This window comes from Zea mays, chromosome 5, assembly GCF_902167145.1.
Source record: "Zea mays cultivar B73 chromosome 5, Zm-B73-REFERENCE-NAM-5.0, whole genome shotgun sequence".
NCBI lineage: Eukaryota > Viridiplantae > Streptophyta > Magnoliopsida > Poales > Poaceae > Zea > Zea mays.
In genome coordinates this window covers 82,188,501-82,259,750 of record NC_050100.1, presented here as the reverse complement: position 1 = coordinate 82,259,750, position 71,250 = coordinate 82,188,501, and the positions used below count along the sequence as shown (strand labels likewise).

Sequence of the window (71,250 nt, the reverse complement as noted above, 5' to 3'; positions counted from 1 at the left end):
ACTCCTTGGACAACTCGATCTGCCCATCTGTTTTGGGGCTCCCTCCAACTTCCGAAAGGAAACCCTCACGTTCGAGGTGGTCGGGTTCTGAGGAACCTACCATGCAGTGCTGGGGAGACCGTGCTACGCCAAGTTCATGGCCGTCCCCAACTACACCTACCTCAAGCTCAAGATGTCGGGCCCCAACGGGGTCATCACCGTCGGATCCACGTACCGACACGCGTACGAATGCGACGTGGAGTGCGTGGAGTACGCTGAGGCCCTCGCCAAATCCGAGGCCCTCATCGCCGACCTAGAGTGCCTCTCCAAGGAGGTGCCAGATGTGAAGCGCCACGCCGGCAACTTCGAACCAGCAGAGGCGGTTAAGTCCGTCCCTCTCGACCCCAGCAACGACGCCTCCAAGCAAGTCTAGATCGACTCCGAGCTCAACCCCAAATAGGAAGCGGTGCTCGTCGACTTTCTCCACGCGAACGCCAAGGTTTTTGCGTGGAGTCCCTCGGACATGCCTGGCATACTAAGGGATGTCGCCGAGCACTCGCTGGATATTCGAGCTGGAGCCCGACCCGTGAAGCAGCCTCTGCGCCGATTCGACGAAGAAAAGCGCAGAGCCATAGGCGAGGAGATCCACAAGATGACGGCTGCGGGGTTCATCAAAGAGGTATTCCATCCTGAATGGTTAGCCAACCCTGTGCTTGTGAAAAAGAAAGGGGGGGAATGGAGGATGTGTGTAGACTACACTGGTCTAAACAAAGCATGTCCGAAGGTTCCCTACCCTCTGCCTCGCATCGATCAAATCGTGGATTCCACTGCTGGGTGCGAAACCCTGTCATTCTTCGATGCCTACTCAGGGTATCACCAAATCAGGATGAAAGAGTCCGACCAGCTCGCGACCTCTTTCATCACACCCTTTGGCATGTACTGCTTTATTACTATGTCATTTGGTTTGAGGAATGGGCGCGACATACTAAAGGTGCATGAACCACGTGTTCAGAGAGCACATCGGCTGAACGGTCGAGGCTTATGTCGATGACATCGTAGTCAAGACGAGGAAAGCCTCTGACCTCCTCTCCGACCTTGAAACGACCTTCAAGTGTCTGAGGGCGAAGGGCGTGAAACTAAATCCTGAGAAGTGTGTCTTTGGAGTCCCCCGAGGCATGCTCCTTGGGTTCATTGTCTCCGAGCGGGGCATCGAGGCCAACCCGGAGAAAATCGCGTCCGTCACCAACATGGGGCCTATCAAAGACTTGAAAGGAGTATAGAGGGTCATGGGATGCCTTGCGGCTCTAAGCCGCTTCATCTCGCGCCTCGGCGAAAGAGGCCTACCCCTGTACCGCCTCTTAAGGAAGACCGAGCACTTCACTTGGACCCCCGAGGCTGAGGAAGCCCTCAGGAACTTAAAGGCGCTCCTTACAAGCGCGCCCATCTTGGTGCCCCCCGCAGCGGGAGAAGCCCTCTTGATCTACGTAGCCGCAACCACTCAGGTGGTCAGCGTCATGATCGTGGTCGAGAGACGAGAGGAAGGGCATGCACTACTCGTCCAGAGGCCAGTCTACTTCATCAGTGAAGTACTATCCGAGACTAAGATCCGCTACCCGCAAATTCAGAAGCTACTGTACGCAGTAATTCTGACGCGGCGAAAGTTGTGACACTACTTCGAGTCTCATCCGGTGACTATGGTGTCATCCTTCCCCCTGGGGGAGATCATCCAGTGCCGAGAGGCCTCGGGTAGGATTGCAAAGTGGGCGGTGGAAATCATGGGCGAGACAATCTCGTTCGCTCCTCGGAAGGCCATCAAGTCCCAAGTCTTGGCGGACTTTGTGGCTGAATGGGTCGATACCCAGCTTCCGACAGCTCCGATCCAACCGGAACTCTGGACCATGTATTTCGATGGGTCGCTGATGAAAACAGGAGCGGGTGCAGGCCTGCTCTTCATCTCACCCCTCAGAAAGCACCTCCGCTACGTGCTACGCCTCCATTTCCCGGCGTCAAACAATGTGGCCGAGTACAAGGCTCTGGTTAACGGGTTGCGCATCGCCATCGAGCTAGGGGTTTGGTGCCTCGACGCTCGTGGCGACTCACAGCTTGTCATCGACCAAGTCATGAAGAACTCCCACTGCCGCGACCCGAAGATGGAGGCCTACTGCGACGAGGTTCGGCGCCTGGAAGACAAGTTCTACGGGCTCGAGCTCAACCACGTCGCTCGACTCTACAACGAGACTGCAGACGAGCTGGCTAAGATAGCCTCGGGACGGACAACGGTTCCCCCGGATGTCTTCTCCCGAGACCTACATCAACCCTCCATCAAGACCGACAACGCGCCCCGAGCCTAAGGAGGCCTCGGCCCAGCCCGAGGCACCCTCGGCCGCCGAGGGTGAGGCACTGCGCGTCGAGGAAGAGCGGAATGGGGTCACGCCTAATCGAAACTAGCAGACCCCATACCTGCAATATCTCCACCGAGGAGAGCTACCCCTCGACAGAGCCAAAGCTCGGCGACTGGCGCGGCGCGCCAAGTCGTTCGTCTTATTGGGTGATGAGAAGGAGCTCTACCACCGCAGCCCCTCAGACATCCTCCAACGATGCATATCCATCGCGAAGGTCAGGAGCTATTGCAAGAAATACACTCGGGGGCTTGCGGTCACCACGCAGCACCTCGAGCCCTCGTTGGAAACGCCTTCCGACAAGGTTTCTACTGGCCAACCGTGGTGGCTGACGCCACTAGGATTGTCCGCACCTGCCAAGGGTGTCCATTCTACGCAAGGCAGACACACCTGCCCGCTCAGGCCCTGCAAACAATACCCATCACCTGGTCGTTTGCTGTGTGGGGTCTGGACCTCGTTGGTCCCTTGCAGAAGGCACCCGGGGGCTTCACGCACCTGCTGGTCGCTATCGACAAATTCTCCAAGTGGATCGAGGTCCGACCCCTAAACAGCATCAGGTCCGAGCAGGCGGTGGCGTTCTTCACCAACATCATCCATCGCTTTGGGGTCCCGAACTCCATCATCACCGACAACAGCACCCAGTTCATAGGCAGGAAGTTCCTGGACTTCTGCGAGGACCACCACATCCGTGTGGACTGGGCCACCGTAGCTCACCCCATGACGAATGGGCAGGTAGAGCGTGCCAACGGTATGCTCCTGCAAGGACTAAAGCCGAGGACCTACAACGACCTCAACAAGTTCGACAAGCGATGGATGAAGGAACTACCCTCGGTGGTCTGGAGTCTGAGGACGACGCCAAGCCGAGCCACGGGCTTCTCGTCGTTCTTTCTAGTCTATGGGGCCGAGGTGTAACGCCCAAAATCCTATTTTGAATGTACAAAAAAAACGATTATTCTAAGGTCTAAATAAAAGGTCATGAATAAAGAATTTATTAGCTTAGTAATTATTTCTTGGAAATAAGTAAATGACAGTATTGTTTTTCTTTATCAAAGATAGATTTGGGTCTCAACTAAAAGTAAAAAAATTGAAAATCTTTTAATAAACGTAAAGAGTTCTAATTTCTGATATGAGAGAATTATTCTCTTCTTCTCTCTCGCTCATGAATTAAGCATCAATATTATTCAAAATAATAAAGTAAATAATAAAATATTATTGCATCATGCTGGGATTATTTTGTTTGTCAAAACTCAGATTTGAGTTTGTTTGAAAATTGAAATTGAAACTTGATAATAAAATGAAATAGAGGAAAGGAATTGAAAAACAGAAAATAAAAAGAACAAAGGAACTCACCAAAATGGGCTGATTCTGGCGTCTCTTAGCCCAGTTCCCTCTTTCCCTGGTACGCGCTTGCCCCACTGACTGGTGGACCCCTGGGGCCAGAAACTTGGGGCGCGAAAGGAATGTGGCGCACCAGATCTCTGCCGCGCGGGGCCCACCCAACCAGTCACTCTGCGCCCTCGCTCGCCCCCTCAATCACTGCTGCGCTGGCCCCACCGGTCATGCGTTGGGTCTAGCTCATGCGCGCTTGTGTTCTGCATCACTACGGCCTCGTCCAACTGACAGGTAGGGCTTGGTCTCCAGATGCTTCACCCTACCGGATCGAGCAGACTCTGCGGGATCAACCAGTGTAGCAGAGCCGGAGATCTTGGTTTTCTGTTAAATAAATCCCAACAAATTCTCCTTTCCCCGCCCGGCTCTGCAATGGTGTATAAATTCGTGACCGGCTTGCACCCCTTGGCCATCAATCATCTCGGCCATTACCGAAGAAAGAGCGAGACAGGTGAGAATCCGATTCCGCCGCCGTGGACCTTCTTGTCTATCGGCATTGAAGCTTCGTTAGCCATGGATGGACTCCCCCTGGACGCACGGGCAGGGATTTGCGTCGTCACCTGACCAACTCGTTGGCCGGAGCCTAACCAATCTCTAGTCAGACTGCACGGGGCGCCACAGAACCACCAAGCCGCCATGGCCGACCTCGCCAGGTTGCTTGGCGCCGTGAACAGCTGAATCTACTCCGCGGTCGCTGGCAAGACCCCTCCCCAAAGGTTCGCTTTCTCCTTCTTCATGCGTAGCTCTGGTCGAAGCCAGGTTCATGTACTTGCGCGTCTGTGCGGTGGTGCTCCGTCGGGCGTGGTGGCGCCACCGTGGATCCCTGGGCACCCCTTGTTCGGTCGTAAGGAAGAAGACGGTCTGCTGGCCATCGGATCGATAGCGGACGGCTTAGATTGGTCGCGCGAATCGTTAGGCAAGGGTTAAATCCGGGCCGTAGGATCGGATCGGATGGATCCAGAGTGATCTCGTCTTCTTTAAATCCCCGCCCTTGATTTTAGATCCAAGGGTTCCTGCTGCGTACCGTTTTGATATTAGGGCAATCTAATCTGGGCCGTAGAATTAGATCTGGGCAGCCAGGATCGCTGCATACCCCTTCGGCCTTGGATAATTGCATAAGAGCCTCCCGTACCCCTTCGCCCTGGCCTATTTGCTAAAGAGACCCCGTAATTTTTACAAATTAACCCGCCGTCCGATTCGGATACAAACTGAGTCTTAAGACAATTTATGAGTTAGACCTCGGGTTCTCTGTTAATGTGTGCGCAGGCCAGAACTTGAAGGACCTGAATAAATAAATATAGAAAATACTTTTTTAGCACAAAAATAATTCTAGAACTTGTGTAATTCCTAGAAAATCCGATTTTGCTCCGAATTGACCCACTCCAATTGCAATAATTTTGTTTTAATATTGTTCATCATCTAATACCTTTATTTTGCCATTAAACTTAATTTAAAATTGTTCACTTGAATTAGTCTATACGAGGCATTAAATAAACTCCAGAAAATCATAACTTGGTCACCGTAACTCCGAATTTAGTAATTCTTGTTCCTACAATCTCGTAGCAACGCATAGATTATTATTACGTAGTTTATTATTATGTTTAGTGTGATGTTAATTATGCCTATACCATGATTGTTTGTATTGCTACGACTAGCAGTGAGGTCACGAGTCACCTGATGAGCAAGTTGGTACCTGGAATCTCAAGTCCCAGGCAAGTTGTGCCCTTGATCACTTCTTTTTACCCACTCATGTTCTAATTAATCATAATGATCTGCATAGGTTAATTTTGATGGGACCCAATAGGTTACCCTAGTTTGTCTATCTTTATACCTTGTTTACCACTGAACTTTTTGGGTTGTACTTGCTAGTGCTTTATGTGGTTTTGGGTATGAAGATACATTATTCATGATCACACTTTTATTATCTGTTTATTATTACTGTTCATGATAAGATCATTATGTTAATTGGAACATGGAGCGACCACCCGGGAAAACAGTGCTACCACAAGGGTTTAATGGGACGCCCTTGGCTGATTAATTAGGAAAGTTAGTGGAAGACTACCTTACCCGAAAGGGGCAAGGGCAGTAGGGGAGTGGTCAGTGTGGGGAGGTCCTTGGGATGATTTTGCTGCGATGGCGGTCATGCGAGGGGTCCCTGCATTGGAGCTTCCTATAAATTGTAGTGGGTTTTCTGAAGCTAGTGGAACTTTGTAAATGCCTCGTAGTGTTACCCTGCCTCGCCTCCTCAGTAGAGGTGTATGGGAAGTCGCGATCCCTTGGCAGATGGGTAACATGACTTGTGGGTAAAGATGCGCAACCTCTGCAGAGTGTAAAACTGGTATACTAGCCGTGCTCACGGTCATGAGCAGCTCGGACCCTCACATGATTAATTTATGGAACTAAATTCAATTTGTCATATGCATTGCATCGCAGGTGATGTTATTACTTTTCTTAATTGGGTTGGTATTTACTTATACTTAGTAACTGCTAATAAAATTTTGACCAACTCTAAAAGCAATGCTCAGCTCTAACCATCCTCTTTGGTAAGCCTTACACTTCACGTGAGCTCCCACCTTTGTCTAGTTCATGCACATTATTCCCCACAACTTGTTGAGTGATAAACGTATGTGAGCTCACTCTTGCTGTCTCACACCCCCACAGGTCAAGAATAGGTACCACAGGATAAGGCGCATGGAGGATGCTGTGCGAGTTCGTGAGACGTCTAGGTCGTCGTCTCCCAGTCAACTTTGGGTTGCTGGACCGTTGCCTCCTTATAATGTAATTGTTTATTTTGTACAGAACTTCTATTATATAGTAAAGTTGTGACATTCGATCCTGTGCCATGATTCATCATATGTGTGAGACTTGGTACCAGCACACCTGGTGATTATGTTCGCGCCCGAGTTTTGGACCCCTAAAATCCGGGTGTGACAGAAGTGGTATCAGAGCAATGTTGACTGTAGGACGAAACCTAAATAGAACTGGACAACCTTTATTTACTTACCTCTGCTACTCTGATTCTTTCTAAACTTATCTTAATTCTTTCTCATCTATTTCTGCTTTACTCTGATTATTCTTACCTTTTCACTTCTAAAAACAAAAGTGGATTTCACACTTTGAAATCATGTGCCTAAATTGACCTTTAGGAATAGGAGACCTACTCCTAGGAATAAAAACAAAACTATTTTTATATAGATATCTATGAACTTGAATGTTTGTTCTTATGATACTTATTTGATTTGGATCTTTGATTGAGTGTGATGAATTGTGGAGTAATGTTCATAATTACATCTGCATATAAATAATGCTTATAAAACTAACTAGACAAATTAGATTATATCTAGCCTAACAATATCCATCTTATCTTAAAAGAATCTATCCTACACTTATAGATTCGTCTTATCTCAAAAGATCCTTACTTATCCTAATTAAAATATATCTAGCTTAATAGATCCATTTTGGCTTAAAAGATTCTCTCTTATCTCAATAAATTCATCTCACCTTGACATATTCGTCTTATCCTAACAACTTTGCTTATCTCATCCTAAAGTAACAACTATGATCAATCCAAATTAATGAGATCTTATCTAGTCATAACAATCTAACCTAGATCTGATCTAATATGATGGATTAATCTAACCTAACGAAGTCTAACCTTAAGTTGAGCTAACCTAAGGTCAATCACTTAACCAGTTGATAGTGGTAAAATAAATGAGACTCTACCCCTATAAAACATATTTTAAATTATTGCACTATGCACTAAATTAAGAACAACATACCAACTCGTCCGTGAACAAACAACATAACCTACCTCACAGGCTAATTAGTCCATTTGTCCTAAAAGCAAAATACAACTCTATTCAAACCTACCTACCTCGTGTACCCCGACTATCCTAACTATATGTCCTTAACTCGGATGGCAACTCCAAGAAGAAAGACCAAAGAAGACCAACCACGTCAAAGAAGGATAAGCATCAACTCAAGCCTTCAAAGATCAATCTAGATCATCAGATGAATCAAGATCCACAAATCTTGGATGGAGTCTTTCCTTACCCTACTCTTTTTACCCAAACCTATATATACTTTAAAGACATCTTATTATCCTACATAATAAAGTGGATATACATACCCATGCTTTCATAACCACTATCTAAATAACATGAAACTTCTTAATTCTTAAACTAATTAGAAGTTAAAGGCTAAATTATAAATAGAGCTTTTTACATCCCTGTCCTTACAAATCTCGAGGACGAGATTTCTGTTAAGGGGGGTAGGATTTGTAACGCCCAAAATCCTATTTTGAATGTACAAAAAAAACGATTACTCTAAGGTCTAAATAAAAGGTCATGAATAAAGAATTTATTAGCTTAGTAATTATTTCTTGGAAATAAGTAAATGAAAGTATTGTTTTTCTTTATCAAAGATAGATTTGGGTCTCAACTAAAAGTAAAAAATTGAAAATCTTTTAATAAACGTAAAGAGTTCTAATTTCTGATATGAGAGAATTATTCTCTTCTTCTCTCTCGCTCATGAATTAAGCATCAATATTATTCAAAATAATAAAGTAAATAATAAAATATTATTGCATCATGCTGGGATTATTTTGTTTGTCAAAACTCAGATTTGAGTTTGTTTGAAAATTGAAATTGAAACTTGATAATAAAATGAAATAGAGGAAAGGAATTGAAAAACAGAAAATAAAAAGAACAAAGGAACTCACCAAAATGGGCTGATTCTGGCGTCTCTTGGCCCAGTTCCCTCTTTCCCTGGTACGCGCTTGCCCCACTGACTGGTGGACCCCTGGGGCTAGAAACTTGGGGCGCGAAAGGAATGTGGCGCACCGGATGTCTGCCACGCGGGGCCCGCCCAACCAGACAATCTGCGCCCTCGCTCGCCCCCTCAATCACTGCTGCGCTGGCCCCACCGGTCATGCATTGGGTCTAGCTCATGCGCGCTTGTGTTCTGCATCACTACGGCCTCGTCCAACTGACAGGTGGGGCCTGGTCTCCAGATGCTTCACCCTACCGGATCGAGCAGACTCCGCGGGATCAACTAGCGTAGCAGAGCCGGAGATCTTGGTTTTCTGTTAAATAAATCCCAACAAATTCTCCTTTCCCCGCCCGGCTCTGCAATGGTGTATAAATTCGTGACCGGCTTGCACCCCTTGGCTATCAATCATCTCGGCCATTACCGAAGAAAGAGCGAGGCGGGTGAGAATCCGATTCCGCCGCCGTGGACCTTCTTGTCTATCGGCATTGAAGCTTCGTTAGCCATGGATGGACTCCCCCTGGACGCACGGGCAAGGATTTGCGCCGTCACCTGACCAACTCGTTGGCCGGAGCCTAACCAATCTCTAGTCAGACTGCACGGGGCGCCACAGAACCACCAAGCCGCCATGGCCGACCTCGCCAGGTTGCTTGGCGCCGTGAACAGCTGAATCTACTCTGCGGTCGCTGGCAAGACCCCTCCCCAAAGGTTCGCTTTCTCCTTCTTCATGCGTAGCTCTGGTCGAAGCCAGGTTCATGTACTTGCGCGTCTGTGCGGTGGTGCTCCGTCGGGCGTGGTGGCGCCACCGTGGATCCCTGGGCACCCCTTGTTCGGTCGTAAGGAAGAAGACGGTCTGCTGGCCATCGGATCGATAGCGGACGGCTTAGATTGGTCGCGCGAATCGTTAGGCAAGGGTTAAATCCGGGCCGTAGGATCGGATCGGATGGATCCAGAGTGATCTCGTCTTCTTTAAATCCCCGCCCTTGATTTTAGATCCAAGGGTTCCTGCTGCGTACCGTTTTGATATTAGGGCAATCTAATCTGGGCCGTAGAATTAGATCTGGGCGGCCAGGATCGCTGTGTACCCCTTCGGCCTTGGATAATTGCATAAGAGCCTCCCGTACCCCTTCGCCCTGGCCTATTTGCTAAAGAGACCCCGTAATTTTTACAAATTAACCCGCCGTCCGATTCAGATACAAACTGAGTCTTAAGACAATTTATGAGTTAGACCTCAGGTTCTCTGTTAATGTGTGCGCAGGACAGAACTTGAAGGACCTGAATAAATAAATATAGAAAATACTTTTCTAGCACAAAAATAATTCTAGAACTTGTGTAATTCCTAGAAAATCCATTTTTGCTCCGAATTGACCCATTCCAATTGCAATAATTTTGTTTTAATATTGTTCATCATCTAATACCTTTATTTTGGCATTAAACTTAATTTAAAATTGTTCACTTGAATTAGTCTATACGAGGCATTAAATAAACTCCAGAAAATCATAACTTGGTCACTGTAACTCCGAATTTAGTAATTCTTGTTCCTACAATCTCGTAGCAACGTGTAGATTATTATTACGTAGTTTATTCTTATGTTTAGTGTGATGTTAATTATGCCTATACCATGATTGTTTGTATTGCTACGACTAGCAGTGAGGTCACGAGTCACCTGATGAGCAAGTTGGTACCTGGAATCTCAAGTCCCAGGCAAGTTGTGCCCTTGATCACTTCTTTTTACCCACTCATGTTCTAATTAATCATAATGATCTACATAGGTTAATTTTGATGGGACCTAATAGGTTACCCTAGTTTGTCTATCTTTATACCTTGTTTACCACTGAACTTTTTGGGTAGTACTTGCTAGTGCTTTATGTGGTTTTGGGTATGAAGATACATTATTCATGATCACACTTTTATTATCTGTTTATTATTACTGTTCATGATAAGATCATTATATTAATTGGAACATGGAGCGACCACCCGGGAAAACAGTGCTACCACAAGGGTTTAATGGGACGCCCTTGGCTGATTAATTAGGAAAGCTAGTGGAAGACTACCTTACCCGAAAGGGGCAATGGCAGTAGGGAGTGGTCAGTGTAGGGAGGTCCTTGGGATGATTTTGCTGCGATGGCGGTCATGCGAGGGGTCACTGCATTGGAGCTTCCTATAAACTGTAGCAGGTTTTCTGAAGCTAGTGGAACTTTGTAAAGGCCTCGTAGTGTTACCCTGCCTCGCCTCCTCAGTAGAGGTGTATGGGAAGTCGCGATCCCTTGGCAGATGGGTAACATGACTTGTGGGTAAAGATGCGCAACCTCTGCAGAGTGCAAAACTGGTATACTAGTCGTGCTCACGGTCATGAGCAGCTCAGACCCTCACATGATTAATTTATGGAACTAAATTCAATTTGTCATATGCATTGCATCGCAGGTGATGTTATTACTTTTCTTAATTAGGTTGGTATTTACTTATACTTAGTAACTGCTAATAAAATTTTGACCAACTCTAAAAGCAATGCTCAGCTCTAACCATCCTCTTTGGTAAGCCTTACACTTCACGTGAGCTCCCACCTTTGGCGAGTTCATGCACATTATTCCCCACAACTTGTTGAGCGATGAACGTATGTGAGCTCACTCTTGCTGTCTCACACCCCCCACAGATCAAGAACAAGTACCACAGGATAAGGCGCATGGAGGATGCTGTGCGAGTTCATGAGAGGTCTAGGTCGTCGTCTCCCAGTCAACTTTGGGTTGCTGGACCGTTATCTCCTTATAATGTAATTGTTTATTTTGTACAGAACTTCTATTATATAGTAAAGTTGTGACATTCGATCATGTGCCATGATTCATCATATGTGTGAGACTTGGTCCCAGCACACCTGGTGATTATGTTCGCGCTCAGGTTTTGGACCCCTAAAATCCGGGTGTGACACGAGGCTATCTTGCACACAGACTTAGAATACGGTTCCCCGAGGACGAAGGCGTACGACGACCGAAGCAACCAGACCGGCCGAGAAGACTCACCGGACCAGCTGGAAGAGGCTCGGGACATGGCCTTACTACACTCGGCGCGGTATCAGCAGTATCTGCGACGCTTCCACGCCCGAGGGGTTCGGTCCCGAGACCTCCAGGTGGGGGACTTGGTACTTCGGCTGCGGCAAGACGCCCGAGGGCGCCACAAGCTCACTCCTCCCTGGGAGGGGCCGTTCATCATCGCCAAGATTTTGAAGCCCGGAACATACAAGCTCGCCAACAGTCAAGGCGAAGTCTACAACAACGCTTGGAACATCCGACAGCTACGTCGCTTTTACCCTTAAGATGTTTTCAAGTCGTTCATATACCTCGTTCTCTTTACATACACAAATAAAGTCTAACCGTCAAGGAAGGGTCAACCTTGCCTCGGCAAAGCCCGACCCTCCCTCGGGGGCTAGAAGGGGGGAACCCCCTCTGCGTCAAAAATTTTTCCTCAGAAAAATTCTTTCTGCTAGAACATCTTTCGCGCTTTTCGACTGCTTCGATAGCGGGATCCTGAAAACGACGGAGTACACGTAAGCGGCAAGGCCGACCGAGCCGAAGGACTCCTACGCCTCCGGGATACGGATACCTCACTCATCACCTTCTGCGATAAGTAATTCACGCTCGGATAACCGATTCTGCTGACCGAACAAGTCTTAACGCTCGAAAACTTTTCTGCCAGAACGATTTTTCGTGCCTTCTCGACTATATCGATAACAGAATCCTGCGGACGAGTAAGAGTACACGTAAGCGGCAAGGCCGACCAAGCCGAGGGACTCCCATGCCTCCGGGATACGGATACCTCACTCATCACCTTCCGCGATAAGTAACTCTCGCTCGAATAAGTGATTCTGCCACCAACAAACAAGTCCTGATACTCGAAACAAGAGGAAAGGAAACACAACTTTATAGTACGATAATGATATGTTTGGGCCTCGGCGGCCGCAAAAACCATACGCACACTTCAGACAAACTCTCCCTGCAGGTTCAGACAACAATAGAGGGAGCAACAGCACCCTCAGCGTCGTCTCCACCTTTGGCGGAATCTGGCCCGACCTCGGACGGCGACACGGGCGGAGGATCTCCATCTCGAAGGAAGATGTTAGCACCGCGCCTGGGCCATCGCCGCCAGGGTCTCCTCCAGGAACCCGGCCCGAGCAGACGGCTTGATCGGCCGCTCCGTAGCCTCAGCCAGCTGTCCCCCGAGGACATCAGCCCGACTCATGGCCTCGGTAGCCCGACTCCGGGGTTGGTCCCACCAGTGGACGACCTGGCCAGGTTCCAGCCGCCGCTGCTACGCCTCCTCGGCCTGGGAAGTCACCTGCTCCTGGGCCGACGAAGCTTCTTCTTGAGCCAACTCCGCCTCTGTCCACGCTGACACCGCTGCCTCCGGCTCCGGCTCATCACAGAGCGGCCGAGGGTTTCTTTAACTGAGCAAGAGAAGCTTTGGGTGGCAAGTCCGACCGAGCCGAGGGACTCCTACGCCTCCGGGATACGGATACCTCACTCATCACCTTCCGCATAGGGCAACTCACACTTGGTTAAGCGGTTCAGCTAGCCGACAGGCGAGTCCTGGTGCTCGAAATGGAGAAGAATCCCGGTATTACACTAAAATACCCGGATGTTCAGGCCCCGACAGTCGCAATGAACACACACCGACACTCAAGGTGCCATTACAAACGGAACTCCGGTTCCACTCCCGCGGGTATGAACAACCTCCACATCGGAGGGCCTGCGGGACGACAGACTCCGGGTGGCTCGTCGGCGACCTCCGCAGCAGCAGCGATGGTCCCAGGGCGAACGCTACCGCTGGAAGGCTCTCATTCGTGTCCCCTTGCGGGGGACGAGAACCAGCTATTAAAGCCAAAGAGCCGGAGGCCCGGAGCGCAGATGGCGCCGACGATCTCGTCGGCGGAGAAACCTTCTCTGGCTGCCACCACCTTAGCACCGACGGCGGCGTCCACCTGCCCACCAACACCGCACCAGCGAGCGTCGGCCGCCCCAAAGCGCACCGGCAGGTCCTCACCTCCGTCCTCGCCACGAAAACGAGAACGGGACCATCCCAGAACACGAGTACCGCCCTCGCGGCGTACGACGCGTTGTGAGACCCTCCGGTGCGGTCGGCCACAGTCGCCCGGACAGAGGACGGAATGCTGCACCCTGGTTGGGCAGCAGCAGTTCGCCTTCCCCGGCATGGCTGGAGGATGCCTCCTCCGCAGAGCTGGAGGATGGTTTCCACCCCCAGATGCCGGAGGAAGAAGCGGGACGCCAGCCCATGCGAAGGCAGGCCCCGGCTCGCCTCGCCCTCCTCCCCAGCAAGGATGATGAAGATCCTTGAAGCTGAGGGCGGGGCAGAGGCCGCAGCCCGACTTGCTTCTCCCCACCACCAACTGGTGGTCACCGTCTTGGGTGACCATTGGTGAGGGAATGCAGCCGGGCTGCCTGATGAAAATCCTTGAAACCGAGCGATGGCTGAAAGGTGCCAACCTCCGCGAGGGTGCGAAGACATGGCTACCACCTGGGGGGTCGACCCCTTTTTAAAGGCGGCTCTCCTCGCTCGCGTCCTTAGGTGTCGCGGACTAAGTCTTCACCGACGTGCTCTAGGGTCCTCCCCCTACGACACGAGGGATGGGTCCCACGCGTCATGCAAGCTGGCCTGGGACAGAAGAAGCCAAACCGCCGCGCGCGGAGCGTGTAACCGCCCCGCGGTTACAAGAACTCCTCCACCTTCGCCTAAACCAGCGAGTGAAAGGGCGGACCGCCATGCAGGTGGCATGCAACTGCACCACGGGGGCGCACCCTTTCGACTTCGACGCATCCAGCATGGAGGCCCAGGCCCACACGTCATGTAACCGGCACGCTAGTTACTACGTGCGAAAAACTGCACCGCCACTTGCGCCAATACCGCGCCTTCTCGACTGCGGAACCGGTGCCGCGACTCGAGGCAACCCTGCGCATGGCCCTACGGTGCCAACCAAGCGCATCGGTCACGGGTCAGTCAGCCGCGGGAGAAGGCGCGATGGTCGATATGGCCAAAAGTGGGCCGGCAGTAATGGCGGCAGCAGGCGCGCGGAAGCAGCAGTCAAATCGTCTGTAGGCTCAAGTCCCCTCCTAGAGCAGCAGGGGAGCCCTCTCCCACGGCGTGAAGACGACGCGCCCGTGTTCCGTCCCTCGAACAGCTCGCGCACGCACAATGGCTGCCCCGCGAACCACCCATCCCGTCGCATTAACTTCGCGGCCGGGCAGGCGACACCTTTGGCAGGTGAAGCGGGCGACGTTTCACCTCCGCTATGATGACCGCGTCAAAAAAGGTGTGCCACATCATTTAAATTCGTATCCTTTTCCTTCTCCCCTTTCTCTCTCTTGCTACAGGGACCAGGAAAGGGGATATTTCGAAAGGGATCCTTCTCTGCGAAGGAAGCGGGCCCCGAGCCCTCCTACTGATCAGGTGTTCGAAGGCTGGCCCCTTGGAAGGGTTCGACAGCCGCCCCAGAGCACTCGGGCTTCAGGCTCATTACTGATCATAGGTTCAAAGGCTGGCCCCTCGGAAGGGTTCGACAGCCGCCTCAGAGCACTTGGGCTCCGCGCCCACTACTGATCAGGGGTTCGAAGGCTGGCCCCTCGAAGGGTTCGACAGCCGCCCCAGAGCATGCAGAGCGAGGATGACTCTGGGTACGTCCGATACATGGCCGAGGCTCGGGCTACGCTCCCGAGGTACCCTAGGACATTTTTGAGACTAGCAGGAGCGATTCTATAATGGAATCCCATCAGAGAGAGGCATCGAGCCCTCGGACCCTATCAAACGGGACCGGGTCCGGCAAATCACCTGCAGGTACTTTTGAGCGCGCCTCTGGGCCACTAGCCGACCCTTATCGAACGGGGCATGGGCGTCCACTCGGATCACTCGTTAGCAACTCACTGGAGACACCATGTTCGGCGCCCTCCGAGGGCAACATGGTGCTTCCCCCTCCTCCTTGTGGAAAGGCGACGAAGGGGCGTATGATAAAAGCCGAGTCAGTTCTTGATCATCCTCTCGCTCTGTGCAGAGGCTCGGGGGCTGCTCTCGCAAACCCGGCTCCGGCCAAACCGTTGACAGCGTCAATAAACCAGCCCGAGAACTCGGAACCTGACCACGCACCAGGGCTACGATCAGATTGCATGAGGGAACAACCAGACCGGCCGAAACATCACGAAAGGCATTAAGACCTCGGAGGAGTCAAACCACTCCTCCGAGGCCTTAGGGGCTACACCCGGCGGGTGCGCTCGCGTGCACCCACCGGAACGAAATGTATCCGAGAAAGGCCGGTCCCCTTGCAAAAAAGTGCAACAAAGCCTCCAAGCGAGTACCAACACTCCCTTTGAGGCTCGGGGGCTACTGTCGGGGACCATAATTAGGGGTACCCCCAAGACTCCTAAACTCAGTTGGTAATCACCATCAGCGCAAACTGTAGAGGCTGATGGGCGCAATTCAGGTCAAGGCCTCATCTACTCAAGGGACGCGATCTCTCCTCGCCCGAGCCCAGCCTCGGGCGGGAACAGTAGTCCCAGGAGGATTCACGCCTCACCCGAGGGCCTCCTCAAGCAACGGGCGCACCCTCGACTCGCCCAAGGCCTAGCTCGGGCAGGCTTCACAGTGAAGCAACCTTGGCTAGATCGCCTCGCCAACCGATCGTATCGCAGAAGCATTCAATGCAAGAATCGCCTGACACCTTATCCTGACGCGCGTTCCTGAGAGCACCTAGAGGGGGGGGGTGAATAGGTGATCCTGTGAAAACTTAAACTTATAGCCACAAAAACTTGTTAAGTGTTAGCACAATAATTGCCAAGTGGCTAGAGAGAAGTCACAACAAAACACAATACCACAAGAGATCAAACACAGAGATGACACAGTGGTTTATCCCGTGGTTCGGCCAAGACCAACGCTTGCCTACTCCACGTTGTGGCGTCCCAACGGACGAGGGTTGCAATCAACCCCTCTCAAGTGGTCCAAAGACCAACTTGAATACCACGGTGTTTTGCTTTGCCTTTCAATATCCCGTTTGCGAGGAATCTCCACAACTTGGAGCCTCTCGCCCTTACACTTAAGATTCACAAAGAAATACGGAGTAAGGAAGAAACTAGCAACGCACACAAGACTCAAAATCGGAGCAACAGCACGCACACAAGTCGCAACAAGAGCTCGCAATACAACTCAATGAGTTCACAACTCAACAAGAGCTCTAGATGCTATCACAATGAACCAAATGCATGGAATCGATGTCTTGGTGCTTAGGAATGTTGTAGGAATGCTTGGTATTCTCCTCCATGCGCCTAGGGGTCCCTTTTATAGCCCCAAGGCAGCTAGGAGCCGTTGAGAGCAATCCAGGAAGGCTGATCTTGCCTTCTGTCGACTGGCGCACCGGACAGTCCGGTGCACACCGGACAGTGTCCGGTGCCCGATTTCCTTCCTTAAACGGCGAAGCCGACCGTTGCTGATCTGGGAGCCGTTGGCGCACCGGACATGTTCGGTGCACACCGGACAGTCCGGTGCCCCCTTCCGACCGTTGGCTCGGCCACGTGTCCCACGCAGATCGCGCGGCCGACCGTTGGCCCGGCCGACCGTTGGCTCACCGGACAGTCCGATGCACACCGGACAGTCCGGTGAATTTTAGCCGTACGCCGTCGGCGAATTCCCGAGAGCGGCCACTTCGCTCGAGGCAACCTGGCGCACCGGACACTGTCCGGTGCACCACCGGACACTGTCCGGTGCACCACCGGACAGTCCGGTGCCCCAGACCGAAACAGCCTCTTGGCTGTACACAACCAACTCTTCTCTTTTCCTCTTCTTCCTGTTTCTGATACTTAGACAAGTATATTAGTACACAAAACCAATGTACTAAGACTTAAAAACATACCTTTGCTCTAGATTTGCTCTTTGTTCATCCATGAGCATAGATTCACATTTAAGCACTTGTGTTGACACTCAATCACCAAAATACTTAGAAATGGCCCAAGGGCACATTTCCCTTTCAATCTCCCCCTTTTTGGTGATTTATGCCAACACAACATAAAGCGACTAGAACAAGTGCAATATCACTTCAAATAAAACTCAAATTTATTTTGATTCAATTTTGGCATATATGGATCATCCTTTGCCACCACTTGGTTTGTTTTTGCAAATCAAACTCAAAATCCTATCTCTAAGTCAAATCCACTTGTAGAGACATAAAGAGAGGTTTTCCATAGAAAATTGATTCAAGATTCCAAAAACTCCCCCTTTTTCCCATAATCAACACTTTTCCCCACAAGAGGCCAACTTTTGACAAAAGAGACAATGCAAGAGTTTTGACAAACCAAAAGCTCTATCCTACTGTTTTCAAAGTTTCTCAAGTGGTAGCTGATCCATTTATTGCTTTGGCCTTTATTTTCTCCCCCTTTGGCATCAAGCACCAAAACGGGATCAATCTTGGCCCTATAACCCCATTGCCTCACCAAAGTCTTCAATTAAGATCAAATGACAATAAGAGTTCATGAGATGAACTTGGAATAAGTTACCCTCTCATCGGAGTGCAGTGGAAGTCTTTCATGGTCCAAGTCCACCTTTTCCCTTTCAATCCTCCTTCGAGACTAAATCATCAAACTCAAGCACATGGTTAGTCTCAAAGGGTCAAGTTGTAACACATCTCCCCTTAAACATGTGCATCACTTTGCAACGGACTTGTGAGGTCCAGGGAGTGTTTGTACAACTTGAGCACCATAATAAGCAACAAAATACAAAAAAGGAACATGATCAAAAGCATAAATACATGTATGCTACAATTCAATCCAAGTTCCGCGAATCTAAGACATTTAGCTCACTACGCAACCTGCAAAAGGTCTTCTCATCTAGAGGCTTAGTAAAGATATCGGCTAGCTGGTTCTCGGTGCTAACATGAAACACTTCGATATCTCCCTTTTGCTGGTGGTCTCTCAAAAAGTGATGCCGGATGTCTATGTGCTTTGTGCGGCTGTGCTCAACAGGATTTTCCGCCATGCGGATAGCACTCTCATTATCACATAGGAGTGGGACTTTGCTCAGATTGTAGTCAAAGTCCCGGAGGGTTTGCCTCATCCAAAGTAGTTGCGCGCAACACTGTCCTGCGGCAATGTACTCGGCCTCAGCGGTGGATAGGGCAACGGAAGTTTGTTTCTTAGAGTTCCATGACACCAGGGACCTTCCTAAGAATTGGCACGTCCCCGATGTACTCTTCCTATCGACCTTACATCCAGCATAGTCGGAGTCTGAGTATCCAACCAAGTCAAAGGTAGACCCCTTTGGATACCAGAGCCCGAAGCAAGGCGTAGCAACCAAATATCTAAGAATTCGCTTCACCGCCACTAAGTGACACTCCTTAGGATCGGATTGAAATCTAGCACACATGCATACGCTAAGCATAATATCCAGTCTACTAGCACATAAATAAAGTAAAGACCCTATCATTGACCGGTATGCTTTTTGATCAACGGACTTACCTCCTTTGTTGAGGTCGGTGTGTCCGTCGGTCCCCATCGGAGTCTTTGCGGGCTTGGCGTCCTTCATCCCAAACCTCTTTAGCAGATCTTGCGTGTACTTTGTTTGGGAGATGAAGGTGCCGTCCTTGAGTTGCTTCACTTGGAACCCAAGGAAGTAGTTCAACTCGCCCATCATTGACATCTCGAATTTCTGCATCATCACCCTGCTAAACTCTTCACAAGACTTTTGGTTAGTAGAACCAAATATTATGTCATCGACATAAATTTGGCACACAAACAAATCACCATCACATGTCTTAGTGAACAGAGTTGGATCGGCTTTCCCAACCTTGAAAGCATTAGCAAGTAAAAAGTCTCTAAGGCATTCATACCATGCTCTTGGGGCTTGCTTAAGTCCATAGAGCGCCTTAGAGAGCTTACACACGTGGTCGGGGTACCGTTCATCCTCGAAGCCAGGGGGTTGCTCCACGTACACCTCCTCCTTGATTGGCCCGTTGAGGAAAGCGCTCTTCACATCCATTTGGAACAACCTGAAAGAATGGTGAGCGGCATATGCTAGCAGGATACGAATTGATTCTAGCCTAGCCACAGGAGCAAATGTCTCCTCAAAGTCCAAACCTGCGACTTGGGCATAACCTTTTGCCACAAGTCGAGCCTTGTTCCTCGTCACCACCCCGTGCTCGTCCTGTTTGTTGCGGAACACCCACTTGGTTCCCACAACATTTTGCTTGGGACGAGGCACTAGTGTCCAAACTTCATTGCGCTTGAAGTTGTTGAGTTCCTCCTGCATGGCCAACACCCAGTCCGGATCTAGCAAGGCCTCTTCTACCCTGAAAGGCTCAATAGAAGAGACAAAGGAGTAATGCTCACAAAAATTAACTAATCGAGATCGAGTAGTTACTCCCTTGCTAATATCACCCAGAATTTGGTCGACGGGATGATCCCTTTGAATCATCGCTCGAACTTGGGTCGGAGGTGCCAATTGCGCTTCTTCCTCCATCATTTGATCATCTTGTGCTCCCCCTTGATCAAGCGCCTCCACCTGTTCGTCGTCTTCGGTTGGGGGATGCACCATAGTTGAGGAAGAAGGTTGATCTCGTTCATCTTGTTCCTGTGGCCGCACTTCTCCAATCGCCATGGTTCGTATAGCGGCCGTCGGAACATCTTCTTCATCTACATCATCACAATCAACAACTTGCTCTCTTGGAGAGCCATTAGTTTCATCAAATACAACGTCACTAGAGACTTCAACCAAACCCGATGATTTGTTGAAGACTCTATACGCCTTTGTATTTGAGTCATAACCTAACAAAAACCCTTCTACAGCTTTGGGAGCAAATTTAGAATTTCTACCCTTCTTCACTAGAATGTAGCACCTGCTCCCAAATACACGAAAGTAAGATACATTGGGTTTGTTACCGGTTAGCAGCTCATACGACGTCTTCTTGAGGAGGCGGTGAAGGTAGACCCTGTTGATGGCGTGGCAAGCCGTGTTCACGGCTTCCGACCAAAAGCACTCGGGGGTCTTGAATTCTCCAAGCATAGTCCTCGCCATATCTATGAGCGTCCTGTTCTTCCTCTCTACCACACCATTTTGCTGAGGTGTGTAGGGAGCGGAGAACTCGTGCTTGATCCCCTCCTCCTCAAGGAACTCTTCCACTTGAAGGTTCTTGAATTCGGACCCGTTGTCGCTCCTTATCTTCTTCACCTTGAGCTCAAACTCATTTTGAGCTCTCCTGAGGAAGCGCTTGAGGGTCCATTGGGTTTCAGACTTATCCTGCAAAAAGAACACCCAAGTGAAGCGGGAAAAGTCATCAACAATAACTAAACCATACTTACTTCCTCCTATACTTAGATAGGCGACGGGTCCGAAGAGGTCCATATGCAGCAGCTCCAGAGGTCTTGAAGTGGTCATCACATTCTTGCTGTGATGCGCTCCTCCCACTTGTTTACCTGTTTGACAAGCTGCACAAGGTCTATCTTTTTCGAATTGCACGTTAGACAAACCTACCACATGTTCTCCCTTTAGAAGCTTGTGAAGGTTCTTCATCCCTACATGTGCTAAGCGGCGATGCCACAGCCAGCCCATGCTAGTCTTAGCTATTAAGCATGCATCTAGACCGGCCTCCTCTTTTGCAAAATCAACTAAATAAAGTTTGTCGTCTAATACACCCTTAAAAGCTAGTGAACCATCACTTCTTCTAAAGACAGACACATCTACATTTGTAAAAAGACAATTATACCCCATATTGCATAGTTGACTAACGGATAGCAAATTGTAACCAAGAGACTCAACTAAAAACACATTAGAGATGGAGTGCTCATTAGAAATTGCAATTTTACCTAACCCTTTTACCTTGCCTTGATTCCCATCACCGAATATAATTGAATCTTGGGAATCCTTATTCTTGACGTAGGAGGTGAACATCTTCTTCTCCCCCGTCATATGGTTTGTGCATCCGCTGTCAATAATCCAGCTTGAACCCCCCGATGCATAAACCTGCAAGGCAAATTTAGGCTTGGGACTTAGGTACCCAACTCTTGTTGGGTCCTACAAGGTTAGTCACAATTGTCTTAGGGACCCAAATGCAAGTTTTATCACCCTTGCATTTTGCCCCTAATTTCCTAGCAATCACCTTTCTATCCTTTCTACAAATTGCAAAGGAAGCATTCAAAGCATGATATATTGTAGAAGGCTCATTAACTTTCCTAGGAATGTTAACAACATTTCTCCTAGGCATATTATGAACAACATTCCTTCTAGAAACATTTTTATCATGCACATATGAAGAACTAGAAGCAAACATAGCATGAGAAAAATCATCGTAAGCATTATAACTCCTATAAGCATTTCTAGTTTGTCTCCTATCATGATACAAAAAGGCATGATTCTTTTTAGCACTAGTAGCCATAGGGGCCTTCCCTTTCTCCTTAGCGGGAATGGGAGCCTTATGGCTTGTTAAGTTCTTGGCTTCCCTCTTGAAGCCAAGTCCATCCTTAATTGAGGGGTGTCTACCGATCGTGTAGGCATCCCTTGCAAATTTTAATTTATCAAATCCGCTTTTGCTAGTCTTAAGTCACTACACGACGGTTGATCTTTAGCGACCCTTATTAGGTACCAACTGTTGGTTGCTAAAGATTAGGGACCGACGGTCAGTCGCTAAATCCTTTTGTAGCAACGGTCGGTTGGTCGCTAAAAGTCTAGAAATTTAACAACTTATGGTTGGTCGCTATAGATGTTGTCGGGGACTAGCGGTGGGTCGCTATAGAGCAAGGATCACTATCAAATCTTATAGCCTGAACGTACCTGTAGATGTTAGTGACTAAAAATTAATTAAAACAAGAAAACATTGATCGCTAAATTGCGTGGTGATTTATTTTTTTAATATTGCTTGTATGTTTTTTCATGGTTTGTTTATGTATGCACATGACTATAGTATGCAACTGTGTTCTTTGTGCTTATATGATATTAGATTCGAGTTGAAATTTGTTTCAAATGTTTCTTATTTATTTGCATTCGTAATAATTTATTCAAATGTTTATTATTTATTTGTTAATTATTTTATGATTTTTTGAGTAATTTAAAAATACATTTCGAAATAAAAAAAAGGAAACTCTTCCTAACCCTAAGGCCCACTAGGGGCCCATCTACCTAACCCTAGCAGCCGCGCGAACCCTAGCTTCTCTCCCAGCCGCCACCGCCTCTATCTCTTCCTACGCTTCCTTCTCTCCACCAAGGTCCCGCACCATGGGCACGCGCCACCGCCTCGCCCCCACGGCCTATGCCGCCGCCGCGGCAGCTGCGGCTGAGGCCCCGCTCCCCATGATGCCGCGCTTCGGTCGGGCCACGAGGCAACCATGGCGCGAGGCCTCGCTCCCCATGGCGCGAGGGAGCCGGGGCGGCAGGCATGGGCGTGCTTCAGAGCACGCAGAGCCTTGAGGCGGAGGTAGACGAGCTGCGCGCCGCGCTCCTGGCGGGCGGGTGGCACCGCTCGGCGGGCCACGCGGACGCCAAGCGCGCTCTCTGGGGCGACGCTGGAGGGGCCACGACGCGCGTCACTGGCGGCATCTCCTTCGTCGGGTTCGCCGTCATCGACTGCCTCCTCCGGCACGGGTACACCGTCTGCCTCGCGCTGGAGACGCAAGGTATCAGCCGTCCCGTCCGTCCTCCCCCACACTAACCTACCCGACTGATTCTCTCGCTCGCTCTAGAAGCCTCCGGGTCACTCGGTGTGGGTCGCTAACTACTCGCAGCAGCCAGAGGCCAGATCCAGCCGCCAACCCCCAATCAAAACCCTAGGCCACCATTCTGACCACCAGACACAAGCAGAGCAGAAGCAGACATGGCCACCATTCCGACCACCGATTCTGGCCTCGTCCTCAGTTCCTCCGCTCTCCTCCGTAGGACTAGGAGGGCCGCTTCATCCGTCACCGCCAGGCTGCCAGCCGTCGCCCGCCGTCGCCCGCAGCTCCTCGTGCGTGCCTCCGCCGAGGAGATCGCCTTTGACCAGGGCTCCAGAGCCGCCCTTCAGGTCGTGTGTGCCTCCGCCAAGGAGATAGTTGCATGAATCACCACATCTGGATTGGAATTGAGGGAAATTGTTTGATGGGGGAAATGAGCAAAAAAGGAAGGGGAAGGCAATATCAAGGACCTTGGGTTGCACCTGAATGAAGATGATGATTTTTTGTAATTTGGATGCATGAATGGAGATAGTTTTTTATGATTTGCAGAATTAAATTATGGTGCTTTCAGTTATCTATCTTGATGCATGTATGGAGATGATTTTTTTGTGATTTGGAGTACTAAATTAGCTTGATCGGTATTAGTTGGAACCTGAATACCAAAATATCTATCTGGATACATAAATGAAGACAGTTTTATCTTGATTATGATCATACCTTTTTTATTTTTTTCTTGTTTTTCTCTAGCCTAGTAATACATGACTTCGTATCAAAGAACTGATTGGGAACTAATTCGGTCCTCTTTTACTTCTGAAGGGAGCTCTTCATATTTAAGAAGGCATGGAACATCAGTGCTTGCACAAGAGTTTATGGTGTCTACACATGATTATGACATTGAAGAAGAAGAAATCCATGGGTTTGCATTGCCTCACCAGTCTGCACCTCGTGATATGGAAAGCACCGGGAGACATCCATTCAGACATCAAATAGTGCTTTTGTGACTGATCATCTCTGGAGCTTTTGTGAATGATCTAGCTAGCTATCTGTAAATGATCTAGTTGTGAATGATATTATAATTGTGATGCTTTTGTGAATATATAATTGTGGTGCTTTTGGGTTTATGTGATGGATCTATGACTGTGGTATACTGATTAATTGTGTATGTCTTTATGATTTGTGTATAAAAATCTGTGATTTGTGGTGCTTAATTAAATGTATATTATTATTAATAACAACTGTAAAAAGGGTGACTTTCTGTTGGTTGCTAAATGTATAGTATGACTACTTACGGTTGGTTGCTAAATCTATAGTACAACAACCCACGGTTGGTCGCTAAATATACCATATTAGCAACGGACGGTCGGTCGCTAAAAAGATGTCGGTCGCTAAAGCCTTTAGCGACGGCACTTACAGCGACCATCCTTATGGGTCGCTAAAAGTTTTTAGCGACCAACCGTAGGTCGCTGAAGGCCGTTTTAGCAACCAACCGTAGGTCGCTGTAAGTGAACCGTCGTGTAGTGAGTTGGGCATTAAGACTAGCCACTTCATCATTTAATTTAGAAATTGAAACCAGGTGTTCACTACAAGCATCAACATTAAAATCTTTACACCTAGTGCAAACCATAACATGTTCTACACAAGAGTTAGATTTACTAGTCACTTCTAGTTTAGCATTTAAATCATTATTAACACCCTTTAAAGTAGCAATGGTTTCATGACAAGAAGATAATTCACTAGAAAGCACTTCATTTCTTTTAACTTCTAAAGTATAAGATTTTTGAGCCTATACAAATTTGTCATGCTCTTCATATAAAAGATCCTCTTGTTTTTCTAAGAGTCTATCCTTTTCATTCAAGGCATCAATCAATTCATTAATCTTATCTACTTTAGTTCTATCCATTCCCTTGAACAAACTAGAGTAATCTATTTCTTCATCACTAGACTCATCATCACTAGAAGAATCATAAGTGACATTGTTTTGATTACATACCTTCTTCTCCCTTGCCATAAGGCATGTGTGACGTTCGTTGGGGAAGAGGGATGACTTGTTGAAGGCAGTGGCGGTGAGTCCTTCATTGTCGGAGTCGGAGAAGGAGCAATCCGAATCCCACTCCTTTCCGATATGTGCCTCGCCCTTGGCCTTCCTGTAATGCTTCTTCTTTTCCCTCTTGCTCCCGTGTTCCTGGTCACTATCATTGTCGGGACAGTTAGCAATAAAATGACTAATCTTACCGCATTTGAAGCACGAGCGCTTCCCCTTGGCTTTGGTCTTGCTTGGCTGTCCCTTGCTTCCTTTAAGCGCCGTCTTGAACCGCTTAATGATGAGGGCCATCTCCTCATTATTTAGCCCGGCTGCCTCAACTTGCGCCACCTTGCTCGGTAGCGCCTCCTTGCTCCTCGTTGCCTTGAGAGCAAGGGGTTGCGGCTCGTTGATCGAACCATTCAAGGCGTCGTCCACGTATCTTGCCTCCTTGATCATCATTCGCCCGCTAACGAATTTCCCAAGTACTTCTTCGGGCGACATCTTGGTGTACCTAGGATTTTCACGAATATTGTTCACCAAATGAGGATCAAGAACAGTAAAGGACCTCAGCATTAGGCGGACGACGTCGTGATCCGTCCATCGCGTGCTTCCGTAGCTCCTTATTTTGTTGATAAGGGTCTTGAGCCGGTTGTATGTTTGAGTTGGCTCCTCGCCCCTTATCATTGCGAACCGTCCAAGTTCGCCCTCCACCAACTCCATCTTGGTGAGTAAGGTGACATCGTTCCCCTCATGAGAGATCTTGAAGGTGTCCCAGATCTGCTTGGCATTGTCCAAACCGCTCACCTTATGGTACTCATCCCTGCACAAAGAGGCTAGCAACACAGTAGTAGCTTGTGCATTTTTATGAATCTGTTCATTAATAAACATGGGACTATCCGTACTATCAAAGTGCATTCCACTTTCTACAATCTCCCATATGCTAGGATGGAGAGAGAACAAGTGACTACGCATTTTGTGACTCCAAAATCCGTAGTCCTCTCCATCAAAATGAGGAGGTTTACCAAGTGGAATAGATAATAAGTGAGCATTAGTACTTTGAGGAATACGAGAGTAATCAAAAGAAAAGTTCGAATTAACCGGTTTCTTTCTCTCGTATTCGTTGTGGTCGTCGTCCTTTTGGGAGGAAGTAGACTCATCGCTGTCGTAGTAGACGATCTCCTTGATGCGTCTTGTCTTCTTCTTCTTCCCATCTTTGCGTCTGTGACCCGAGCCCGAGTCGTTGGACTTGTCATCCCTTGGCTCGTTGACGAAGGACTCCTTCACCTTGTCGTTGATCATGATTCCCTTCCCTTTAGGATCCATCTCTTCGGGCGGTTAGTCCCTTTGTGAAGAGAACGGCTCTGATACCAATTGAGAGCACCTAGAGGGGGGGGGTGAATAGGTGATCCTGTGAAAACTTAAACTTATAGCCACAAAAACTTGTTAAGTGTTAGCACAATAATTGCCAAGTGGCTAGAGAGAAGTCACAACAAAACACAATACCACAAGAGATCAAACACAGAGATGACACAGTGGTTTATCCCGTGGTTCGGCCAAGACCAACGCTTGCCTACTCCACGTTGTGGCGTCCCAACGGACGAGGGTTGCAATCAACCCCTCTCAAGTGGTCCAAAGACCAACTTGAATACCACGGTGTTTTGCTTTGCCTTTCAATATCCCGTTTGCGAGGAATCTCCACAACTTGGAGCCTCTCGCCCTTACACTTAAGATTCACAAAGAAATACGGAGTAAGGAAGAAACTAGCAACGCACACAAGACTCAAAATCGGAGCAACAGCACGCACACAAGTCGCAACAAGAGCTCGCAATACAACTCAATGAGTTCACAACTCAACAAGAGCTCTAGATGCTATCACAATGAACCAAATGCGTGGAATCGATGTCTTGGTGCTTAGGAATGTTGTAGGAATGCTTGGTATTCTCCTCCATGCGCCTAGGGGTCCCTTTTATAGCCCCAAGGCAGCTAGGAGCCGTTGAGAGCAATCCAGGAAGGCTGATCTTGCCTTCTGTCGACTGGCGCACCGGACAGTCCGGTGCACACCGGACAGTGTCCGGTGCCCGATTTCCTTCCTTAAACGGCGAAGCCGACCGTTGCTGATCTGGGAGCCGTTGGCGCACCGGACATGTCCGGTGCACACCGGACAGTCCGGTGCCCCCTTCCGACCGTTGGCTCGGCCACGTGTCCCGCGCAGATCGCGTGGCCGACCGTTGGCTCGGCCGACCGTTGGCTCACCGGACAGTCCAGTGCACACCGGACAGTCCGGTGAATTTTAGCCGTACGCCGTCGGCGAATTCCCGAGAGCGGCCACTTCGCTCGAGGCAACCTGGCGCACCGGACACTGTCCGGTGCACCACTGGACAGTCCGGTGCCCCAGACCGAAACAGCCTCTTGGCTGTACACAGCCAACTCTTCTCTTTTCCTCTTCTTCCTGTTTCTGATACTTAGACAAGTATATTAGTACACAAAACCAATGTACTAAGACTTAAAAACATACCTTTGCTCTAGATTTGCTCTTTGTTCATCCATGAGCATAGATTCACATTTAAGCACTTGTGTTGACACTCAATCACCAAAATACTTAGAAATGGCCCAAGGGCACATTTCCCTTTCACTTCCTCAGTCAACAGGGCCGAAGTGACCGCAATCACTTCGCCCCTCCACTAACTGACCTGACAGGAAAATAGCGCCGCCTGCCCTGCTCCGACTGCTGTGCCACCCGCCAGGGTGAGGCTGACAGCAGCCGAGTCCAGCCTCAGGCGCCATAGGAAGCTCCGCCTCGCTCGACCCCAGGGCTCGGCCCCCGCCTCGGTCTCAGAAGATGGTCTCCGCTTCGCCCGACCCCAAGGCTCGGCCTCAACCTCGACCTCGGAAGGCGGTCTCCGCCTCGCCCGACCCCAAGGCTCAGCCTCAACCTCGACCTCGGAAGGCGGTCTCCACCTCGCCCGACCCAGGGCTCGGACTCAACCTCGACCTCGGGAAGAATCGCGTCCTTACCCGACCCCGACCTCGGCCTTAGGAGGAGTCTCCGCCTCGCCCGACCTTGGGCTCGGACCGACCACGCCGCAGGGAGTACATCATTGCCCTACCCTTGGCTAGCTCAGGCTACGGGGTAACAAGACTGGCGTCCCATCCAGGCTCGCCTCGGTGACAAGTAATGATGGCTCCCCGCGTGCGCCCATGACGACGGCGGCTCTCAGCCCCTTACGGAAGCAAGGAGACGTCAGCAAGGCCCCGATAGCTGTGCTTCTACAGGGCTCAAGCGCTCCTCCGACGACCACGACATCGCATGCACAGGGCTTTAGCACCTCTCCGACAGCCACGTTGGCATGTACATAGGGCTCTGGCTCCTCTCTGCCGGACACGTTAGCATATTGCTACACCCCCCATTGTACACCTGGATCCTCTCCTTACATCTATAAAAGGAAGGTCCAGGGCCCTCGTACGAAGAGGGTGGTCGCGCGGGACTCTCTCTCTCTCTCCCTCGCGAACGCTTGTAACCCCCTACTGCAAGCGCATCCACTCTGGCGCAGGACAACACGAAGCCGCAGTTTCCCCTCTTTGTGTTCCGTCTCGCGCCAACCCATCTGGGCTAGGGCACGCAGCGACAATTTACTCGTCGGTCCAGGGACCCCCCGGGGTCGAAACGCCAACAGCCCCTGATTATTGCGGCACCCACGACCCCTTCCTCTGGAGGAGCCTCCCTTCCCCTAAGACGGGAAGTTTGCATGTGCTTCTGGTACGGCCGCAGCGCCGACAGGACGCTTCTGGTAGTTTTGCATCAGGAGCTCATTCTGAGCCTCTGCGCCAAGCAACATGTTGACGAGCTCACAGTACTTCGTGTACTTGTTGTTTCGGTACTGCTGCTGAAGCACCATGTTGGAGGGGTGAAAGGTCTGGAGAGTTTTCTCAATCATCTCCAGGTCTGTGACTATCTGGCCACAGAAACATAGCTGAGCGACAATGCGATGAATGGCAGTGTTGTAAGCCTCCACAGTCTTGAAGTCGAGGAAGCGGAGTGTGGCCCATTCCTGTTGCGCCCGTGGAAGCATCACATGCTTCTGCACACCGAAGCGCTCCCGCAGCTTCGTCCACAGTATTAGAGGGTCTTTCACCTCCAGATACTTCATCTTCAGGTCTGGATGGATGTAGCGCCTGAGAAAGATCGTAACTTTTTCCTTCTCATGAAGCTGCAGGCCGATGTCGTTTGGGCCTAGCCGAACGATCGCCTTTCCCAGCTGCATCGCCTCCAGATGAAACTGCAGTCGTCAGCCCAGGTCAGGTAGTTCTTGCCATTCAGGGCAAGCTCCGCGAAGTCAGTCTTGCTGCCTTCAGCCATAGCCTGTCACGCAAAATTAAATCCATATTAATTAGGCGTGCCAATTATCCATAACAGAAATTTAAATGGTTGTATGTAAAAAAATAAACTTGCATTATCTATTTTCAGCAGGAAAACATGGGATAAATAATGCATATAAAAATAAGTCTGCACTGTACAATACTAATAAATTCACTAGAAATTTAATCAAGTGCAACAATTATAACAGAAATAAAAGAATTCGGATCGTATGCTAGGGTCACGTTATCTTTATGGTTCGACGAAATCATTGTGATTGTATTAAAAACATGACCACTTAAACACTCGTGCAATGCACGCAAAATATTATAAAGTAAATTAAAAAATGGCGCAATGCATGCAGCCATAGGAAAGCGTATGCAGCAGGAATCGGTGGCGGGGCCACAGTATAGATGTCCAAACAGTGCGGGTCACCCGTTTGGCCCGTGACCCGGCACGATTTTGGCCCGGTCCAAGCACGGCCCGACACGGATAGTAACGGGTCCGGGCCGGCACGACCCGTTAAACGGGCCGGGTTTGGACGACTATGAAGGCCCGCGTGCTATGGCCCGGCCCGGCACGAGCTACAGGCCGGCACGGCGGCGGCCCGAAAAAACTCACAGCCTAACCGCGACTCCCAGGCGATATAACATTATAACCGTCTACCCCAGCGGCCCAGCCCACTCGGCCACTCCCCGCACCCGCAGACAAAGACACAACCCTAACCCTAACCGCGACTCCCAGCCTCCCAGGCGATTCGGCGGCGGCGCTCCTCGTCCCTCTGGTGCTCCACGACTCCCAGGCGATTCGGCGGCGGCGGCGCTCCTCGTCCCTCTGGTGCTCCGCGACTCCCAGGCGATTCGGCGGCGCTCCGCGAGTCCCGCTCTGGCCTCTGGTGCTCCATCCTCGTCCCTCCCTATTAGTCTATACGCAAGAAGCTAATTAGTGGCGGCAATCACGCCAGACATAGCTGGCATGCAATAGTTTTCCTAACAAGTGTACTTTGATAAGCCTTAAAAAATAGATTAGCTTCGCGCGCGGCAGAGATTCGATCTGGCACTACGACGGCATGAACTTGACCTCCTTGACTGTTTAGATTGACTAAAGAACTGTAATTTGTTATAACTGATTTGTTATGGATTGAGTTTTTGGGCGGGCCAGTGTGTGGCACGGCCTGTTTGGCACGGCGGGTTTTCGGGTCGGCCCGGCACGATCCAGACATGGACGTGTCGTGCTTGGGCACACGTCTGAGCACGTGGGCCGGCACGGCCCGACCCGAACCATTAACGGGTCGTGCCTGGCCCGGCACTATTTGGACCGGGCCGAATCGGGTTCGGGTCGTGCCTGTGCCGGGTGGCCCGTTTGGACATCTATAGGCCACAGAGCGATTGCATGCGGCGGTGAAAACGTGAACTGCCTATGTGTCTCGCATGCGTCGCGGAGGATTTGTGCGGTGCGTACGGGTGGATTTGAGCGGCGCGGCGTGCGCATGGCCACCAGTAATACTACTCTTTTTCTACGGTAAATAGTAAAATTACAGTTCTACTCCATTACCGTGTTTCTTGTGTTGATGAACCAGATCGAAGCCTGTCGCGTAGGACAGTTCGGCAAGGCCGGAGGACCTATCGGCGTGATGGAGAGTCGATGCTGATCGGATTCACGAGTCGAGGTAGAGCAGTGCTGATGACGTGTTAAACAACGTAGTCGTCGCAGATCCTCGATATGGACTTCGAACCCTCCCAAGAGCACGAAACCTCCCAAGAGCCGTAAGGACGTGAGAAGTTGTAGAAGCCCGCTCCCTTCCTAACAACCCAACACACAGAGAAACAAGAGACACAGTGGATCAAAGCTCTATCTATCTATCTTTATTATAAAGGGTATAAATACATATGTATAACCTGTAAACTCCCTAAGGGCAGTTTCGATATTAACCTATTAAACCTCTTTTAGGGTTTCTTAACATGAACGTCAAAAAGGTCACATTTATTGAAATAAACACGAGCGACGTCCTCCGTCTAAAGTATACCTAGACGAGATGAGATAAAAGTTTTATTCTAAAATATTTATTATTCTCGTTTTCTAACGTACAATTCTATTTTTAATATATTTTCCTTTTAAATATATCTTTATCTCCATTTGTCGATATCTCTCTTCATTTTGTTTTCCATGTACCGTATTTTTATTTTTCTTAATTCTCGTGTCCGAATCTAAAATGGTAAAGTTAATAATTTTAGGACGAAAAAGAATACGTGGGTGTAGCACAGTAGGGCCTTTCCTCGTTAAGACAGTTTTGATTTTGGGCTTCAAGTCGTAGGTCACAGGCCCAGCCCCAGCCCCTGACAGGTGACAGCGCTGATGGCCGAGCCGCGACAGGCGGCGCCGATGGCCTACGGGATTGGCAAGGCCCGGCCCCCGCTGTGGCAACGGTAGCCCCTCAAGCCCGTCGCGATTAACTGGATGGCCCACTCTGCAGGGCGCAGGCTGCACGTGCATGGCCCACCAGCGGCACACTGGATCTCAAAATTATTCCCTCGCTCCACATGCATCCACCTCACGTCTGCGCGCGCGTCTTTTCCTGCGTTCAAACTTCAACTGGGCAATGATTCGCGCAAGATTATATGGCGCAGCTTTAAGGGTATGTTCTTTCAGTCTTTTTATTTCTTTTGGTTATAAGTGCTAGTTTGGGAATTTTATTTTTGTAAATGATTTTTATTTTTCAAATAAAAAATAAACCAATTTTCTTAGAAAAATGAGATTCCCAAATTAGCATAGTATAGCTATAAAAGCCTTAAAGGTTTTGGAATGCAGCATTGGTAAAACACGGGAATAAGAACAATATAGTAACAACAACGCTTGCAATCATAAAGGAATTATATCAACCTGTTCGTTTGGTTTTAATCTGTACCGACTTCTACAGCTACTACAATGTTTTTGTTTCTAGCAACTGCGCAGTCTAAACAACAAGCTTTAATCCGAAGCGAAAATCTCCAACATATACTAGATATAACATAGGAAGAATACAAGAATTAGAGAGAGACACGAAGAAAAGTTTATAAGAAGTTAGACCTCTTGTTAATTTTTTTCTAAAATATCACTACAGTGAAGCATTCCATAAAGAATTTATAGGGTCCGTAGAAACTCATCATTTCTTTGATTCAAAGGACTACAAGAAAATTTTCTATAGGATCTTAATCCTTTAAAATTGCTTCACTTTTCATTTATTCCAAAGGTGGCCTAAATGGATGTAAAGTGTTCAAGACTTATTAAATAAATTATAGGAAGGTCAACATGTTCTTTACTATCTCTAGCCACTACCCTTCTCACACGGCAACAGTAGCCAATATAGATTTTTCTATTTTAGCCACTCCTTAGAGGAATAGAGGATTAGGGACTAAAGTAGTTTAGTCCCACTTATTCGGTCCGCTATTTGACAATTTAAGCAGTAAATGGAACTAAAATGCATGAGCTAATATATAGTCCATAGAACTAAACATGCCAACGGAAACTCAAGGATTTTGTTAAAAAGGGTTTGTAAAAATGGCAATTTCCTCACTTTTTTCTTGTGTTTATTATAACTTTTCAAATATGCAAGAAAAGGGCATGTCATCATCTTTCGTTCACGGTTCACCCTTTCGATTCGATCCATTCCCAAGTTCCCAATCCCAACCAACCCCCCTCGAACCTCCGTCAGTCTCAGTTTCTCCTTGCTCTTTCGGTCGCAAGCAATCCACAGCGCTTCCAGCGAGACGAAGAGAGGAGAGAGAGGGGAGGAAGGGCCCGAGAGGGAGGCTCCAGGGGCCCTGCATTGCGTAGGGCGCAGCCGCCGGGATGGATCACGGCGGCGAGGGCCGCGTTGCGGCGGCTCGGCGCACGCTGCGTGCCGGTGTGGACAAGTCGCGCGCTCTGGGCCACTCGCTGGCCCGCGCGGGGCCCCGTCTAGAGGAGATCCAGGCGGCGCTGCTGGCGCTGGAGGCCGCGGTGCGCCCAATCCGCGCGCCGCATGCCGAGCTCGCCGCCGCGGGGCCCCACATCGACCGCGCCGTAAGCCCCGCCGCCGCCGTGCTCAAGGTGTTCGACGCCGTGCACGGCCTCGAGCCGCCGCTCCTGGCGCCAGGCGCCGCGGGCTCGGGCGCGGCCGGGGACCTGCCGGGGTATCTCGCCGTCCTGGCGCAGCTCGAGGAGGCGCACAGGTTCCTCGCCGATAACTGCGGGCTCGCCGCGCAGTGGCTCGCCGACATCGTCGAGTACCTCGGCGACCGCGACCTCGCCGACCAGCGCTTCCTCGCCGACCTCGGGGTCACGCTCGACGAGCTCAGGACACCCCCCGCCGGCGACCTCGACGGCGGGCTCCTGGCAGCCGCCCTCAGTATGCTCGAGGCCGAGTTCCGCCGCCTCCTCGCCGACCACTCCGCGCCGCTCGCGATGCCGCAGACCGGCGCCGCCGCTGGATCGGCCACGCCTTCCCGCGTGCCTGCCGTCGCCGTCCACAAGCTCACCCTCATCCTCGATCGCCTCGTGGCCAACGGCAGGCAAGACAGCTGCGTGGCCTCTTATATCGATGCGCGCGGGGGTGTGGTCAGTGCAAGTCTTCGTGCTCTCGGCCTCGACTACCTGCGCGACCCTTCTCAGGACGCGCAGGCATTGGGACCTGCTCTTGATTTGTGGAGGCGGCATTTGGAGTTTGTGGTGCGCCGTCTCCTCGACTCGGAGCGGCAGCTCTGTGCCAAGGTGTTTGGGCAGCATAAGGATGTCGCGTCCGCGTGCTTTGCAGAGGTGGCGGCACAAGCCGGGGTTCTTGACTTCTTGAGGTTTGGCCGCGCGGTTGCTGATGCCAAGAAGGACCCCATCAAGCTCCAGCGTCTGCTGGAGGTGTTTGATTCTCTGAATAAGCTGAGACTGGACTTCAACAGGTTGTTCGGTGGCAAAGCGTGCGCGGAGATTCAGAGCCAGACAAGGGACCTTGTCAAGTTGTTGATAGACGGCGCCGTCGAGATCTTTGAGGAGTTGATTGTGCAGGTGGAGCTGCAGCGGCACATGCCTCCCCCAGTTGATGGAGGCGTGCCGCGCTTAGTTACCTTTGTCGTTGAGTACTGCAACCGACTGCTTGGTGAGCAATACAGGCCTGTGCTTGGGCAGGCGCTAACTATCCATCGCAGCTGGCGCAAGGAGGCGTTCAATGACAGGATGCTTGTTGACGCGGTGCTAAACATCGTCAAGGCCCTTGAAGCTAACTTCGATGTTTGGTCCAAGGCATATGACAACGCTACGCTGTCGTATCTCTTCATGATGAATACCCATTGGCATTTCTTCAGGCATCTGAAGGCTACTAAGCTAGGAGAGGTCTTGGGTGATGTGTGGCTGCGAGAGCATGAACAATACAAGGAATACTATTTGTCAATGTTCATCAGGGAGAGCTGGGGAGCACTTTCAGCGCTACTGAACCGGGAGGGATTAATATTGTTCTCCAAGGGCCGGGCCACTGCAAGGGACCTGGTGAAGCAGCGCCTCAAAACATTCAATTCGAGCTTTGATGAGATGCATCGCAGGCAATCGTCGTGGGTTATACCAGACAAGGATCTGCGGGAGAGGACATGTAATCTTGTGGTGCAGACTATCGTCCCTACCTACCGGAGCTACATGCAGAACTATGGGCCACTTGTGGAGCAAGAGGGAAATGCCAGCAAGTATGTAAGGTACACTGTCGATGGTTTGGAGAAGATGCTCAGTGCCCTCTACATGCCCCGGCCCAGGAGGGCTGGGAGCTTCCAGATCAAGCACTCGAGCGGTAAGATTGCCAGTGCAATGACTGGCTTGCATCGGAGTGCTTCTGCAGTGAAATAGCCTATGTTAAAGAACCCAAAGATTGGATCAATATGATAGTATGTGGCAATTGGCAAATGATTCATTTGGCCCAGTCAAGCAAAGAGTCCCGCACTGGATAGGTGACCGAATAATGGACCCATGGTCGGAGCAGTGGTGTCAAGTGTCATATGAACATAAGTTACTCTTTAGTTAGCATGGAGAATAGAGGCTGGTGATCAGTTCCGTAGCTCCTGTTAGTGTCCCTGAACATAAGTTACCCATGGTCTGAGATGTTACCATTCTCCTGAGCTATTTTCTCTTGTTGTGTACTTCTGCTGGTGTCCCTGGCACCATAATCATTCATCTGGAGATATTCAATCAGCTGTGTAGTTATGTAAAATCGATTTGTAATTTTAGTTTTAGGTGACCTGTGGGCATTACCTTTTAATGTACCAAGAATCGAGCTTAATAGATGCAATGGATTATATGGGGGGGGGGAAAAAACTAGACCCCTCGAGCGAGTGAGGATGTGCTATTTGTTTGGTAAACTAGAGCAGATATGTACCCCCAATACAATTGCATTACATTTACTGAAAGTACAACTTGATCATAACAAATGCGGTTGAATTTCTTTTTTTTCTCCATCAGTTCACAATATGGTAGTCCCTGGATCTCTCAGTAAGGATTTCCTATTTGTTTGGTAAACTGGTACAGATATATGCCCCCAACATACAACTGCACTACTACATTTAAACAAAGAATAATAGCTTGATCATAACCAATTTGGTTGCATGTTTTTTTTCCCTCAGCAATTCAAACAACAACAACAACAACAACAACAACAACAAAGCCTTTTGTCCCAAACACGTTGGGTAGGCCCCTCAGCAATTCAAAATATGGTTCAAAAAAGAAAAGAAGATTGCAGAACAGATAACTCTTGCATGACCCCTCTTGTGTAGACCCAAGTCTGACTTGTTCTGGAACAGTTTTGTTGAATACTGGACGCAATTCAGTTCAGTGAGTCATGCATGAGCTAATGCTGTTTGTTTCACCGAGTCAACAGGTTTATTCTTTTCTCTGTATATTCTTGGCTCGGTTTGTTCTTTCCTCTGGCCCACCCATCTGGGTGTCTCTGATCCTTTTAAAAAAAATTGATGCAGGATGAATCGAAGGGACTAAATAACTTGGAATCATTGACGCTGCACTGCTGAGCGCGTTCAGGAGTAATATATATAGGAACGAAAGTTACCGAGAAACTGGAAGATCCTAAACTGTTGCCAGGACATGGACATCATGCATGGGGATCTCAGAAGGAATGGTTCAAACCAGAGCGTGCCCAGTCGGCATGGATGGATCGATATGGAGGCCCTCTCTCCTCTGGCGGATCAATCCATGTATCCATGAGAGAGAGAGAGAGAGAGGCATAGGCCAAGACTAGGCCTTTTGTTTTGAGATGGGCTGCTGCTATCTAGAGCGATACTGCTATATAGTGGTACCAAGAGGACCAAAGGTCGCGTTGCCTGAAACCACCGAGATCATACAGAAACTAATCGCCGCAACGCATCCAAACCCGACCAACTGACGGCGCGCGTCTGCGTGAACAGCTCGCAGCATGCCGGGGGAGTGGTCCGTGGGGCTCTGCGACTGCTTCGGGGATCTTCACACCTGTACGCAGTGCAAACAAACCTGCTAGCTATAGCAAGCTACTCTCCTCTCTCTCTCTTCTTCTTCTTCCCGTACGTACTACGATGCATGTTTTTCAGCTCTCCGTCCCTTCTCTCCCGGCCGACGATCGACCACGTTGCAGGTTGCCTGACGCTCTGGTGCCCCTGCGTCACGTTCGGCCGCACCGCGGAGATCGTGGACAGAGGCTCCACGTGTACGCGTTCCACTTCACTCCCATACTACTACTGCCCCCCTCGTCTCGTCTCCATCTCTCCTGTTCCTTTTGGCTGACGATCCGTCCCGCATTGCATATTTGCAGCGTGCTGCATGAGTGGCACACTGTACTACCTGCTGTCGACGATAGGCTGGCAGTGGCTGTACGGCTGCGCCAAGCGCTCCTCCATGCGGTCGCAGTACAGCCTGCGAGAGTCCCCCTGCATGGACTGCTGCGTCCACTTCTGGTGCGGCCCCTGCGCGCTCTGCCAGGAGTACACGGAGCTCCAGAAACGCGGCTTCCACATGGCCAAAGGTATCAGCTCCCCCCCCCATCTTCCCACAGTTTAACTAGGCGGCCTTTGATGGTTCCATGATCACCGTGCCTCTACAAAACCATTATATTCCTTTTATTTGCAGGATGGGAAGGGAGCAACAAGGTGGTGGGGTGCTTCCATGGGATGACGACGCCACCAAGGAAGCAATCCATGTGCTTTTAGGATAGCATAGCTCCATCGTTCTATATAATATGCGCTTTATTTTGAATAAAAATATATGGGTCTGTCTATTGATGCTTTATTTAGAGCTCGTTGGGTCTCATTAGTTCCTATTGCTCATAGTTATGGTTTCCATTTATTTAAATCATCGATTGTTCACTTTATTTTACGTTGATTTTATGATTATTACATGGCGTTTGAGCCTCTGCCGGCCTCTTACGTGAGACCCAGTAATTAATAAAGCAATCAAAACAAGGATTAGATATACCTATAGATATGCATTAAGTGGATCAGCTTCTAAATAAACATAAGAGCAGTTATAATATGTTTTGCCATAGATTTTTGCCAAGTTAGAGGAGAAAGAGGGGAAGAAACTAACGGACCACTAATTATCAGTCGAGAGATTCCAAAATAGTGCTCCATCCGTCACAAAATATAATTCTTTATCCATTTATTAACCTTAGGATATAGTTTAAAGTTGGTATGTATATCTATATTTATTATTATTTATTCTAACGTGCATAGAAAAAGATTATTAGAAAGAACTATGTTTTGGGACAGATAGAACTATATTTTAGAATGGATGGAGCATGTCATAAGAGAACGAGATAAATCTAGTTATTTAGTTAAAATTAAACCTCTCAGATTAAACTAATTCAGTTATAACACAGAATTTGCGTTTCGAGTGGACATCACTTCATCAACCTTTAAAATACAAAAACATAGTAAGGACTAGTTTGGAAAACCACATTTTCTCAAGGGGTTTTTATTTTTCCAAAGAAAATTGGTTCATTTTTTCTTGGGAAAATAAAAATCTCTTAGAAAAATAGAGTTCCTAATCTAGCCCTAAGAAAATGCAACATCCGGGAAGTTATAATAACACATTTTTAAGGAAACATTAGGGCTTGCTCGTTTTAATCTCAATCCATGTGGATTGCGTGAGATTGAGTGAGTTTCAATTTCGAATAAGTCAAATCTTTTATAATTTTTTCAATTTCAATTTCATCATACAGAAAAGTATGCCTCACACCGGTTAAAGTTCTAACAATGTCATCATACATCTTAATTCGAACATATTCAATTTCAATAATATCACGTGGACTGTTATCACCCCATCTAACAAAACCTCCACCTTGGACAGAATCATAGGCGCCAAACCAAATTTTATTAATGTATATATGAAATGAAACAACCTAATTAAAAAATCCATTAATCACCATATTTGCACATCTAACAAAAGCAAAATGTATCTCAATAGTAGAACCATCTTTCTTAGAAGCAACAACAGAAGCATTATCTTTATTATTAAATTTACCTTTCTCTATATATGTGCCAGTTTTCTTCTATTTGTTTTTTAATTTATAATAGTTGGCTATAAAATAATTACCTTTCTTTGTAATAGTTGCAAAATTTATCTCTATTGTTTCAAGATTTTAAACGGTCTTTGTAATCATTAGAACTTTTGTCTCTGTTATCATTGTTTGATTTATTTTTTCTGTAACACCTTGTCCAATCCCAGACATGCAATACTTACTCCTATCAGCTCTCTAGTAGGACTGGTCGTTCGGTTCTTCGGTTCGGTTCCTTGGTTCTTGTAGAAATTCGGTTCTTCAAAAACTAGAACCGAAATAGCAAGATAAAGAAACCAGAACCGACTAGTTCGGTTCTCGGTTCTTCGATTCGGTTCTTCGGTTCTAACCGAACTTTAACAGTCACTCTAAAATTCTGAATAACGACAACTTTTGTGAGAAATTTCAACAGCATCTCCCCACAAACAACCACAAGTGCATAATGCCCAAAATTTCATAGATAATACATGGATGATTAGAGATTCAACACAAGTCAATAAACACAACATCCGAAGTTACAAACACATGTAACAAATTGAATCTGGTACTTTCGGTTCTTTGGAGTGCAGAACCGAAAATATCTCATTTATTTCGGTTCTCAAAAAACCAGAACCGAATTTCATAACAGTTCCTTCGGCTCGGTTAGTTCGGTTTCGGTTCTCAGTTATTTCAGTTCGGTTCCTCGGTTCCGGTTCTTTTTTCCTGGGCCTACTCTAGGATCATATATTATCCATACAGACCAACACGAGTCTTTTGTGCGCACTTTATTCTTACTCATGCGCACCCGAGAAAACTTTCCGGTCGGTCACTCATCCCAAATTGCTCCAAGCCAAGCACGCTAAACTTGATGGTTTTTTCGAGATAGACTTCCAAAAAATAAGATGCAACTTGTTGATATAAATACTCTATTAATTATATTAAGACTTGGGTCAGGATATCACTATTCTAGGGTCCAGGATATCACATTTTCATCCTCCTACAAATAGACAATGCTCTTTTTTGAAAGAAAAACCTTTGGAAAAAACTATCCATTTTATTTTTTGTTAGTGTGCAAAGCCTCAAAAACCTCATCTAGTGTTAGTGCATCATGACTATATAATAATATATCTATGAAGTATGTAAAAAACTAGACAAAGAACACAAAAGAACAAGACTCGGATTCTGATCGAATAATACAATTTTAATGTTGATTATATTTTTTACCCAAGATAGTTTAATAGGCATGTGATCTTTATATTGAATATTCGAACATCCAAATTGTCTTATATGAAAATGTTGTCAACTAAAAAGTTCTTTGAACTCTATATCTTGGACATAGAGTTTATCTTTATATAATTTCATATGAAAAGGTTATGAGTGTGTCGATTGGTGATAATAACTTTCAGTGAAAACATACCTATCATTGCTAGTTTTAAAGCATCTGGAAGTGATATGTGTTTTTGGAGCAGTGGATTTTTCTACATCCTACAGTATGAGATAAAACTACGGCGTGAAGGAAAGCAGTTGCAGTTTTCATGTGCACTCCAGTTCAGACTTCAGAGCTCGCCAGCCTCCTCTTCAGGGACTCGTTCTCCTTCCGGAGCCTCATGACCTTCTGCTTCAGCGTCTCCACGTGCTGGACCGAGACAGAATCCCTTTGCTGCTCCGCCTGCTTCATCCTCGTGATCCTCACTGCATCATTAGAGAACATGTTAAGGCCACCAAGAAGCAATGCACTGATAAGGAAAATTTTGCTACTTTCTGAAGATCAGACAAGGGGTTGGTGGTTCATATTTTGTGTTCCCTTTTCAGAACTGAAAGGCAAGCCCATGGAACGCTACTTAATAAGCATGTTGGGGATACGAATCATGTTTTTGTTTTCCTGTTTGAATTGGTTCATGACGTCTGCTGTTTGCAGAAACTCATCTTCTTTTTTTTTTCAGTTCACCAATTCAGCTCGAACATACACTCGTTTTCCACATTCTGAAGCTTCCTGTGAATGTCCTTTTTCTCCTCTTGTTCAACAGAAACCACATCCCTCAAATCCTGGATCTCATTTTTATCTGTACAAGGGACCAGGAAGAATTGCCATCAGATGGGATAAGAGACTCTATTTCAGAAGAAGGGCTAATCTTAAACGTAGAAGGGAAATTAAGAACATTACACTGCGAATGCACGTCATTAGTAACCTGCTCCAACCTGCTACCTAACATGTCGATGTGAGATTTATGGGCACTCAGCTCCAACTTCAGTTGCTTCATTGCAGCTTCATCTCTTGCTTGCTGTACAAGGGCGTGGCTGATTGCAGTGAAAGTCGGTAGCTGGTTCAGTATTCACAAAGCAACCAGAAGGAAAATTTGTCTGAATATGACTCCCTCAGCAATCTTATGCAGCCTCCCTCAATCGATGTTTCTTACCTGAGCTTGTTCTCCAGGGCATTGATGTTCATTTCACTGCTGTGCTTAAGTTGCTCAGTTTCCCTCTTGTGTTCCTGAATTAAATTGATGCATGTATAGATTAATTTGTAGATTACCCAGAAGCTTAGCTGTGTTAGAGAGCAATTAGTTACCTCTTCCATGGATAACAATCTACTATTTGCCTTGTCCAGCTCTTCCTTCAGGCTTTGAGCTTCTGCGCGGAATTTCACCTGAATAGCATGTCAGGTTAGAAATAATCCTTAGTTTTATTATCAATCATAGGCACAGCATACTAAACAAAGCACATATCATATAATAATACTTGACGACAACCCACATTCCTAGACATCACAATGTCCTATTGTCCATAAACAGATGTTGAGACTGTCAGGGCCTAAGGAGGCCCATGGAGGAGCTGCGGTAGCAGCAGCCATGGCCCTCCAAGGGATTAGATAAGATTAGAAGATTAGTTGAGATTATTTAGGAGATTAGTTGAGATTATCTAGGAAGGTTATCAGTTAGTTTGTTGAGAGTTTTTAGGAGAGTTTTAAGGAGATAAGGATCTCTAGCTAGATAGGGACGGCCAACTGGCCTATTTATGTAATCAATGGATGAGAAATAAAGTAGGCAAGAATTAGAAGTGACAAACCCTCCTCTTGCTTGGCCGTGGGCAAAGGCCCCCGGCCGACGTTCCTGCCCATCGATACCCCTCTCCAATCCCTCACCGATCTAGTGACCATAACATCTGGTATCGGCTAGCTTGGGTTTCGATCTGATCCCATGGCTTCTGCTGCCAATTTCGCGGCGACATCCTGGCAACCGGCGTCCCCATCTCCATGGACAGCGCCACATGTCACCTTCGTCACGCCGTCCTGGCAACCGACGTCCCCATCTCCATGGGCTGCGCCGCATGCCACCTTCGTCACGCCATCCTGGCAACCAGCGTCCCTATCTCCATGGGCAGCATCGCCTGCCAATTTTGTCACCACATCCTGGACGCCGGCGTGCCCATCCCCAGGGATAACGCCAAATTTCATCACATCATCTTCGTTGACGGCGTCTCCGTCCCCATGGGCGACGCCACTAGGGGCAGCCACGGCTCAGCAATCATCAGCTCCATCGATGGGAGACTTGTGGACCAACATAAGGGCTGATCTCGCAAAGATGCAAGCCACGCTCCAGAAGGTTGAGCAAGGGCTGCTGCAAATCAAGGTAGCAGTGCAACATGAGCAGCACCAGCTGGCGTTGTCTGCACGGCTCCAGACGTTGGCGGCTGTGGGCATACAAGCTGCTGCTCGTGGCTTCCTTGCACGACAGAGAGTGCGGGAGATGCGCCGACAGATGCTCGAGGCAGCCTTGGTGACGGTAGACCTCGGCACATGGGGGCACGACCTCGCCTTGTCGGACGGCCATCAGCAGCGGCTCCGGGCCGCTATTTCCAAGTGCGGGCATGGTGCGTTTCCTGCGGGCGACGAACTTCAATTATACGGCAGCAGCGGTAAGGAAGGCACTCCCCTCGTCATCGGCAAGGGCGCACTATTTAGCGCCACCACATTCCGCTACCGGCCGCCACGAGGGCGCCTCCGCTGGTTATTGTTGCGACCTATTCCAGGTGCCCGTCCATGTGCTCCCCTTTCGTCTAGATGGCGTCCATGGGATCCAGGTGGCTGCACACGTGCAAGTCCAATGCGCGGAGGGTGTCCGTCTTATCTTACGGGTCAAAAAAAATTCAGATTCGGAATAATAAGATAAGCCGAGATGTAAAAGACTTGTCTTCTAGGTGTCTGGTTTTGGGTCAAGTAGACTCGGTCTTTGAGCACCCGTCATGCTGCAGCTCGAGGACGAGCTGCTTGTCCAGGAGGGGTGTAGTGTCAGGGCCTAAGGAGGCCCATGGAGGAGATGCAGTAGCAGCAGCCATGGCCCTCCAAGGGGGATTAGATAAGATTAGAAGATTAGTTGAGATTATTTAGGAGATTAGTTGAGATTATCTAGGAAGGTTATCAGTTAGTTTGTTGAGAGTTTTTAGGAGAGTTTTAAGGAGATAAGGATCTCTAGCTAGATAGGGGCGGCCAACTGGCCTATTTATGTAATCAATGGATGAGAAATAAAGTAGGCAAGAATTAGAAGGGACAAACCCTCCTCTTGCTTGGCCGTGGGCAAAGGCCCCCGGCCGACGTTCCTGCCCATCGATACCCCTCTCCAATCCCTCACCGATCTAGTGACCATAACAGAGACATACTGATGTCCTATTATAATACATGTTGTTGTACTGGTTCCGCCGCATTTCCAGGAAAAGATTAAAAAAAATCAAGACCAAACTACAGAAGCATTTGGCAGTCAACTAGTCATCACATCTGTTAAAACTGCTCCCATGGAATGAAGAACCCTGTTCTCACTTCTCAGTTAGATCATAGGTGAAAATGGCACTTGCTAGCCTTGATTTATGCAATTACACTTATATAAATGCACATAGTAAGTAGCAACCAACCTGGTTGGTGACCTTGAATAAAGTTTCTGTGTATTGCCTTCTTAACCGCTCATTATCTGCAGAGCATGAACAGTTACTCGTTTCTTTCGATCTCAGAAGGAAAGGTAAATGATAAGCTACCGCAAAATTTACAGACTCTTAAGACAGGAGATTGAGTTTAAACTTGTAGAGACGGCTGAAGCGGCTAACCTTTCTTAAGATCTGTAATATGTGATTCAAGAGCTTCCCGCCTTTTGAACTCAGTGCTGCAATTTACTCTTAAAACCTGGACCTGCATAAGTGCATCTTTGTACCCCTGTTCAGGAAAAAAGAAAGAAAATAAAGACAACACAAGACCAATAAGGACAGAAAATGCTAACGGGTACTATGAAACATACAACACAGGCCATGTTCCTTAGGCAAGGTAAACTAGAACAACTGGACATTTAGAAGCAATTGAGCTTATGTATATCTACCAGCAAGGCAACCACAACATTGTCCAGATACAACATCAGTTAGCAGGCAGCTTATTCTGCTACCAACAACACCACGCTACACTCTCTGGACGCAAATTTTGTAAAACATGCCAATGTAGCTGGAGGCACCCACTCTCCAACTGCAACCACTTTGTAATTTCATCGAATACAGGCTGAGCAGGGAGCACGCGCCGCCTGAGTACAGACTGAATGGTTCAACGAACGATCACTACAACTTCCATTTCTCGAACTGGTCACTGAATCAACACGTGAAACGAACCGCCGATGACCCTAGCAGGCCAGTGCAGCGCGGAGCGCGATCATTCGAAACCAAACCGAAACGAGTCGCGGGTGGACTGAGTGCGCCGGAACGCGATTCGCGGCCGGGCGGCCGTAGTGTAAGTAGAACTGGCAACTGGGCAGTAGGGGGTGCCGTGCGGCTGGTATCGAGTACCTGGGACACGCGATGGAAGTTCTGGAGCAGCGATTCCAGATCCTCATCCCCCGACGCCACCTCCATCGGCTCAACTCCTCGCGTTGCTCGGCTCCGGTGGACGGTGCCACGGTGGTGGTCGTGCCTGCCTGGTGCGCGGACGCGTCGTCGTGGAGTTTCGTGGTGGGGGCAGAGAGGAAAGAAGGCGTGGCCGCGTGGGGACGTGGGGCGTATGCTATTGCTGATACGAAATAACCGTAGGGTGCCTTTTGAAAAAAAAAGGAAATTGGCACAATGAAAACGATCGGGAACTGTCAGAAAAAACCTCTAAATATTTTTATTTTTATATTCTCTATCTGAAAACGAAAACAGAATCGAGAATGATGTTGGAATTCGGAAGCAAAACAATTCGCTCTGAAAACGAAAACAGAATCGAGAATGATGTTGGAAATCGGAAGCAAAACAATTCGCTCGAGAACACATCAATAATAGTCAGAAACGAATAATCTAAATCAGAAATATCTTAAATATATCCACATCGAACATTTCACTCGAGATACATTTCACTCAAGATACGATAAGTCGACAAATACAACCATACATACATAGGCTATGTTTGGTTTCAATTAGTCCTAGAACTAAACTTTAGTCCTTACTTGTTTGGTTCTAAGGATTAAATAGATTTTAAAGTCATTAAATACACTGTCCAAAAACCCAAATGCCCTTAGAATACACTTATGTGCTCTCTTTTAGTCTCTTTTAGCACTATGTGAAGGACTAAAGACTAAATCATTTTAGTCCATATTTTATTCTTAGTGTTTGGCAAAAAAACGACTAAATGAGACTAAAAACTAGAGACTAATCTTTAGTTCCTCTAACCAAACACCCCATAATGTTATTGTATTAGATAAAATACAGATAGTACTATTATACCATAAATCCGTGACTCTACAAAAATCCAAAGGACTTTTTAGAAGCAAGGATAATGAAGGGGAATTGAGGGAAGTATAATCTTTTGCTATTCAATAAGTGATTTTATTCCACTTTAAAATTTTAAAGTAAGGGATTTTAACCTCTTTAATCTTTTTCATTCTACTTGCTCTCAAACAAGTCCTAAGAACTATAAAAAAAGTGTTACATCATGTAATAAAATAAAAAGCGAAAAACAATACACAAGATGGACTTTAAACATGTATGCGTTGACTTGTTGCTTGTTTTGATCTACCCATTTGGTACAACGGCCCAGCATTATGACAGCAAGTCTGCATTTTGTGACATAAGCTACAATTTCTATGTCAGTTTAGTACCACCTTACGTGTCCACAAGGGATGAGTACTTACAAAAATTACAGAAGAGGACGAGAAATTTGTTTTGTCAAGAGATGACTTAGGGAGTGTTTAAAATTATAATCTGTCTAGATTATAAAATCAGACAAATTTTGAACTAACATTTAATTTAAAATTTGTTAGATTATATAATTTGGGTAGATTATAATCATAAACAAACACCCCTAGTCAGCGTGCTTACAAAAATTATAGGAGAAGATGAGAAATTTGTTTTGATGTTGATGATAATAAGTTGACAATGCACTAGAGTGGTTGTCGGGGACCATAATTAGGGGTACCCTCAAGACTCCTAATTCTCAGCTGGTAACCCTCATCAGCACAAAGCCGCAAAGGCCTGATGGGTGCGACTAAGTCAAGGATTGGTCCATTCGAGGGACGCGATCACGCCTCGCCCGAGCCCAGCCTCGGGCAAGGGCAGCCGACCCCGGAGGATCTACGTCTCGCCCGAGGACCCCCTCCAGCAACAGACACACCTTCGGCTCGCCCGAGGACCAGTCTTCACCAAGAAGCAACCTTGGCCAAATCGCCACGCCAACCGACCAAATCGCAGGGGCATTTAATGCAAAGGTGGCCTGACACCTTTATCCTGACGCGCGCCCTCCAGTTGACAGAGCCGAAGTGACCGTAATCACTTCGCCGCTCCACAGGTCGGCCTGACAAGAGGACAGCGCCGCCTGCGCCGCTCCGACTGTTGTGCCACCCGACAGAGTGAGGCTGGCAGCAGCCAAGTCTGGCCTCAGGCGCCATAGGAAACTCCGCTTCGCCCGACTCCAGGGCTCGGACTCGGGCTCAGCCCCGGAAGACGACGAACTCCGCTTCGCCCGACCCCAGGGCTCGGACTCGGGCTCAGCCCCGGAAGACGACGAACTCCGCTTCGCCCGACCCCAGGGCTCGGACTCGGGCTCAGCCCCTGAAGACGATGAACTCCGCTTCGCCCGACCCCAGGGCTCGGACTCGCGCTCAGCCCCTGAAGACGACGAACTCCGCTTCGCCCGACCCCAGGGCTCGGACTCGGGCTCAGCCCCGGAAGACGACGAACTCCGCTTCGCCCGACCCCAGGGCTCGGACTCGGGCTCAGCCCCTGAAGACGACGAACTCCGCTTCGCACGACCCCAGGGCTCGGACTCGGTCTCAGCCCCGGAAGACGACGAACTCCGCTTCGCCCGACCCCAGGGCTCGGACTCAGCCCTGGCCTCAGCCGACGGTCTCCGCCTCGCCCGACCCGGGGGCTCGGACTCGACCTCGACCTTGGAAGACAGACTCGACCTCGACCTCGACCTCGGAGGAGCCTCCACCTCGCCCAACCCAGGGCTCGGACCGACCACGTCATGGGAGTCGCCATCATTATCCTACCCCAAGCTAGCCCAGGCTACGGGGAACAAGACCGGCGTCCCATCTGGCTCGCTCCGCTAAACAAGTAATGATGGCGCCCCGCACGCTCTATGACGACGGCGGCTCTCAGCCCCCTTACGGAAGCAAGAAGACGTCAGCAAGGACTCGACAGCCCCGACAGCTGTCCTTCCGCCAGGCTCCGGCGCTCCTCCGACGGCCACGACACCACACGAACCGGGTGCCAAAACCTCTCTGGCTGCCATTATGGCATGTACTTTGGGCACTAGCTCTCCTCCGCTAGACACGTTAGCACACTGCTACACCCCCTAGATCCCTTCCTTACGCCTATAAAAGGAAGGTCCAGGGCCCTCTTACAGAGGGTTGGCCGCACGGAGAAGGACGGGATGGCGCTCGCGTAAGGCCGCTCGCTCCCTCCCGCGTGGACGCTTGTAACCCCCTACTGCAAGCGCACCCGACCTGGGCGCGGGACAAACACGAAGGCCGCGGGTTTCACCTCTCACGCCTGCCTCCCTCAGGCTTCTTTCCCCCCTTTGCGCTCCGTCTCGCGCCGACCCATCTGGGCTGGGGCACGCGGCGACAATTTACTCGTCGGTCCAGGGACCCCCCGGGTTCGAAACGCCGACAGTTGGCGCGCCAGGTAGGGGCCTGCTGCGTGTTGACGAACAGCTTCCCGTCAAGCTCCAGATGGGCAGTCTCCAGCAACCTTTCCAGCCCGGGACAGTGCTCCGTTTCGGGAGTTTTGAGTTCATGTCCCTCGACGGCAGCTACGACATGATTCTTCTTCTCCCGTCGTGCGACAGCGACAACGGCGGCCGACAACCCGCCCGCCGGCGACGGAATCGACGACGTCTTCCCCGCGTGGTGGAAGAGCAACATTCGAGCTCGCCCCGTCCTCTCCCCCGCTGACGGAGGAGGAGGCGGGGCAACCAAGGCCAAGCAGGAGGCGGCACCTCGTCGGCTGTCGAGCGAGTCGACGGCGCCGGCGCCCCAACAGGGGGCACGTCGGGCATCGACCTCGCGTCTGAGACGAAGACGAGCGTCGTCTCCCCGCAACACGCCAACCCCAAGCACACGAACGATGCCAGCACGCTCGCAGAGGACTTGTTGGGCGTCACCCTCGTACCTGAGACGGCGGCACGGTCTACCCCTGACGTGACTTCGTCACCGTCCATCGACCAAGAGGTACCGACCGATTCCCATCTCACACCTTTTGGATTCAGCCTCGACCCACCAAGCGACTCCGCTTTGGTGGACGCTCTCATAGAGGCGAGTCCGAACCCTCTGGGGTATCGAATGCGGTCACCCTGGGACCGGCTGACGGCCGTCTCGACCTACGGGCCCTCGGGGTCTGAGGAAGATGACGAGCCCGACTTTGGTTGGGATTTCTCCGGACTTGGTAACCCCAGTGTCATGCGAGACTTCATGACCGCATGCGACTACTGCCTTTCCGACTGTTCCGACGGTAGCCGCAGCCTCGGCGACGAGGACTGCGGCCCAAGTCGTGAATGTTTCCACGTCGATCTAGGGGGTCCCGACGAAGGCAACCATCTTGGTATACCGGAGAACGGTGACCTCCCTAGGCCTGTGCCTCTCGTTGACATCCTTCGGGAGCTAGCTATGGTCCCCGTCCCAGCGGGGGGTCATGACCCACAGCTCGAGCAAATCCGCGAGATGCAGGCCAGGCTCGACGAGGGGGCAGGAACACTTGAGCCGTTCCGCCGGGACAATGGGCAGGAATGGGCGGGCCAACCTCTGGCCAGAGAAGTGCATCATCTACCCCAGGGCATCCAGCAGTGCGTCGCCGACGATGTCAGGGTAAGGCCGCCACCAACTTCCAGTTGGGTCGGCCAGAACCTGGCTGCAGCGGCAATGCATCTCCGCGCGATGCCGGAGCCATCAACCACCGAGGGGCGGCGTATCCAGGGAGAGCTCAAGAATCTCCTGGAGGACACCACGGTCCGACGAGCCAAAAGCTCCGCCTCCCGAAGGCAGGGGTACCCCTCGGAACATCGCGCCGCGACTTCCCGATTCATGCGGGAAGCCTCGGTCCACACCGGGCGCACGCGCAACACAGCGCCTGCGGCCCTGGGTCGCCTCGGCAACGAGCACCATCATCGCAACCGTCGGGCCCACCTCGACGAGAGGGTGCGCCGAGGCTACCACCCCAGGCGTGGGGGACGCTACGACAGCGGGGAGGATCAGAGTCCCTCGCCCGAACCACCCGGCCCGCAGGCTTTCAGCCGAGCCATACGACGGGCGCCGTTCCCGACCCGGTTCCGAACCCCGACTACTATCACAAAGTACTCGGGGGAGACGAGACCGGAACTGTGGCCCACGGACTACCGGCTGGCCTGCCACCTGGGTGGAACGGACGATGACAACCTCATCATCCGCAACCTCCCCCTGTTCCTCTCCGATACCGCTCGGGCCTGGTTGGAGCACCTACCTCCGGGGCAAATCTCCAACTGGGACGACCTGGTCTAAGCCTTCGCCGGCAATTTCCAGGGCACGTACGTGCGCCCTAGAAACTCCTGGGATCTCCTGTCACACCCGGTTTTAGAAGGCAAACCGAATGCGAACCATGTACGTGCCAGGATCAGTTATTCACGTACACAGCAGTTACATAACATGGACATCATCACACAGTGCTCAAATAGTATTAAAAAGGGAAATAATAGTCGATTACATCATACGTCTGAGACGTCCATATAGTCCTTACAATAAATCAAAGTGCGGAAAAGAAACGTAGATAACCGCGGCCTTCACAGGCAGCCGACTGGGGGTTGCCGCTAACCCACACCTAGAACTCGTCGTAGTCTTGGAACTCCTGGAAGTCTCCTTCCACAGCTTCATCTTCGCCTGAGCAGTGGTTGCAATTGAGAGCACCTAGAGGGGGGGGGTGAATAGGTGATCCTGTAAAAACTTAAACTTATAGCCACAAAACTTGATTAGGTGTTAGCACAGTTTATGCCAAGTGGCTAGAGAGGAGTCAAAACACAATAACCACAAGAATCCAATCACAGAGATGACACAGTGGTTATCCCGTGGTTCGGCCAAGTACAAAACTTGCCTACTCCACGTTGTGGCGTCCCAACGGACGAGAGTTGCACTCAACTCCTCTCAAGTGATCCAATGATCAACTTGAATACCACGGTGTTCTTGCTTTTCTTTTCTCAATCCCGTTTGCGAGGAATCTCCACAACTTGGAGCCTCTCGCCCTTACAAAAGATGTTCACAGAGAATCACAGAGCAAAGGAGGGATTAGCAACTCACACACGACACAAAGATCACAGCGAATACGCACACACAAGACCCAGACTTGAGCTCAAAAGACTAGCACACTAGAACGGAGCTCAAATCACTAGAATGTCGAACAAGTGCGCGAGATTGATGTGTGAGTGATCAAGAGTGCTCAAGGAATGCTTGGTATGCTCCTCCATGCGCCAAGGGGTCCCTTTTATAGCCCCAAGGCAGCTAGGAGCCGTTGGGAACAAATCTGGAAGGCCATCTTTGCCTTCTGTCTCGTGGCGCACCGGACAGTCCGGTGCACACCGGACACTGTCCGGTGCCCGATTTGTTTCCATAGAAAGCGAAGCCGACCGTTGCCGACCGTTGCAGATCTGGCGCACCGGACAGTCCGGTGCTCCCTTCCGACCGTTGGCTCGGCCACGTGTCGCGCGCCGATCGCGCGGCTGACCGTTGGCCCGGCCGACCGTTGGCTCACCGGACAGTCCGGTGCACACCGGACAGTCCGGTGAATTTTAGCCGAAGTCGCCGGAGAAAAACCCGAGAGCGGCTGGTTTGCGCTGCGCTGATCTGGCGCACCGGACACTGTCCGGTGCACACCGGACAGTCCGGTGCCCCAGCCCGAAGCAGCCTTTGGTTGTACACAGCCACTCTCCACTTCTTTTCTTTTCTTCTTTCTCCTGTTTCTAACACTTAGACAAGATGTTAGTACACAAAACTAATGTACTAAGGCTTAGAAACATACCTTTACTTGTGATTTACACTTTGTTCATCCATGAGCATATTTTCACATTTAGGCCCTTGTGTTTGCACTCAATCACCAAAATACTTAGAAATGGCCCAAGGGCACATTTCCCTTTCAATCTCCCCCTTTTTGGTGATTTATGCCAACACAACATAAAGCAAGTGGAACAAGTGCAAAATCACTTCAAATAAAAACTCAAATTGGTTTTGATTCAATTTTGGCATATATGGATCATCCTTTGCCACCACTTGGTTTGTTTTTGCAAATCAAACTCAAATCTCTATCTATAAGTCAAACACACATATTGAAGCATAAAGAGAGTCATTTCAAAAGAATTTGACCACGGATTTCAAAAACTCCCCCTTTTTCCCATAATCAACACTTCTCCCCACAAGAAGCCAACTTTTGAAAATAGAGACAATAAGAGACAATAAAAGCTTTTGACAAAACAAAAACTCTATTCTACTATTTTCAAAATCTCTCAAGTGGTAGCTGATCCATTTATCACTTTGGCCTTTATTTTCTCCCCCTTTGGCATCAAGCACCAAAACGGGATCAATCTTGGCCTGTTAACCCCATTGCCTCACCAAAGTCTTCAATTAAGAGCAAATGGCAATAAGATTTCATGAGATGAACTTGGAATTAGTTACCCTCTCATCGGAGTGCAGTGGAAGTCTTTCATGGTCCAAGTCCACCTTTTCCCTTTCAATCCTCCTTCGAGACTAAATTATCAAACTCAAGCACATGGTTAGTCTCAAAGGGTCAAGTTGTAACACATCTCCCCCTACACATGTGCATCACTTTGCAACGGACTTGTGAGGTCCAGGGAGTGTTTGTACAACTTGAGCACCATAATAAGCAACATAATGCAAAAAGGAACATGATCAAAAGCATAACTACATGTATGCTACAATTCAATCCAGGTTCCGCGAATCTAAGACATTTAGCTCACTACGCAACCTGCAAAAGGTCTTCTCATCTAGAGGCTTAGTGAAGATATCGGCTAGCTGGTTCTCGGTGCTAACATGAAACACTTCGATATCTCCCTTTTGCTGGTGGTCTCTCAAAAAGTGATGCCGGATGTCTATGTGCTTTGTGCGGCTGTGTTCAACAGGATTTTCCGCCATGCGGATAGCACTCTCATTATCACATAGGAGTGGGACTTTGCTCAGATTGTAGCCAAAGTCCCTGAGGGTTTGCCTCATCCAAAGTAGTTGCGCGCAACACTGTCCTGCGGCAACATACTCGGCCTCAGCGGTGGATAGGGCAACGGAAGTTTGTTTCTTAGAGTTCCATGACACCAGGGACCTTCCTAAGAATTGGCACGTCCCCGATGTACTCTTCCTATCGACCTTACATCCAGCATAGTCGGAGTCTGAGTATCCAACTAAGTCAAAGGTAGACCCCTTTGGATACCAGAGCCCGAAGCAAGGCGTAGCAACCAAATATCTAAGAATTCGCTTCACCGCCACTAAGTGACACTCCTTAGGATCGGATTGAAATCTAGCACACATGCATACGCTAAGCATAATATCCGGTCTACTAGCACATAAGTAAAGCAAAGAACCTATCATTGACCGGTATGCTTTTTGATCAACGGACTTACCTCCTTTGTTGAGGTCGGTGTGTCCGTCGGTCCCCATCGGAGTCTTTGCGGGCTTGGCGTCCTTCATCCCAAACCGCTTTAGCAGATCTTGCGTGTACTTCGTTTGGGAGATGAAGGTGCCGTCCTTGAGTTGCTTCACTTGGAACCCAAGGAAGTAGTTCAACTCGCCCATCATCGACATCTCGAATTTCTGCGTCATCACCCTGCTAAACTCTTCACAAGACTTTTGGTTAGTAGAACCAAATATTATGTCATCGACATAAATTTGGCACACAAACAAATCACCATTACAAGTCTTAGTAAAAAGAGTTGGATCGGCTTTCCCAACCTTGAAAGCATTAGCAATTAAGAAATCTCTAAGGCATTCATACCATGCTCTTGGGGCTTGCTTAAGTCCATAGAGCGCCTTAGAGAGCTTACACACATGGTCGGGGTACCGTTCATCCTCGAAGCCAGGGGGTTGCTCCACGTACACCTCCTCCTTGATTGGCCCGTTGAGGAAAGCGCTCTTCACATCCATTTGGAACAACCTGAAAGAATGGTGAGCGGCATATGCTAGCAAGATTCGAATTGACTCTAGCCTAGCCACAGGAGCAAAGGTCTCCTCAAAATCCAAACCTGCGACTTGGGCATAACCTTTTGCCACAAGTCGAGCCTTGTTTCTCGTCACCACCCCGTGCTCGTCCTGTTTGTTGCGGAACACCCACTTGGTTCCCACAACATTTTGCTTTGGACGAGGCACCAGTGTCCAAACTTCATTGCGCTTGAAATTGTTTAACTCCTCTTGCATGGCCAACACCCAGTCCGGATCTAGCAAGGCCTCTTCTACCCTGAAAGGCTCAATAGAAGAGACAAAGGAGTAATGCTCACAAAAATTAACTAATCGAGATCGAGTAGTTACTCCCTTGCTAATGTCACCCAGAATTTGGTCGACGGGATGATCCCTTTGAATCATCGCTCGAACTTGAGTTGGAGGTGCCGGTTGCGCTTCTTCCTCTATCACTTGATCATCTTGTGCTCCCCCTTGATCAAGCGCCTCCACTTGAGGTACCTGTTCGTCATCTTCGGTTGGGGGTTGCACCATAGTTGAGGAAGAAGGTTGATCTCGTTCATCTTGTTCCTGTGGCCGTACTTCTCCAATCGCCATGGTCCGTATAGCGGCCGTCGGAACATCTTCTTCATCTACATCATCACAATCAACAACTTGCTCTCTTGGAGAGCCATTAGTCTCATCAAATACAACGTCGCTAGAGACTTCAACCAAACCCGATGATTTGTTGAAGACTCTATACGCCTTTGTATTTGAGTCATAACCTAACAAAAACCCTTCTACAGCTTTGGGAGCAAACTTAGAATTTCTACCTTTCTTCACTAGAATGTAGCACTTGCTCCCAAATACACGAAAGTAAGATACATTGGGTTTGTTACCGGTTAGAAGCTCATACGACGTCTTCTTGAGGAGGCGATGAAGGTAGACCCTGTTGATGGCATGGCAAGCAGTGTTCACGGCTTCCGTCCAAAAGCACTCGGGGGTCTTGAATTCTCCTAGCATCGTCCTCGCCATGTCAATGAGCGTCCTGTTCTTCCTCTCTACCACACCATTTTGCTGTGGTGTGTAGGGGGCGGAGAACTCGTGCTTGATCCCTTCTTCTTCAAGGAACTCCTCCACTTGAAGGTTCTTGAATTCGGACCCGTTGTCGCTTCTTATCTTTTTCACTTTGAGCTCAAACTCATTTTGAGCTCTCCTGAGGAAGCGTTTGAGGGTCCCTTGGGTTTCAGACTTATCCTGCAAAAAGAACACCCAAGTGAAGCGGGAAAAATCATCAACAATAACTAAACCATACTTACTTCCCCCTATGCTTAGATAGGCGACGGGTCCGAAGAGGTCCATATGCAGCAGCTCCAGGGGTCTTGAAGTGGTCATCACATTCTTGCTGTGATGCGCTCCTCCCACCTGTTTCCCTGCTTGACAAGCTGCACAAGGTCTATCTTTTTCGAATTGAACATTGGTTAGACCTATCACGTGTTCTCCCTTTAGAAGCTTGTGAAGGTTCTTCATCCCCACATGTGCTAAGCGGCGATGCCACAGCTAGCCCATGCAAGTCTTAGCCATTAAGCATGCATCTAGACCGGCCTCTTCTTTTGCAAAATCAACTAAATAAAGTTTGCCGTCTAATACACCCTTAAAAGCTAGTGAACCATCACTTCTTCTAAAGACAGACACATCTATATTTGTAAACAGACAGTTATATCCCATATTGCACAATTGACTAACAGATAGTAAATTATATCCTAGTGACTCTACTAAAAACACATTAGAGATAGAGTGCTCATTAGAAATTGCAATTTTACCTAACCCTTTTACCTTGCCTTGATTCCCATCACCGAATATGATTGAATCTTGGGAATCCTTATTCTTGACGTAGGAGGTGAACATCTTCTTCTCCCCCGTCATATGGTTTGTGCATCCGCTATCAATAATCCAGCTTGAACCCCCGGATGCATAAACCTGCAAGGCAAATTTAGGCTTGGGTCTTAGGTACCCAACTCATGTTGGGTCCTACAAGGTTAGTGCAAATATCCTTAGGGACCCAAATGCAAGTTTTGTCTCCCTTGCATTTTGCCCCTAACTTCCTAGCAACAATTTTCTTATCCTTTCTACAAATAGCAAAGGAAGCATTTAAAGCATAATAAATTGTGGAAGGTTCATTTGCTATTTTCCTAGGAGCATGAATAACATTCCTTCTAGGCACATGATGAATAGCATTTCTTTTAGGAACAACATTTCTCCTAGTAACATTTCTATCATACACATAAGAGGAACTAGGAGCAAACATGGTATGAGAATCATAAACATATGAATCATAAGCATCATGACTTACATTTCTAGTTTGTCTTCTATCATGATACAAAAATGCATGGTTCTTTTTAGCACTAGTAGCCATAGGGGCCTTCCCTTTCTCCTTGGCGGGAATGGGAGCCTTATGGCTTGTTAAGTTCTTAGCTTCTCTCTTGAAGCCAAGTCCATCCTTAATTGAGGGGTGTCTACCAATTGTGTAGGCATCCCTTGCAAATTTTAGCTTATCGAAATCATTCTTGCTAGTCTTAAGTTGAGCATTAAGACTAGCCAGTTCATCATTAAGCTTGGAAATTGAAACTAGGTGTTCACTACAAGCATTAATGTCAAAGTCTTTACACCTAGTACAAATTTCAACATGTTCTACACAAGAATTGGATTTGTTTGCTACTTCTAATTTAGCATTTAAATCATTGTTGACACCTTTCAAAGTAGAAATGGTTTCATGACAAGTAGATAGTTCAAAAGAAAGCATTTCATTTCTCTTAACTTCTAAAGCATAGGATTTTTGTGCCTCAACAAATTTATCATGCTCTTCATACAACAAATCCTCTTGCTTTTCTAAAAGTATATTCTTTTCATTCAAGGCATCAATTAATTCATTAATTTTGTCTATCTTAGATCTATCTAAGCCCTTGAACAAACATGAATAATCTACTTCATCCTCATCACTAGATTCGTCCTCACTTGAAGAAGCATAGGTAGAGTTGCGAGTACACACCTTCTTCTCTCTTGCCATAAGGCATGTGTGACGCTCGTTGGGGAAGAGGGTTGATTTGTTGAAGGCGGTGGCGGCGAGTCCTTCATTGTCGGAGTCGGACGAGGAGCAATCCGAGTCCCACTCCTTGCCTAGATGCGCCTCGCCCTTTGCCTTCTTGTAATGCTTCTTCTTTTCCCTCTTGTTCCCCTTTTCCTGGTCACTATCATTATCAGGACAGTTAGCAATAAAATGACCAAGCTTACCGCATTTGAAGCATGATCGCTTCCCCTTGGTCTTAGTCTTGCTCGGCTGTCCATTGCGACCCTTTAGCACCGTCTTGAATCTCTTGATAATGAGGGCCATTTCTTCTTCATTAAGACCGGCCGCCTCAATTTGCGCCACCTTGCTGGGTAGCGCCTCCTTGTTCCCTGTGGCTTTGAGAGCAAAAGGTTGCGGCTCGTTGATCGGTCCATTCAAGGCGTCGTCCACATACCTTGCCTCCTTGATCATCATTCGCCCGCTGACGAATTTTCCTAGTACTTCTTCGGGCGACATTTTGGTGTACCTGGGATTCTCACGAATATTATTCACCAAATGAGGATCAAGAACGGTAAAGGACCTGAGCATTAGTCGGACGACGTCGTGGTCCGTCCATCGCGTGCTTCCGTAGCTCCTTATTTTGTTGACAAGGGTCTTGAGCCAGTTGTATGTTTGAGTTGGCTCCTCGCCCCTTATCATCGCGAACCGTCCAAGCTCGCCCTCCACCAACTCCATTTTGGTGAGCAAGGTAGCGTCATTTCCCTCATGAGAGATCTTGAGGGTATCCCAGATTTGCTTGGCGTTATCCAAGCCACTCACTTTATTATATTCATCCCTGCACAATGAGGCTAGAAGAACAGTAGTAGCTTGTGCATTCTTATGGATTTGCTCATTAATGAATATAGGACTATCCGAACTATTAAAGTGCATTCCACTATCTACAATCTCCCATATGCTAGGATGGAGAGAGAATAGGTGACTACGCATTTTGTGGCTCCAAAATCCGTAGTCCTCCCCATCAAAGTGTGGGGGCTTGCCGAGTGGAATGGAAAGCAAATGTGAATTTGAACTATGCGGAATACGAGAGTAGTCAAAAGAAAAGTTAGAATTAACCGGTTTCCTTTGTTTGTCGTAGTCGTCGTCCTTTTGGGAAGAAGAGGACTCATCGCTGTCGTAGTAGACGATCTCCTTGATGCGTCTTGTCTTCTTCTTCTTCCCATCTCTTCGCTTGTGGCCCGAGCCCGAGTCATTGGACTTGTCATCCCTTGGCTCGTTGACGAAGGACTCCTTCTCCTTGTCGTTGATCACAATTCCCTTCCCCTTAGGATCCATCTCTTCGGGCGGTTAGTCCCTTTCTTGAAGAGAACGGCTTTGATACCAATTGAGAGCACCTAGAGGGGGGGGGGTGAATAGGTGATCCTGTAAAAACTTAAACTTATAGCCACAAAACTTGATTAGGTGTTAGCACAGTTTATGCCAAGTGGCTAGAGAGGAGTCAAAACACAATAACCACAAGAATCCAATCACAGAGATGACACAGTGGTTATCCCGTGGTTCGGCCAAGTACAAAACTTGCCTACTCCACGTTGTGGCGTCCCAACGGACGAGAGTTGCACTCAACTCCTCTCAAGTGATCCAATGATCAACTTGAATACCACGGTGTTCTTGCTTTTCTTTTCTCAATCCCGTTTGCGAGGAATCTCCACAACTTGGAGCCTCTCGCCCTTACAAAAGATGTTCACAGAGAATCACAGAGCAAAGGAGGGATTAGCAACTCACACACGACACAAAGATCACAGCGAATACGCACACACAAGACCCAGACTTGAGCTCAAAAGACTAGCACACTAGAACGGAGCTCAAATCACTAGAATGTCGAACAAGTGCGCGAGATTGATGTGTGAGTGATCAAGAGTGCTCAAGGAATGCTTGGTATGCTCCTCCATGCGCCAAGGGGTCCCTTTTATAGCCCCAAGGCAGCTAGGAGCCGTTGGGAACAAATCTGGAAGGCCATCTTTGCCTTCTGTCTCGTGGCGCACCGGACAGTCCGGTGCACACCGGACACTGTCCGGTGCCCGATTTGTTTCCATAGAAAGCGAAGCCGACCGTTGCCGACCGTTGCAGATCTGGCGCACCGGACAGTCCGGTGCACACCGGACAGTCCGGTGCTCCCTTCCGACCGTTGGCTCGGCCACGTGTCGCGCGCCGATCGCGCGGCTGACCGTTGGCCCGGCCGACCGTTGGCTCACCGGACAGTCCGGTGCACACCGGACAGTCCGGTGAATTTTAGCCGAAGTCGCCGGAGAAAAACCCGAGAGCGGCTGGTTTGCGCTGCGCTGATCTGGCGCACCGGACACTGTCCGGTGCACACCGGACAGTCCGGTGCCCCAGCCCGAAGCAGCCTTTGGCTGTACACAGCCACTCTCCACTTCTTTTCTTTTCTTCTTTCTCCTGTTTCTAACACTTAGACAAGATGTTAGTACACAAAACTAATGTACTAAGGCTTAGAAACATACCTTTACTTGTGATTTACACTTTGTTCATCCATGAGCATATTTTCACATTTAGGCCCTTGTGTTTGCACTCAATCACCAAAATACTTAGAAATGGCCCAAGGGCACATTTCCCTTTCAGCAATGCTGACAACCTGGGGATGGGGGGGGGGGTTTGGTGTGTAGAGCAAGGGTGAGTACACATCAACATACTCAGCAAGTATCCTGTTTGGCTGTAGTGGACTAGCTTTATGTGGGGATAAGTCAAGCAGTTGCTTTTAGTTGGTCAGATTATTATTTACTAATAGAAAGCCAAGTTTTAGCATTAACCCAAGTTATTAGCCCGATGTACCCTTTCCAAACGGAAAGAATACCACTTACCAGCACCATAGTCATAACCATAACCATTGATCTAATCGCCACCTGTACCAAAGTATCTCTGATCAAGTACCACTAATCACTGGAGCTCCCTTGGCCGCTCATAACAGCGAGCACGGCTGATATATCAGTTTTCAAACACTCTGCAGAGGTTGTGCACTTTACCCACAAGCCGTGATTCCCATTCTGCCCGGAGAGAGCTACTCCCCATTGACCACTACCTAGGTGGCCTGGCAGGGCATCACTACGTAGCCTTTACAAAGATTCCCCGGGGCTGTAGCCACCCGTTAGGTTTCCTAAATGCACCGCACTCCTCCCCAAGGGGCGAACCCAAACTTGGCAGAGCGAGCCGCATACACCGAGCCCCATTGACGGCACGACGGCTAAGTGATCTACACCCCGGATCCTCTAATTATTCAGCTAAGGGCATCCCATTCCACCCTCATGGTTGCACTGTTTTCCCGGGCGGTCATCCAAAGAACAGGTCCTTACGGAGAGGCACTCGAGAAACCGCTCGAGCCCCCTTGAAGACCACAAGTATAACATCATAATAAGAGAAGGGAAAAACAGTGTATCATAGATAATCTCATCATGTTCATTGATTAGAGTTGAGCAATAGCATAAGGCTAAACAATAATAATCCAACCCAGATAGGTAAACAAGGACATGGATAACAAAAGCTAGTCAATCCTTAGGCATAAATGTGTAAAGCGGGAGGTGAATTAAATAATGAATAGGACAGAGATAGGTCAAGGGACACTTGCCTCCACCAACCGACTGCTGCTCAGGGGCTTCTCCCGCGAGTTCCTTGGGCTCTTCAACCGGATCGTTCTCTAAGCGGGTGCAAACATACATACATCCATTCATTGAAATTAGGAAACCAACAGTACACCATACAAGAGAACAAGTAAAGCAAATATGCATAGAATACCACATACGATAATGGATTTACCTTGGTTAGAAAGAAACGAGGGAAGGTCTCGCAGGGGTTAAGGCTTATGCTCGAGGGGCACTACGGGTTGGTGAATAACTAGACGTCACGTGTTCTAGTTCCAATTGGTCCTAACAAAAGAATTAGCTACATGCACTAATGTAAACGCGATCACTTTTAGTAGATTAACATTGAATAAGATAGATGATTGGCTATACAAATTAACTAACGTAACCAATTTCCAAATTGAGACTCCTATCTTATTAATATAAACGACGTGATTAGCGCATATAGGATACGGGGGGGGGGGGGGGGGGGGTAGACGGGGGGTTAGGGGGTAGACGAGGCACGACGGGTCGTGCCAAGGCACGCGCACTACGCGGGCACGCGCGCGAGGCCGCACGCACACACCACGGACTAGCCGTGTGCATGTCGGGGCCGAGCGCTAGCCGAGCTCAAAGCCGCGCGCCATAGGCACGCTGGGCCAAGCTCGAGACCACGCAGGGGCCGACACGACGCGAGCAAGGCATGGCGGGGCGACCGGGCCGGGGCGGGGCGGGAGCAGCCGAGCCGGGGCCGGGGCGGTTGAACCGGCCAGGGGCGGCCGAGCTCGCCGGGAGGCGGGCGGCCGAGCTCGCCGGGAGGCGGGCGGCCGAGCCGGGGGCGAGCACGCGCGGGCGAGCGGGCTCGCCGCGGCGGGGACGGGGGACGGCTCACCGGAGCGGGCGCGAGGGCGGGGCCGAGCGGGCGCGGCCGGGCTCGCCGGGGGCGGGCTGGTCACCGGAGGCGGGGCCGAGGGGCGCGGCCAAGCCGGGGCGGGCTCGCCGGAGCGGGGCCGAGGCGGCCGAGCTCGGGGCGCGGGCGCGGGGAGGGCGGGGCGCGGGGTGGCCGGGCCGGGCGGGGTCGGCCGGGCGGGGTCGGCCGGGCGGGTGGCGCGGGGGCGGTCGGACGCGGGGGCGCGGGCGGCCGGGCCGGGGGCTGAGCCGGGCGGCGCGGGTGAGGGGAGGGCGCCGGAGGGAGGAGAGGGAGGGAGGAGAGGGGGGAAGCCTCACCGGAGGGGGGCGGCGCAGGGCGGCGCGCAGGGGCGGCGGCGGCGGCGCACAGGGGCGGCGGCGGCGCGCAGGGCAGGGGCGGCGCGGTTAGGGTTTGGGGGAAGAGAGAGAGGGTGAGAGAATGACGGGCGGGGCCCGCGGGAGGGATTTTTGGAAAAAGAAAAGGGAGGGGGCGGCTGGGCCGGCCATGGGCCGAAAGGGGGGAAGGGGGGGCGCAACTGGGCCGGCCGGGAGGCCCACGCGGGAGGGGAGGGGGGAGGCGCGTCTGGGCCGCCAGCTGGGCCGGCGTGCCAAGGGGGGGGGGCTGGGCCGAAATGGGAAAGGGAGGGAGGGAGAGAAAAAGAAAAGGGTTTTCTTTTTCTAAAATCTAATTTTCTTTGGATGAATGCTTTTACATTTTTAAACAATCAAAAGTATGCATGGTTCGGCATGGTGCACCATCCAAAATAAAGTATTTTAAGGTTTTGCTTTACACGGGGTCTAAAGCCAAAACCCACTATAACTTTGGAAAAGATCAAGGTTTAGCGAGGGAACGAGAAAAAAAGAAAGGGGTAACGCCTGAATTTGGTGAGAGAAAAGAAGAAAAAATTCTACCCCCCAAATTCAGGACGTTACAAACCTATCCCCCTTAAAAGAATCTCGCCCTCGAGATTCAGGGTTGGCTAGCAAAGAGCTCAGGGTATTTAGCCATCAGATCATCTTCACGCTCCCAGGTTGCTTCTTCCTCAGAGTGGTGATTCCATCTGACTTTGCACATTCTGATGGTCTTCCTTCGGGTGACTCTGTCTGCAACCTCAAGGATTTGCATTGGCTTCTCAACGTAGGTCAAGTCCTCCTGGACTTCAAGACCTTCCACTGGCAACTGCTCTTCTGGCACACGCAAGCACTTCTTCAACTGAGACACATGAAAGACATCATGCACAGCAGACAAATTCTCTGGCAGACTGAGCTGATAGGCCACTTCTCCACGCCTTGAGAGGATTTGGTACAGACCAATGTAGCGGGGTGCTAGCTTGCCTTTGACTCCGAACCTCTTGACTCCTCTGATCGGTGACACTTTCAGATAGACAAAGTCTCCGAATTCGAAACTCAGCTCTCTTCTTCTTGTGTCTGCATAGCTTCGCTGTCTTGATTGCGCTATCTTTAGATTCTCTCGGACCATCTTGATGTTCTCTTCGGCTTCAAGCAAAATGTCTGGCCCAAACACCTGCTTTTCTCCAGGCTGATCCCATTGCAACGGAGTTCTGCAACTCCTTCCATAGAGCGCCTGAAATGGTGACATCTTCAAACTGGCCTGGTAACTGTTGTTATAGGAAAACTCCGCATAAGGCAATCTCTTATCCCATCCGGACTGATCTTGCAACGCACAGGCTCTCAACATGTCTTCAAGAATTTGATTGGTTCTTTCAGTCTGACCATCTGTCTGCGGGTGATAAGCTGAACTGAAATTCAGATGCGTGCCCAAAGCTTCATGCAACTGCTGCCAGAAATGAGAGGTGAACTGCGTTCCTCTATCTGATACTATCTTCTTTGGCACACCATGAAGACAAACAATCCGAGACATATACAATTATGCCAATACTGCACTGCTGTAGTTGGTCTTGACAGGTATGAAGTGGGCTGACTTGGTCAAGCGGTCCACTACTACCCAAATGGAATCGTAGCTGGCTCGAGTGCGAGGCAATCCGACTATGAAATCCATACCAATTTCATCCCATTTCCACTGAGGGATCTGCAACGGTTGCAACAATCCAGCAGGTCTCTGGTGCTCTGCCTTAATTCTTCGGCAACTATCGCACATAGCCACATGCTCTGCGATTTCCCTCTTCATTCCGTACCACCAGAATTTCTTCTTCAGATCCTGATACATCTTCTCACTGCCAGGGTGAATCGAATAGGCTGTCTCATGAGCTTCCTTGAGAATCAACTCCCGAATGGACTGGACATTGGGAACACACAAGCGGTCTTTGAACCATATCACGCCTTCTGCATCTTCTCGAAAATCTTTGCCTCTGCCATCTAGAATCAGTCGCCGGATCTCACTGATCTTCTCATCATTCTTCTGCGCTTCTTTGATTTCGCGCTCTAAGGTAGGTTCCAACTCAACTGTGACTCCTCGCGAATTGTTCAGAAATCCGAGACTCAACCTGTCAAACTCCTTGGCCAACTCATAAGGCATCGGACGAGCGACCATCAGATTGACTTGACTCTTTCTGCTCAAAGCATCTGCCACTACGTTTGCTTTGCCTGGATGGTAATGAATCTCCAACTCATAATCTTTGATCAACTCTAACCATCTTCGTTGCCTCATATTCAACTCTGACTGAGTGAATATGTACTTCAGACTCTTGTGGTCTGTGTAAACATCGCATTTCTGTCCATACAGGTAGTGCCTCCATGTCTTCAGTGCGTGAACCACTGCTGCCAACTCTAGATCATGGATTGGGTAGTTCTTCTCATGAACCTTCAGCTGTCGGGACGAGTAAGCCACAACTCTTCCCTCTTGCATCAACACACATCCCAAACCTGTGTAACAAGCATCACAATACACCGAGAAGGGCTTGTGCACATCAGGCAAGACTAGGACAGACGTTGTAGTCAACTTCTCTTTCAGCGCTTCAAAGGCCTCTTGGCATTTCTGGGTCCACTTGAACTCAACTTTGTTGCCTAGCAACGCTGTCATTGGTTTCACAATCTTCGAAAACCCTTCAATGAATCGCCGATAATATCCGGCCATTCCAATGAAACTCTTGATTCCTCTAGCATCTGTTGGCGCTTTCCAGTTCAAAATGTCTGCCACTTTCTTCGGATCCACAGTCAATCCTTCTTTGTTGATTATGTGACCCAAGAACAGGACTTCATTGATCCAGAATTCACACTTGCTCAACTTTGCAAACAACTGGTGCTCTCGCAATCTCTGCAATACCATCCTCAAATGATCTGCGTGCTCTTCTTCGCTTTGAGAATAAACCAGAATGTCATTAATGAATACCACCACAAACTTATCAAGGTAATCCATGAATACACTGTTCATCAAGTTCATGAAGAATGCTGGCGCATTGGTCAAACCAAAATACATCACTGTGAACTCATACAACCCATACTTGGTAATGAATGTCGTCTTCGGAATGTCCGAAGGTCGGATCCTGAGCTGATGATAACCTGACCTCAGATCAATCTTGGAGAACACACTGGCTCCTCTCAACTGGTCGAACAGGTCTTCTATTCTGGGCAAGGGATACTTGTTCTTGATCGTGACTTCATTCAAAGCTCGGTAATCGATACACATCCTTTTGGTGCCATCTTTCTTCTCCACAAATAGGACAGGGGCTGCCCAAGGCGAGGTGCTTGGCCGAATGTAACCTTTCTCTGACAGCTCATCAATCTGTTCCTTAAGCTCAACCAACTCTGGTCCAGATATTCTGTAAGCTCTCTTAAAGATAGGGGAAGTTCCAGGAAGAAGCTCTATGGCAAACTCAACTTTCCGCTCTGGTGGCATACCCGGTAAGTCCTTTGGAAACACATCTAGGAACTCGGACACAACCTTGATACTCTCAATTGGGTCTGCTTCACTGCTATCAACAGCTATCTGATAACAACTTCCTTTCTTTGGCTCAGGCGGGACTAACTCGGTCACCACTTCCTCTCCTAGTGGGGACACCAACTTGATTGTCCTTTTATCACAACTGATAACTGCCTGATACTTATCTAGCCAATTCATCCCTAGGATGACATCCCTGAGTACCCATTACTATAAGGTTGGCGGGAAACGCTATCCCCCTTATTTCCACACTTATATTCAAACAAATGCTATCGGCTCGAATTCTACCACCGGCTGAGTCAATTTGAATGGGGGTTGACATTGTAGTAATTGGAAGATTATGTGCTTCTACCCATGATGCAGTAATGAAAGAATGTGTTGCTCCAGTATCAAATAACACTTCTGCAATATGGGAGTCGACTGGGAACATACCTACTATCATGCCGGGGGTCTCCTGAACTGCTTCAGCCTCCAAGTGGTTCAGCCTTCCATGATTATAGCGCGGCTGAGAGCGATTGTCTGCTCCAGGCTGAGGCACATTCTGCTTTGCTGGGGCATTGGGGCCTGACTGCTGCTGGGCTGCCTTCTTCGGACATTGCATCACCCAGTGGCCTTGCTCTCCACAGTGGAAACATGCTCTGTTTCCAACCTGAGCTGGTGCTGCCTGATTGTTCTGCTGGTTTGCTGGGGCAGGAAGACGAGGTGTTTGCTGATTTTGCCTCTGAAACTGACCTCCTGACTGATTGCTCTGACGGTTCTGGTACTGGTGCTAAGGATACTGCCTTTGGAACTGCTGATGCTGCTGAGGTGGACGCTGGTTCTGCCTGAACTGCTGAGGTTGATTGCCTGAGAAACGAGGACGATTGCTGCTTCCAGGCTGAGGTCCACTGATCTTGCGCTTACGATCCTCCATCTCCTTACGCTTCCTCTCTGTCATGATTGCTCTATCAATCAGGTGCTGAAATGTCGGGAAGGTGTGATTCATCAGTTGGTACTGTAGAGGGTCAACCAAGCCTCTCAGGAAACGGTACTGCCGCTTGGCGTCGGTGTTGACATCTTCAGGAGCATAGCGAGACAACTGCAGAAACCTGTCTCGATACTCACTGACAGACAATGGCCCTTGCTTGAGAGCCAGGAACTCCTCCTTCTTCACTGTCATCAGACCTGCAGGAACATGGTACTGACGAAAGCTACCTCTGAACTCTTCCCAAGTGATGGCGTCAGGGTGGGCATGGGTGGCGAGGTAAGACTCCCACCATGACTGAGCTGCTCCTCTCAACAGACGGGGACCATACAAGACCTTCTCCCTGTCATCGCACTGAGCGGTATGCAACTCCCGCTCCACAGTGCGCAGCCAGTCTTCAGCATCCATGGGGTCAGAAGAATGAGCGAACGTTGGTGGATGACCTCTCATGAATTCAGCACGCTTGTCTCTGGGCATCTGAGGCATCTGAGGCTGAGGTGGGGCCTGCTGCTGCTGAATGGCGGCCAAAGTCTGACCGATGGCTTGAACTGCCTGAGTCTGCATCAGAAACATCTGCTCGATCGACATCGGGGGCGGGGGCGGCAGGTGCTGCTGCTGGGGCACCTCCTCCTGTTGAGCGGCTCGCTCCTGCTGAGCACGCCTTCCTCCTCTGCGCCTGTTCTCTGACATCTGCAGAATGCAACCACACATCAGAACTGATCTGGCAAATCTTGCAGCATAAGAAAAGAGTATAGAATTCTTCAACAGCACTGAACAGATGAGCATCTTCACTGATCTCCAACACAGACCACACAGCTTCTCAGATAAAGAGGAAAGTGGAATGAAAAGGTTTCCCAACTATATAACTAACTTCATTAACATAATAGGTAAACCAAAATGCAGGGGATACCCACACTCTGGTGACAGTCATTACAAAGATCCAAATCAAACATAGTTCATCATGACAAACATAAATGCACAGGATATAGCAAACTACCATGTCTAACTAAGACTAACTAAGACCGAGACTAACGCTAAGACTGAAGCTTCTACGTATATATTTTGTATTAATTACAAGATCCAACTCTAACGAACTATGGTTCTAGAGTTATCTTGGTCTTACAGTCGGGGTGACCATAAGACTGGTGTCCACGCCGAGGTGAGCGGTACAGGTGCTGAGTCCCGACGGGAGCGGGGGAACCATCATCCAGGTGACGACGTTCCGCGCGCTCAGCCCGCAGCAGGGCGATCTCAGCACGAGCCCTACTCAGCTCGTCTAGTGCATGGTCCAGCTCCGTGTTTAGCACGGCGGCTAGGTTGACTGTGCTGCTCAACCTAGGATTGCCCTCACCGACAGGTGAGACAATCACGCCTCCTGTGCTGCCAGATGGACGGCGGGGGTAATACTTCAGGTCAAGGCCGTCAGCTACCCCACCGAAAACCGAGCAGTAGTGCGAAAGCGCACGCCGTGCAGCATCTTGCATGGCTGCCTCAGCTGAGTCCCGCTCAGAGATAGAATAGTGCTCTGAGCAGGCCTCTGCACCCTGGAGACTGTTCTCCGGGCGGCGCACCAAGCAGGTTGCCTCCCAGCGGTCCGGGTAGACCCCGCGACTGTGCTGGTAGACCACACAGCGATACTCGATGGACCAAGTATGCCGGTTAAATGCCCGACGTAGTAGGGTGTCGAGCGCATCGTGGAAGTGACACCCGCGAGCAGCGTCGCGAGTGATGGGTCGAGCAACCCATCCTTCCGGCTCAGGGTTAGCAGAGAAGTCGGTGTCGTGGCTCGAGCTGTCGTCGCCACCTCCGTCGTCTGGGTCTCCTCCAGCAGCTACTCCAGAGGCTGGGGCGCCCAGTGGTGGTGCAGGGGGCGCCTCCATGGGAAGCACAGGGGAGCAGCTCCTCACAGACTCTATCTCCTGCTGGAGCGAGAAGGAAGAGCCATGCTGCTCCTGTCGTCGACGTTCCTGCTCCTCATGCAGGCGGTGGTGCAGTCTCTCCAAGTGGCTGGACTGTCCGGCCACGGGACGGCGAAGCGGACGCTCAGCAAGGCGGGAGGGTAAGAAGGGGATGACGGACTTTCGTGCAGTGTGTCTAAGTCGAGCCATCTACAAAAGACATCGCAAGCAAAAGGGTGAGAACAGAATTAATATGACCAGCAAATAATGAATCATAAGTAAATGAAGGATTGGAATAAAACATAATTTTCAGCAAGGTATATTATATAGTAGAACATAGGTTTGGTCGGTATGACCAACTTTTGAAGGGATATCAAAGTCAAGGCAGGGACAGAGGTCTATAGTCCTTAGAACGACCATTGTACTCTAGGTTAGCGGTTCTACAGTCAGCACGGCTTTGATACCACTTGTAACACCCCGTCCAATCCCTGGATTGGCAGTACTTACTCCTGGCAGCTCTCTAGGATCATATATCGTCCCCACAGACCAACACGAGTCTTTTGTGCACACTTTGTCCTCACTCATGCGCACCCGAGAAAACTTCCCGGTCGGTCACCCATCCCAAATTGCTCCAAGCCAAGCACGCTTAACTTGGAGGTTCTTTCGAGACAGGCTTCCGAAAAAGAAGATGCACCTTGTTGATATGATTACTCTATTAATTCTATTAAGCCTTGGGCCAGGACATCCCATCCCAGGGGCCAGGATATCACATCTCCGAAGCTGCCGACAGCAGCCGGGAGAGTCTCTCCAGGACTACATCCGGCGATTCTCAAAGCAGCGCACCGAGCTGCCCAACGTCACCAATTCGGATGTCATCGACGCGTTCCTCGCTGGCACCACCTGCCGCGACCTAGTGAGCAAGCTGGGTCGCAAGACCCCCACCAGGGCGAGCGAGCTGATGGACATCGCCACCAAGTTCGCCTCTGGCCAGGAGGCGGTTGAGGCCATCTTCCGGAAGGACAAGCAGCCCCAGGGCCGCCCACCGGAAGATGTCCCCGAGGCGTCAACTCAGCGCGGCGCCAAGAAGAAAGGCAAGAAGAAGTCGCAAGCGAAACGCGACGTCGCCGACGCGGACCTTGTCGCCGCCGCCGAGCACAAGAACCCTCGGAGACCTCCCGGAGGTGCCAACCTCTTCGACAAGATGCTCAAGGAACCGTGCCCATATCATCAGGGGCCCGTCAAGCACACCCTTGAGGAGTGCGCCATGCTTCGGTGCCACTTTCACAAGGCCGGGCCGCCCGCGGAGGGTGGCAGGGCTCGCGACGACGATAAGAAGGAAGATCACAAGGCAGGAGAGTTCCCCGAGGTCCACGACTGCTACATGATCTACGGGGGGCAAGTGACGAACGCCTCGGCTCGGCACCGCAAGCAAGAGCGTCGGGAGGTCTGCTCGGTAAAGTGGCGGCGCCAGTCTACCTAGACTGGTCTGACAAGCCCATCACCTTCGACCAGGGCGACCACCCCGACCGCGTGCCGAGCCCGGGGAAATACCCGCTCGTCGTCGACCCCGTCATCGGCAACGTCAGGCTCACCAAGGTCTTCATGGACGGAGGCAGCAGCCTCAACATCATCTACGCCGAGACCATCGGGCTCCTGCGGATCGATCTGTCCTCCATCCGGGCAGGTGCTGCGCCTTTCCACGGGATCATCCCCGGGAAGCGCGTCCAGCCCCTCGGACGACTCGATCTACCCGTCTGCTTTGGGACACCCTCCAACTTCCGAAGGGAGACCCTTGCGTTCGAGGTGGTCGGGTTTCGGGGAACCTACCATGCAGTGCTGGGGAGGCCATGCTATGCCAAGTTCATGGCTGTCCCCAACTACACCTACCTCAAGCTCAAGATGCCGGGATCCAACAGAGTCATCACCGTCGGCCCCATGTACCGACACGCGTACGAATGCGACGTGGAGTGCATGGAGTACGCCAAGGCCCTCGCCGAATCCGAGGCCATCATCACCGACCTGGAGTGCATCTCTAAGGAGGCGCCAGACGTGAAGCGCCATGCCGGCAACTTCGAGCCAGCGGAGACGGTTAAATCCGTCCCCCTCGACCCCAGCAGCGACGCTTCCAAGTAGATCCGGATCGGCTCCGAGCTCGATCCCAAATAGGAAGCAGTGCTCGTCGACTTTCTCCGCGCAAACGCCAACGTTTTCGCGTGGAGTCCCTCGGACATGCCCGGCATACCGAGGGATGTCGTCGAGCACTCGCTGGATATCCGAGCTGGAGCCCGACCTGTGAAGCAGCCTCTACGCCGATTCGACGAAGAAAAGCGCAGAGCCATAGGCGAGAAGATCCACAAGCTAATGGCGGCGGGGTTCATCAAAGAGGTATTCCATCCCGAATGGCTTGCCAACCCTGTGCTTGTGAGAAAGAAAGGAGGGAAATGGCGGATGTGTGTAGACTACACTGGTCTGAACAAAGCATGTCCGAAAGTTCCCTACCCTTTGCCTCGCATCGATCAAATCGTGGACTCCACTGCTGGGTGCGAAACCCTGTCCTTCCTCGATGCCTACTTGGGGTATCACCAGATCAGGATGAAAGAGTCCGACCAGCTCGCGACTTCTTTCATCACACCCTTCGGCATGTACTGCTATGTCACCATGTCGTTTGGTTTGAGGAATGCAGGTGCAACGTACCAACGGTGCATGAACCACGTGTTCGGCGAACACATTGGCCGAACGGTCGAGGCCTACGTCGATGACATCGTAGTCAAGACGAGGAAAGCCTCCGACCTCCTTTCTAACCTTGAAGCGACATTCCGATGTCTCAAGGCGAAAGGCGTGAAGCTCAATCCTGAGAAGTGTGTCTTCGGGGTTCCCCGAGGCATGCTCTTGGGGTTCATCGTCTCCGAGCGGGGCATCGAGGCCAACCCGGAGAAGATCACGGCCATCACCAGCATGGGGCCCATCAAGGACTTAAAAGGCGTACAGAGAGTCACGGGATGCCTTGCGGCTCTGAGCCGTTTCATCTCGCGCCTCGGCGAAAGAGGTCTGCCTCTATACTGCCTCTTAAGGAAGGCCGAGTGCTTCACTTGGACCCCTGAGGCCGTGGAAGCCCTCGGGAACCTGAAGGCACCCCTCACGAACGCGCCCATCTTGGTGCCCCCCGCTGTCGAAGAAGCCCTCTTGATCTACGTCGCCGCGACCACTCAGGT

General features: G+C 49.6%; 3 protein-coding genes across 4 annotated transcripts; 2 read left to right on the top strand and 1 right to left on the bottom strand.

The window, feature by feature from the left end:
* The first annotated feature begins 33,254 nt into the window (after positions 1-33,254).
* LOC100304423 (exocyst subunit exo70 family protein G1) lies at positions 33,255-35,790 on the top strand. Its single transcript, NM_001165857.1, has one exon. The coding sequence runs from the start codon at positions 33,421-33,423 to the stop codon at positions 35,431-35,433; it is 2,013 nt and encodes a 670-aa protein (NP_001159329.1). The 5' UTR covers positions 33,255-33,420; the 3' UTR covers positions 35,434-35,790.
* A 421-nt stretch (positions 35,791-36,211) lies between these two features.
* Positions 36,212-37,623, top strand: LOC100500712 (cell number regulator 11). The gene is made up of 4 exons (NM_001397140.1): positions 36,212-36,788; positions 37,006-37,061; positions 37,202-37,273; positions 37,379-37,623. The coding sequence occupies exons 1-4, from the start codon at positions 36,679-36,681 to the stop codon at positions 37,621-37,623; spliced, it is 483 nt and encodes a 160-aa protein (NP_001384069.1). The 5' UTR covers positions 36,212-36,678.
* A 2,690-nt stretch (positions 37,624-40,313) lies between these two features.
* On the bottom strand, positions 40,314-45,116 carry LOC100191577 (4/1 protein). Of its 2 annotated transcripts, none has more exons than XM_020553010.2 (8): positions 44,912-45,116; positions 44,192-44,273; positions 44,003-44,058; positions 41,667-41,744; positions 41,515-41,588; positions 41,262-41,395; positions 41,065-41,160; positions 40,314-40,789 (listed from the first exon to the last, which is right to left on the bottom strand). In XM_020553010.2, exons 1-8 carry the CDS (start codon positions 44,975-44,977, stop codon positions 40,647-40,649), a joined length of 729 nt encoding a protein of 242 aa, XP_020408599.1. In that variant the 5' UTR covers positions 44,978-45,116; the 3' UTR covers positions 40,314-40,646. The 2 variants fall into 2 exon arrangements, with proteins under 2 accessions (XP_020408599.1, NP_001130479.1); NM_001137007.1 differs by having other exon boundaries at positions 40,501-40,789; positions 44,192-44,297; positions 44,912-45,064.
* Between the last annotated feature and the right edge of the window lie 26,134 nt (positions 45,117-71,250).

Coding starts and splice junctions, on each gene's coding strand:
- LOC100191577 (NM_001137007.1), bottom strand. CDS start 44,977: ATGGAGGTGGCGTCGGGGGATGAGGATCTGGAATCGCTGCTCCAGAAC. Junction 44,059..44,191: donor TATTACAGATCTTAAGAAAG/GTTAGCCGCTTC, acceptor CATGCTCTGCAG/ATAATGAGCGGTTAAGAAGG. Junction 41,396..41,514: donor GCCCTGGAGAACAAGCTCAG/GTAAGAAACATC, acceptor CACTGCAATCAG/CCACGCCCTTGTACAGCAAG.
- LOC100304423 (NM_001165857.1), top strand. CDS start 33,421: ATGGATCACGGCGGCGAGGGCCGCGTTGCGGCGGCTCGGCGCACGCTG.
- LOC100500712 (NM_001397140.1), top strand. CDS start 36,679: ATGGACATCATGCATGGGGATCTCAGAAGGAATGGTTCAAACCAGAGC. Junction 36,789..37,005: donor CCTCTGGCGGATCAATCCAT/GTATCCATGAGA, acceptor AACAGCTCGCAG/CATGCCGGGGGAGTGGTCCG. Junction 37,274..37,378: donor CGTGGACAGAGGCTCCACGT/GTACGCGTTCCA, acceptor GCATATTTGCAG/CGTGCTGCATGAGTGGCACA.